This window comes from Notolepis coatsorum (genome assembly GCF_963971535.1).
Source record: "Notolepis coatsorum genome assembly, chromosome: 18".
In the NCBI taxonomy this organism is placed as follows: Eukaryota; Metazoa; Chordata; class Actinopteri; order Aulopiformes; family Paralepididae; genus Notolepis; species Notolepis coatsorum.
The window spans coordinates 39,906,752-39,967,699 of record NC_140182.1 but is presented as its reverse complement, the minus strand read 5'-3'; the positions used below and the strand labels follow the sequence as shown (position 1 = coordinate 39,967,699).

The window sequence follows — 60,948 nt, the reverse complement described above, 5'->3', positions numbered from 1 at the left end:
AGGCTTCTAGTTCCTACCCTCACTGGTGATAAAGGCTTCTAGTTCCTACCCTCACTGGTGTAGACAGGGATCAGGTAAATGCTGAGGTAGTTATCAGGGAATAGCACATCACTCACAGATTAAAACATGAGCTGCTTAAACCAGCTTTGTACTTCAAATGCAAGGTCCACGCATGGCAGAAGGGGACAGGGCAGAGGGGACAGGGACAAAAGGGGTCAGGGACAGGACGACAAAATATTCTGTACAGAGATATACATTTTATTTATATATTTAAACAATCACATCAATAGATTTAAGATTTACAACTTTGGGGGGAGGGGCATACAGCTTCTGTAATTGACCTTTGAAAACAGAGAAAAGCGGTTTTGAAATTTGACTGAAAGCAAAAATGAACTTAAAAGCAGGGGGAGAGGAAACGCAGGTTAATGTTATTCATAGCAAATAGAGCATTTAGGAGGACAGCAGCATGGTTCCGTCTGACGGCTTTACAGATGTGTTTAAGGACTATTTAATAACATGATTAGAACACCACTATGGTGAGGGGGTGAGATACCAAAGCTTTATAACCTTTCTGTGGAGGTCAGAGGTTAAACATACTGTACCGCAGTGAGTGGGGAACTTAAAAACCACAGAAGGAAAATAACCATTCTGCTTGTTTACAAAAGGTCACCACTACTTCCACCGGCTCTGCTTAGTGTGCTGGTGTCAAGTGAGTTACGATATGTTCTCCTAATAAAACCGTGGCTTACAAACCAACCCAGCCCAATTTCATTATGAACACCATTATTATTAAAAGGGTTAAGAAGGAAACATCAAAATATTGATGCGCTCATGGAATATCACATGCCCCCCCCCCCCCCCCCCCCACGAAGGAAGTGGGGGGGGGGGGCATTAATTTATAGCATAACATGAAACATTACATCTGAACGTTCCTACTACAGCCCTACGTCTTCAAAGTGTACAATATGATCCCGTTAACGTCCGTCCACTTCCCTTGCTGTTTCAATCTAAACACCACGAGAGAGAGAGAAATAAAGAAAACTAGCTACGAATCCTTTTAAGAATAAAATTGCATTATCTTTTAGATAGATAAAATGGTAACAATCCCCAAAAGATTGAAAATATACTATAAAGGTCCACCTTTTTGAGCGGACCTCTAAAAAACACTAACAACTGATGTTTGGGACGCGGTGGCAGGTAAAGATGGTGACCTTGTTTTTATTATTATCAAAAGCATTCCTCTGCGAGAACCAGCGGGGTTCATCATCTTCACCGCGTCCTCCAGCGGTGTGTGTCTGAGGGAGGGGGGTTCCGTAAAGGTCCTAATGTAATCTATTAATTCTAGATTGCACTGCGTCTCAGGAGTTCTTGAAAGGAGGGAGGATCAGTTGTTGGCAGCGTCTGCCTGTCGTGGCCAGTTCTCCTCCTCGATGCCGGAGTCGTATTCCTCTTCCGTCACCTCCTTTGCCGGGGCCCTGAAATTCAGACTTCAGTTTCAGAGGTCACATTCTTTGCAGTTTTGCATTTTGTACTTTAGTTTTGTGTATTTTGTATAGTGTTTGGTTTTTATTCGTTTACTGTATGAAGCACAATCTCAGGAGGCTCATACAGAACCAAGCATTTCACTGTAATGTACATGTACCTTATATGTGACAAATATAACAAAACGTAAACATGACTCCCCTACGACTCCAGTGTTGCTGCGCTTCAGGAATATGCCCTGTGCAAAATACACGAGGGCCCCGGTTCAACCGTGAGCAGGGAGGTCAAAGAGGTCAAACGTTCTGCCGTAATGCGATCACAATGGGAGCTCCGCCACCCACACTGCTATTCAGAACGCAGTTTCAGCCACTCTCCTGGGCAAAGTCCCAAATACTTTCACTTGGTAGAACAAAAACAACCACTCAAAACTGTAGCCAACCCCTGCGCCACACAACAGCGTTTGCCAGTTGATTGGTTGGAGAAATGCCTGTCAAAATTGTGTCAGTGTTTTTCATTAAATTGGCTACTCCCCATAAATAGGAGCCAACAATGAGGTTCTTGCATCCAAATATTGCCCCAAGTCTCCACTACAACCGTGTGAAATCGGATTATTCTTTCCGCTTGGGACTTTTGAGTTTTTAACCAAAAGCCGATGGGTGCACCATCACAATTCAAATGCAGCCAAAGTGCCCAAGTCGAGGCACAAGCGTTCTCATGCTGCCATTTACAATCCTCTCGGAGGCCTCAAAAGGCCACCTCCATGATGTCTCTGCTTCAGGAGAAGTGAGGCACTGATGTATCTGCTTCAAGAGAAGTGAGGCACTAATGTCTCTGCTTCAAGAGAAGTGAGGCACTAATGTATCTGCTTCAAGAGAAGTGAGGCACTAATGTATCTGCTTCAAGAGAAGTGAGGCACTAATGTATCTGCTTCAGGAGAAGTGAAGCACTAATGTATCTGCTTCAGGAGAAGTGAGGCACTAATGTATCTGCTTCAGGAGAAGTGAGGCACTGATGTATCTGCTTCAAGAGAAGTGAGGCACTAATGTATCTGCTTCAAGAGAAGTGAGGCATTAATGTATCTGCTTCAGGAGAAGTGAGGCACTAATGTATCTGCTTCAAGAGAAGTGAGGCACTAATGTATCTGCTTCAAGAGAAGTGAGGCACTAATGTCTCTGCTTCAAGAGAAGTGAGGCACTAATGTATCTGCTTCAAGAGAAGTGAAGCACTAATGTCTCTGCTTCAGGAGAAGTGAGGCACTAATGTATCTGCTTCAAGAGAAGTGAGGCACTAATGTATCTGCTTCAGGAGAAGTGAGGCACTAATGTATCTGCTTCAGGAGAAGTGAGGCACTAATGTATCTGATTCAGGAGAAGTGAAGCACTAATGTATCTGCTTCAGGAGAAGTGAGGCACTAATGTATCTGCTTCAAGAGAAGTGAGGCACTAATGTATCTGCTTCAAGAGAAGTGAGGCACTAATGTCTCTGCTTCAGGAGAAGTGAGGCACTAATGTATCTGCTTCAAGAGAAGTGAGGCACTAATGTCTCTGCTTCAGGAGAAGTGAGGCACTAATGTATCTGCTTCAAGAGAAGTGAGGCACTGATGTCTCTGCTTCAAGAGAAGTGAGGCACTAATGTATCTGCTTCAGGAGAAGTGAGGCACTAATGTATCTGCTTCAGGAGAAGTGAGGAACTAATGTATCTGCTTCAGGAGAAGTGAGGCACTAATGTCTCTGCTTCAGGAGAAGTGAGGAACTAATGTATCTGCTTCAAGAGAAGTGAGGCACTAATGTATCTGCTTCAAGAGAAGTGAAGCACTAATGTATCTGCTTCAAGAGAAGTGAGACACTAATGTATCTGCTTCAGGAGAAGTGAGGCACTAATGTCTCTGCTTCAAGAGAAGTGAGGCACTAATGTATCTGCTTCAAGAGAAGTGAGGCACTAATGTCTCTGCTTCAAGAGAAGTGAGGCACTAATGTCTCTGCTTCAGGAGAAGTGAGGCACTAAATCTGCTTCAGGAGAAGTGAGGCACTGATGTCTCTGCTTCAAGAGAAGTGAGGCACTAATGTCTCTGCTTCAAGAGAAGTGAGGCACTAATGTCTCTGCTTCAAGAGAAGTGAGGCACTAATGTCTCTGCTTCAAGAGAAGTGAGGCACTAATGTCTCTGCTTCAAGAGAAGTGAGGCACTAATGTCTCTGCTTCAGGAGAAGTGAGGCACTAAATCTGCTTCAGGAGAAGTGAGGCACTGATGTCTCTGCTTCAAGAGAAGTGAGGCACTAATGTCTCTGCTTCAAGAGAAGTGAGGCACTAATGTCTCTGCTTCAAGAGAAGTGAGGCACTAATGTCTCTGCTTCAAGAGAAGTGAGGCACTAATGTCTCTGCTTCAAGAGAAGTGAGGCACTAATGTCTCTGCTTCAAGAGAAGTGAGGCACTAATGTCTCTGCTTCAAGAGAAGTGAGGCACTAATGTCTCTGCTTCAGGAGAAGTGAGGCACTAAATCTGCTTCAAGAGAAGTGAGGCACTAATGTATCTGCTTCAGGAGAAGTGAGGCACTAATGTATCTGCTTCAAGAGAAGTGAGGCACTAAATCTGCTTCAGGAGAAGTGAGGCACTGATGTCTCTGCTTCAAGAGAAGTGAAGCACTAATGTATCTGCTTCAAGAGAAGTGAAGCACTAATGTATCTGCTTCAGGAGAAGTGAGGCACTAAATCTGCTTCAGGAGAAGTGAGGCACTGATGTCTCTGCTTCAAGAGAAGTGAGGCACTGATGTCTCTGCTTCAAGAGAAGTGAAGCACTAATGTCTCTGCTTCAAGAGAAGTGAGGCACTAATGTCTCTGCTTCAGGAGAAGTGAGGCACTAATGTATCTGCTTCAAGAGAAGTGAGGCACTAATGTATCTGCTTCAGGAGAAGTGAGGCACTAATGTATCTGCTTCAAGAGAAGTGAGGCACTATTGTCTCTGCTTCAGGAGAAGTGAGGCACTGATGTCTCTGCTTCAAGAGAAGTGAGGCACTAATGTATCTGCTTCAGGAGAAGTGAGGCACTAATGTACAGTCAGGGAATTGTACCCCTCAGTTACAGTATCTGCTTCAAGAGAAGTGAGGCACTAATGTCTCTGCTTCAGGAGAAGTGAAGCACTAATGTCTCTGCTTCAAGAGAAGTGAAGCACTAATGTCTCTGCTTCAGGAGAAGTGAGGCACTAATGTATCTGCTTCAGGAGAAGTGAGGCACTAATGTCTCTGCTTCAAGAGAAGTGAAGCACTAATGTATCTGCTTCAGGAGAAGTGAGGCACTAAATCTGCTTCAGGAGAAGTGAGGCACTAATGTCTCTGCTTCAGGAGAAGTGAGGCACTAATGTATCTGCTTCAAGAGAAGTGAGGCACTAATGTATCTGCTTCAAGAGAAGTGAGGCACTAATGTCTCTGCTTCAAGAGAAGTGAGGCACTAATGTATCTGCTTCAGGAGAAGTGAGGCACTAATGTATCTGCTTCAGGAGAAGTGAGGAACTAATGTATCTGCTTCAGGAGAAGTGAGGCACTAATGTCTCTGCTTCAGGAGAAGTGAGGAACTAATGTATCTGCTTCAAGAGAAGTGAGGCACTAATGTCTCTGCTTCAGGAGAAGTGAGGCACTAATGTCTCTGCTTCAGGAGAAGTGAGGAACTAATGTATCTGCTTCAGGAGAAGTGAGGCACTAATGTATCTGCTTCAGGAGAAGTGAAGCACTAATGTATCTGCTTCAAGAGAAGTGAGGCACTAATGTATCTGCTTCAGGAGAAGTGAAGCACTAATGTATCTGCTTCAAGAAAAGTGAAGCACTAATGTATCCGCTTCAAGAGAAGTGAGGCACTAATGTATCTGCTTCAGGAGAAGTGAGGCACTAAATCTGCTTCAAGAGAAGTGAGGCACTAATGTCTCTGCTTCAGGAGAAGTGAGGCACTAATGTATCCGCTTCAAGAGAAGTGAGGCACTAATGTATCTGCTTCAGGAGAAGTGAGGCACTAAATCTGCTTCAAGAGAAGTGAGACACTAATGTATCTGGAGTCTGCTTCAGGAGAGGAACTAACCTGACGTATCTGGGTTCCGTTTTGCCTTGGACAACGTCTTTGGTCAACTCCACAGCTATGATGTCAGAGTCAGGCACCTCAAACATAGGCTCTAGCAGCAGCTTTTCCTGTCAAAGACATAATTTATATGTTTAGTTTAGTTTATTTCGACAATCAATAACAACTGCACAGCCAACAGTCATGCACACATTATAAAATCATCAAGGTTGACACATTAAAGTTTCAAAAATGTATTTCCATTGTGGATCTCTTTTAACACATAGTCTGCCAGGCATTGTGCCCATCTTTGTGCCCTCTCTGCCAGCACTGTAAGCCTATGGAGTGGCTCACCTTCTTTGCAGGGCTATAACTTCTTAAATATTATAGCTATATCGACATTACTATGGCCCATTCAACATCGGGTATCTATCGTTCCGGATGTGGGAACGTTATATTTTTCCATTCATACATTGTCGTGCTAGTACCCTCGTGAATATAAGTGTTTTTAGACTGTATAGCAGTAATTCCTAAAGTTATAGGAGTTATAGGCCCGACGCATATGATACATTATCGATTGGCGTTTTGTTCCTATACACACTATATAAAAGAATTCCAATGTATATGATCGGTATACATTATGCTTCATCATGCGTGAAGGAAAGGGGGGGTCGTTTATAATTCCTTGATGGTCAGTAACGGCTTTTTTTAGTATGGGTTGATACGTTGATCAGATGGATTGCAGTGAAATAAATAAACAATCAAGCTGAAAATAACGTTAGAGACTGGAGGAAAGATATTCCAATTATTTGATGTTGATCTGCTAGATCCATTTTCCGTTTGTATGACGCAATAAACGCCAAAATCATATTGATTCTTGCGTTTCGAAAGCGATCCAATGCACTCGAGTGTGTATCTAGACCCACGTTACAATATATCTCTGCCGGAGGAATTTCCCTGATGCACCGAGCGCCACTTCCGGTTTGGCGTGGAGTGTAACTCGCCCGAAATCCACCAGGGGGCGGTATTGATGCGTTGCAATATCAGACCGGGTCCAGCTGCGTCCCCGGAGGGAGGCTGGATGAATTATGAATGCCATGGCGAAAAAATGAAATATTGATCCAAAAACGAGTTTACGCGCACAACGATTGGCGGGCAATAACGAGTATACTCGTTGTTGGCGCACAATGTGTTAAAAGACAAGATTAATAGGCAGACATGACAGTGGCAGGTCTAACACAGCTTGAATCATAAAATACATAAATATATATCATAAAAAGATACAATAAAAAATTTAACGACATGATATAAAATCAGCTCACAGATATCAGCTCAAATAAAATAAAAATACTTGGTGACCGCCCGAGTGTAATAATGTATATGTTCATGTGAGTCAAGACACGAGTTGAAGTTGTACAGCAGCACCACCACTAGAGAATTCACATACCATGATTGATCTGAGCCCACGTGCTCCAGTCTTTTTCTCCAGGGCCAGTCTAGCGATAGCTCTCAAGGCATCTGTAGTCACATTCAGTTCACACTAGAACAGAACACACACAGAGGATCCATTACAACTCATCACATCTGATAGACCAAAAACAAAGTAAACGGTCATGGAATGCCAGGTGTGCCAAGAAGTTTCCTCCCATCCTGTCGATTTACTTTACCATTAAAAGGTAAAGTTTTGCATATGTTCACGATCCTCTTATGGGATATGTCACTGACACACCAGCTACTGTATGTGCTTGTCAGAGTACATGCCTTGTTTTTTGGTTTACTAAACTAATAACAAGCTCATATGTAGCTGGTGTGTTGGTGACGAAATATATCATCATGAATATATGCAAATCACTGTAATGTCTTACCCGTGACTGGCCATTTGTATTTACTTTTGTATTTACTTTCTGTTCAGAGGTCTGTACACGTCATTTTTAACACTTTGGTCGCCAGGCTTATATTCTTAATATACCATCCTCCGCCAGCTCTATTTGTCTATGGGGATGTTTACCTTCTTTGCAGGGCTATAACTTTTTAAATTGTATTGCTAAATTGACATTACTATGGCCCATTCAACGTCAAGTATCTATTGTTCAGGGTGTAGCAACGTTATACTTTTTCATTCACATATTCATACTAAAATACGGTCTAAAGTATAAGTATGTTTTTATCGTGGGCGGCTACGTGGCGTAGTGGGCAAGGCGCTCACCACGAATGCAGAGACGCTGGGATCGCCTGTTCGATCCCAGCGCTCCACATTGCTTTCAGTTTAGCTGGTCGTCCATACTAATACACATTGGCCGTATTAGGGGGTGGGAAACTGATGGGTGGGGATCGGGCGTTGTGGACAGCGACTCCTACAGGTCGGTTGGTGCGCCTGCGCAGTAGAATCAGGAAGTGTCGGGGGCAGCGTGAGCCTCCCACGCGTTACTCCTCGCCACTGAGAGATCGAGCTGCGCAGGTGAAAAGATGCGACTGCTGTTACCTCAAGTACCGGAGGGGACTTGTGCTATGTATGACTTAGGTCGCTTTCACACAGGGGCTGTTTGGTCCGGACTTTCGGACCAGAATTCGATAGTCCGGTTTTTCGGGTCTGTGTGAATGCGCGTCGAACTCGGTTTGCGGACCAAACAGTCGAACTCTGGTCCGCCTGAAAACGTCTGTCTCGGTTCGGCTTCATCGAACCAAACGCGAACCAAATATAGGAAGTGATTATTATTACCACTGCTCGCAGCACTCACTGCAAAACAAGCACACTGCATCTAATCTCTCTATCTATCTATCTATATATCTGTGCATCTTGGGAAGAAGGAAGAAAAAACGCGGCTTATTATTATTACCGAGCGCGGCTTATTATATTATTAATAAAACAGCTACTTGTGGGCACTCATAAAAACACTGTGGTCTACAAGTTGTTTAGCGAGAGGATGGTGGTAATGTGCTTCAATAGAACAATGGATCAATGCCATGTCAAAACTCGGCTCCGCTGATCTGGAGGGCTCCACAGTCTACACACAGACACGCACGCGTGCGCGCACACACGGGATCGCAGCCACACACACATTTCCACTGTCCAATAGACAAGCGCCCTTTTCGACCGCGTGACATTGTTCAGAAGGTCTCGGTCCGCCTGACAGATATCTGTGTGAATGCAGGCGAACCAAATGAAGAATGCAACAATGTTGCAACTTCACCCCCAGAACCGCACAGAGTCCACCAAAACTATATGTGAAAGCGACCTTAGTCCACATTGCAGCCGGCTTGTGGGAGGCAAGAAACAGCGTTCGTGACAGGGGAGGGTTGAATTGGATGATACGAAATTGGGATGGGAGAAAATATAGAAAATGGGAGAAAAAGTGGATAAAAAATTTAAAAAAAGTTTTTATCGTTTTCTGCAGCTTTCTCCAGAACGTGATTTATAGCCCCAAATGCATTATATTGATGATCAAATACAGTTTGATAGGAATCTGCGCGAGATAAAAAATGTCAAATGGACGTGCTTCTAGAAGTTACTACTGATCATCTGATGTTGACCGGATGGGGGGGGGGGGGGGGGGGGGTCGTTTATAATTCCGTGGCCAACGTTAGATGATTCATCTAGTGTGGGTGATATGATCATTAGAGCAGTTAGTATCGAACACGTTAAAAAATAACGCTGAATCTTACCGTAGCTTCCTCATAGCGTTGGGCGATGAGCGTGGAACAGAAATATTCCTATTATGGGATGTAGAAATATGCGATCCATTTCCAGGTTGTATAATAGTATATACGTCCAAATCATGTTGTTTATCGAGTTATTGGTAACGGATTGCTATCCGTTGTGTCTAGCTCGAGTCCTGGGACTATTACCGAGTGATCGGACCGAATTGGAATGAGCACCAGCTTCCATTTCCTGTTTCCGCTCTGGGCGATCCGCCAATCGGCCACCAGATGGCGCTCTTGAACCGTTGGAGTTGAGAGGGGATCAACAGTAGATCTCAAGTCTCCGGGGGAGAAATATGATTTCGATCACAGATTTTTGAAATATTGATATCAATGACGTGGTACGGCGTCTTTGGCAGAATGAGCATGGCGGGGAATGACGTGGTACGACCATAGTGTTAAGCCGAAACATTATTTTTTTTAATCCACTTTTTCTCCCCATTTTCTATTATCCCATCCCAATTTCGTATTTCCAATTCTTCCCTCCCCCGTCTTGAACGTTGCTAGACTATGCCTCCCACTGGTCGGCTGTAGTGAGGATAGAAGCCTTGCATCACGTGTCCCCTCCGGTACACGAGGAGGCAGCCTGTCGCATCTTTTCACCGCAGCAGCTCGAATTGTGGCGAGGAGTAACGCATGGGAGGCTCACGCTGCCCCCGATACTTCCTGTTTCCGCCGCACCGGCGTCACCCAACGGACCTGTAGGAGTCACTGTCCACAACGTCCAATCCCCACCCACCGGCTTTCCCACCCTCTAACACTGCCAATAAATTGTTAGACTAGAAGTCTTTATTTGTCATGTAGTTTAACACACACACACGAGATGGGCGACCCACAGGAACACACACACACACATGCACTGAGTCGCCGATGAAATGTCTCTGCACTTTTCCCATCCCGTTGTCCTTCCCCCCCAAGGGCAGCCGGGAGCAGATAGGGCGTCAACGTGAGCCGCGCCCCCAGGGACCAATCCAAGTGCTCCTGTCCATCTTCGTCAAGGACGCCACAGCATTAGCGATCTGTTGTGCATGTTTTTCCATTGGGTTTATCTTATCGGGGGGGAAACCCTTGCGTTAGTATGGCGGCTGGCCAAGCCGGTAGCAACGCAGAGAGCTGGGCTTGATACCAGCATCTCCTGCGTTAGTGGCAAGCGCCTTGCCCACTGCGCCACTCAGCCACCCAAGCCGAAACATTTTATTTAATTTATTTGTGCTTTATTTGACCTCGGGAGGGTACATGATAGTATCATAAATTACAATAATGTAAAGTAAACCGTAAAACAAGAGCAGTCACACATTCAAAAACACAACAGTACAAATAAATAAAATAAATTGGACATGGGGCGCCCAAGTGGCGAACCATGTAACGCGCTGCGTCGCGGCACGGCCGACCCGGGTTCGATTCCCGGACCCGGCGTCATTTGCCGAATGTCTTCCCCCCACTCTGTCTCCCGCTATTCCTCTCTCTCTCTCTACTGGACTGCCCAGTAGAAAAAAGCGATAAACGCTAAAAAATTTATCTTTAAAAAAAATAAATGGGACAGTAGCAGGCCAAAGAATTACAAGTTGACAATGTTCTGTTGTTGATTAACACTTTAACTGCCACACACGAGATATCTCGGGTTTATTAATATGTGGTTGAAAGATTTCTCTGAATTTTTCTTCTTTTTTTTAGCGATCTGAAATCATATTGCATCACGCGAGCCTACCCGAGTATACACGAGCGCCGCCGGCGATCATATGTGGAAAAAAGCGCCCCCTATCGTCTCCCAGATGGCATAAGGGATTTTGGAATGGACTCAATGAAAATGGATGGGGGAAAAAATCCGGTACTCCACATTTTCCAGTCCACTGATCCAGCCGGGGTTACCACAGTTCATTCTGGAGCCTCCGAGACCCGCGGAATCATGTACTGCACTGTACACATGGTGGATCTATAAACTTATCGATTTTTTCGAATGGTGATCAGGAATTGGAATATACCAGTTGGATACCATCTGATGTCAGGTAAGGAATCTATGTTATCAGTGTTAGGATAATCAGACTAATTTTGATGAAGTTATAAGCTGTTTTGTGAAATGGGCTCTTTCGGTTTCACTGTAAAAGTCCAAGAGGAAATCAATGCGGCGATTATCCGTGCGCGGCCCGAATGTGCTTGCGTGCACGTATAATATTGATCATCTAGCGTTTATTTGAAAACGATTCATAAATAGGCCGACGAATATCAACGTTGTGGAATATTCCAGTAAAAGACGATTTTCATAGAATGGTCCAGAATTAACTGTTCCAGAATGAACTGTTTTTTTTATCTCAAAACGGGTGCTTTTCTAAATGCTCTAAAACGGAAATGAAGCGATAAAAAACCAATCTGCCTTGACAGCACTGACTGGAAAATAGTCTTTGATAAGCGACAGGCAGATTAGACACATAGCCATAATTTAAAACATAGATTAGGCGATATTAATGTTAACATTGAAGTGGATGGTGGCATCAAGGGGGTAAAAAGGAAAACCCGGCGTGGCACTCAAAGTGTTAATAATCTAAAGCGCCCTAGTGAGACAAGAGGTATTTTGCATACATTGATGTCGTGTATGTCATAAATGTTATGATGAATTGAAAATGGGGGACCTGATGTAAACAAGACAAAAGTCTTTGGCTACTTTCCAAGTTCAGTCCTAACACAGCACCGTCAGTAACAGCCTGTGGGCGCAGCAGAGCCTCACCTTGTCCATGCTGAAGAGAGCCTGGTACTGGGGCACCACGGCGTTGCGCGGCTCCGTCAGGATGAGCACCAGGGTGTCCTCGTCCAGGCTGTGCAGCGGCACCACCACGGGCAGACGACCCACGAACTCTGGGATCATCCCAAACTCGATCAGGTCCCTGGCCTCTACATGCTTCAGCAGACGGTCCTTCTCCTCGATTTCGGCCACCGTGTCCGACACGCCGCTGCTGTTGGCGAGGTCAGCCGCTGCACGCCGCCCCTTCCCCATGTTGGAGGGAGTGCCGAAGCCCAGGTACTGCAGAGCAAGGAGGAGGATGAGGAAGGACTTCACAGGGTTCCCACACTGATAAATGAAATTCAAGGACTTTCAAGTACTTTTCCAAGCACAATTTGTCATTTTAAAAGGGCATTTAAAGAGATACACTTTTAAAGAAAAAAAAAACTGATCCAATATGTATAGCTTAAAACCAATTTCCGACAATTAGTTACACTTTAAATAAAACAATATAAATGTCTCGATTCAGAACAATTTGATCATGGATGAACAAAACGTTCAATGTGAATGGTTGATTTGAATTTGAAGGACTTTTTAAGCACTGTGTTAAAAAATGGGCTGTTTAAGGAATTCCAGGCCTTGACTTTTTATTTTTTGTAAAAAATCAAGCACTTTAAGGGCTCGCGTCCACCTGCCTCATATTTATGACCGCACGCGTCTTTTTTCAATGTATCCCAATGGGGAGAGAGCGTATGCGGCCGCATGCGCCGCCTATAGGAAGTGCGGTGCAGTCGGCTTCTTTTTTCAGCTTTTTTGTGCGGCCGAAAGTTGAAACTTTCTTAACTTTTCAGAGCGATGTGCTGAGCTCATTTTCAGACAACCAATCACAGCCATTCATATCTACCACTCTGTTTGTAACCTGACACCGGAGCTGCCTGCCTGTCTTGGCTGTCTCCCACAGTAGACGGGCCATTGAGATTTGCGACAAAACACAAATACACTAATAATAATAACTACACGAATACACTACTAAAAAGCTAATAAAAAGCAAAGGGCGAACTGTGGTGTCAGGCAATAACTATATATATAATTAATATACAATAAAGTTATTAAAATATGCTATAATATGTGCAAAACCGCGGCATGAAAAAACGATAAAAGGATGGCTGTAGATTTCTTTCTGTCATTACAAGATGCGCTTCATGCCAGCGCTGCCGGCGCACTATCAGTGTTTTTGTGAGCCAGGTGGACGCGGGCCCTAACACTTTGATTACCACGTGGTTAAATGCCAGCACCCACTTCAATGATAGCGTTGTGAACGCATAATCTCGGTCTTAAAGTATGGCTATGTGTCTAATCTGCCCGTCACTTATCAATGACTTGTTTGCAGTCAACATTGTCGAAACGGATTTTTTTTTAATTTATTATAATTATAATTTTTTTTAATCGGTTCATTTCCGTTTTATAGCATTTTGAAAAGCCCTTGTTTTTCAGGAAAATATATAGATTCCGTGATAAACGGCATTTACTGGAATATTCTGGCATACAAAAAAATAATTTTTCGGCCTATTTATGAATCGTTTTCAAATAAACGCTAGATTATCGATAGTATATGTGTACTTATGCACGCTATAGAAGCGATCTGAAAAGTATATTCTCTAATTTCCTGATCAGCGAGCACACACACACACATATGGGACACGTTGATATATCTGTGAAAAAAGCTCTGATTACCCCAAGACTGGTCAAATAGATTCCTTACCTCAGAACAGATGTTATCCAAAAAGATTATTCCAATTCCTGATCGCCATAAAAAAAAAATACGACAAACAAACGCTATATAGCGTTGCCGGCACTCAACTGGCGGCATGAACTAACGACAAAACGCGTCGCTGGCATCCAAAGTGTTAAGCACTTCAAGGACCTTGTGCGAACCCTGACTTCAGCGCCGTGACGAGCCAAGAGCCCTCAGATCAAAGTGTCCCTGACCTTCTCGTTCTTTCTCCTGCTGATGATTCGGTCCAGTCCATTAAAGGCCCCGGACGCCACGAAGAGGATGTTGGTCGTGTCCACCTGCACCGTCTCGCCTCTCAGCTTCCTGGAGTTCTTCTCGGGAACATTGACCACCGTGCCCTCCAGGAGTTTGAGCAGGCCCTGGAAAAAAAGACACAAGATCAAACTCCATCCAATATTGAGCATTAAAACTTGGCCAGGACAAACACTTTCTTGGTCAACAGAGTAAATAATTTTAGCAGATTTTCTGATTGGGTAATGTATATATTTATATTTATGTGTGTAAAGTAATCCCACGTATCCCCTTAAATCCCCTTAAAACTGTGCACCCAATTAGCAGCGGGAAAACATTCAGGAAAACACGTAGATCACAACACATTTTAAACTTGCATGTGATATTTTATACTTATCCTCCCAAACAGGACTTGCGTACTTGTGTGTTGTGGCCCACCACAGTATCAGGCCCAAACTGACACAATAACTTTAACAGTGCTTCTTGTGTTGTGTAAACGCACAATCCCTGTTCGACTCCACATCCCTTGCCCGCCCCAGCCTTCCACCACCAAGAGCTAGTCTGACACGCCAGACCCACGTAAAGCACACAAGCTGTACTCTCCATAGGGTCTGAAAGCGGCATGTTGAAAAACAAACAAAAAGCTTGCCGGCGAAAATAGTCGTCAATTTTACTCACCATGGCGATGTGTCTCGTCTCTCACGCTGCAATCAATTCCCGATGCTGCGATTATATACATATATTTATATTTACCGTATATATATTTATCCACATCAGTCTGTATATACCTGCATATAATCCTTTTTACATATCTGTAGATACTATATCTGTACACATCCCTTACCTGCTCTTACTAGTTATACCGCTGGCCAGTATGACTTAGTACCACCATAGTGTCTTTATACCTGTATCACTGTACATAATACTATAACACTGTACACACATCTGATTAGCACTATTACCCAGTACTCATTTATATATTTTATATCCAGTTTAATCATCTGTACATTGTATATTGCACTTTAATGTTACATTTGCACTCTGGTTAGATGCCAAACTTATTTTCATTGTGTTGTATGATGACAATAATTTAATCGAATTACATTAAAGTATAGGAAAAAGACAATTTCTCAATGTATGTGTGTGTTACCAAGGCAATGTTCTCAGACAGAAGTGTTTATATCACTATGGTAAGTCAAATTTACTTTAGTGATGACCAATGATTCACTAACAAGCTATTTGTTTATTTCTCAATGTGCTGCTTTCAGACCCAATGGAGAGCTAGCTTGTGTGCATGTCCACAGGTACGACATGTCAGAGACACAGCTACCCATCAGACTGAATACTGACCTGCTGGACTCCCTCTCCTCCGACATCCCTCAGCTGATGGATTCCAGGCACACTTCCAATCTTATCAACCTCATCCAGGAACACTATACCTACACAGGGAGTGCCCAGATCAGTCAAAAAGAAATACTTAAAGGAAAACTCCAACATTTTGGGAAATTAGCTTATTTAACATCTTCCCTGGAGTTAGACAAGAAGATACATACCCTTTTTGTCTCTGTGTGTGCATTTTAGCTTTGGGAATAGACGCTCCGTTAGCATAGCTTAGCTTCATCACTGGAAGTGAGTAGGGGCCGGAGCCTTACAGTGTATTGCAAGGTCTGACATTGACCAAACTTGATATGCATGACCTTGGTGGGCTCTAGGTAAACTCCTGAAAAGGGGGTCAATGTCAGACTTTGCAATCAAAAGTTAGGGGGCTAATAACCCTTGCCATAATTTCAGTGTGCCCCCTAACTTTTGATTGCAAGGTCTGACATTGACCCCCTTTTCAGGAGTTGACCTAGAGCCCACCAAGGTCATGCATATCAAGTTTGGTCAATGTCAGACCTTGCAATACACTGTAAGGCTCCGGCCCCTACTCACTTCCAGTGATGAAGCTAAGCTATGCTAACGGAGCGTCTATTCCCAAAGCTAAAATGCACGCACAGAGACAAAAAAGGTATGTATCTTCTTGTCTAACTCCAGGGAAGATGTTAAATAAGCTAATTTCCCAAAATGTTGGAGTTCCCCTTTAAAAAGGAGCAATAGGCAGCCGCTGATTTTGGGCAGAACTTGAAAATATTTCCAAATTTGATTACGCCCTTCCCAATCAGAAGGCATCAGAATGTCTCCAAAGCCATGCCCTGATAGGTAGCTAGCAGGCAGCTATATGTTACCGAACTGTGTACTTTTAAGGGTACCGTCCGAAATACGTCGAGTACCGATAAACGTTAGATCAATCGGTGCCACATTTTAGTACCAAAGACCCACCCAGTTAGAAAATAATCCAAATTCCAATGACATGCAATTGTCATTTCATAATAGACCCAGACCAGCGCGGACCTTCAATGACACGCAATTGTCATTTCATAATAGACACAGACCATTGCAGACCTTCAATGACACACAATTGTCATTTCATAATAGACACAGACCAGTTTTCACTGTGCAGTGAAACTCTGTGAGCAATGGGTCCAATGCATCTAACATGCTTTGCATCCTCGCCATTCCTGTATGTCCACATTGCGGTAATAACCTTACTGTAACTAACATTAGCTGCTGCTGCTAGCGCTAACTAAGCTAACCCTGGAAACGCTCACAGCAGAGAAATACTAAGCCAAACGTTACACTGTAAAAAACTAACTAGATAGTTGATGATAATAAACATTTAATATCATTAGCTGAAATATTCTAAAATCATTAAGCCATTCTCCCTTTCTGTGTGTATGTGCACGCACACGTCCCATCTCTGGTCTTTAACATAAAAAAAATAGTTGTATGAATGGTTTGGGAGAGGGAGGTAGGGACTAGGAGGGGTTTTTGTTTGTGTGGTGTGATAACAATGAACAATGAGAAGTTTCGACTCCTGTATCGATTCGCAGGTACTGGTACCGGTACCAGTATTGGTTCAAATGTGAACGGTACGGTACCCAACCCTAATTATGGCAGGCCTTTGCATATGTGCATACTGTTATGCACATAACAAGTGAGCGTGTCACTAGAGGGTTTGATAGACAGCTCACTCGTCCCAATGACTTGGTCGTTCATTTGTTTTAGCTCCTGCCCCTTACTGGAACAGATTTTTTTCTGTTTGCAGATGGAAGACATTTGAACACTGTTTGAAGGTGTACTTGGTTATGTAGGACCAATGATTGTGACCAGTCATTGATATAATTGAGGGGAAATAATAGTTTGTTAAGGGTCTATTGTAATAAGGGGTAGGACATAACATTCACAGCAAATTATCTTTTAAACTATTAATTAATTTGTTCATTCAAAAAGCTGTACACTGCCGACCAACCTTGTTGCGCTTTTTCCACTGAATAGTTGGCATCTTGTAGCAGTTTGGCAATAACTGACTCAATGTCCTCTCCCACATATCCTGCCTGGGTTAGTGTAGTGCAGTCACAAATGGCAAAAGGAACATCAAGACACTTCGCCAGTGTCTGGGCCAACAATGTCTTTCCTGTGCATGAAAGGAGATGATATACAAGGATAAAGAGTTTAGTCAGGTAAATCCAGACATACATTAACCCATTCAGTGCCAACCACGAGATAGTCGGGTTAACTCGCCATATGTTGAGTGCCAAGACCAGAGAAAACTCTGGTTTTAATTGTTATTTCTTTTATTAGCAATATCCATACATTTTTCATCCATCCAGCCTGACATTATCATTGGGAATGGGTCTGAGCTCGAAAATGGTATGATGATACCCGGATGGTATTGCACATCATTGGATTGGATTGGATTGGGTGGGACTGTGCATCAGAAAAAAAACTCTGGTCCCGGGGTTTCCCTTCTCGGGCAAGCAGTAGCCGTTACCACATTCACTGGGGAGGCTGGGAGCAGCTTTCGATTATATGTTTTGGACTATAACGTTGGATCAATAAACGCGATCAATATTTGGAATGGTGATCAGGAATTGGATTCATCTTTTTGCAGAACATCTGATGTGAGGTAAGGACTGTATGTTACCAGTCTTGGGTTAATCAGATGTTTTTTTCTCCGCCATCGCAGCGTGTGTGTGTGTGTGCGTAACGTTAGCGCTGACCACGGCATGGATAATCGATTTTTCAGCCCGCTTCTCTAGCGTGCATAAGTACACATATACTATCGATAATCTAGCGTTTATTTGAAAACAATTCATAAATCAGCCGAAAAATGACAACATGTTTTGTGTATTCCACTAAAGAGCTATTATCGCGGAATTTCTCTGGAATTACTAGACATCGCCAAAACTATACTCGTATTCAAAACGGTATAAAACGGAAATGTACCAATGAAAAAACAATCCGTTTCATACATGTTGACTGCAAGCAAGTCATTGATAAGCGACGGGTGTATTAGACACATCATTTAAGATATAGTTTAAGCATTCGCAAATTTCCCCGTCCTCCCATTGACTTCAGTGTTGGCACGTTAGCCCTAATATGGTCATAAGGGCGTGGCTCTGAATGTGTTAAGGATACCAGCCACTACTATACTTCTCAATCCTCTTGGGTTTACATAAGGGATAATCCACAAGTAGATGTGTGTTAAAAAGGTTTTACGGCACGACATGGAGGCGAAGAACCACCCGTCGTGCAGCAAAGTGCCGTAGGACCGGTTAACAAGTTGATTATTCCACTTATACCATGGCCAAAGACAAAAGATGACATTTATTCATATTTTCAACATTCAACCAATAACTCATTGGACACCACTCACGTATAAAGTCGGGTTAACTCGCCATTGCTTGAGTGCGGGTTTTCTATCGTTATTTCTTTTATTCGATATTCCCATTCATAATCCATCGAGGGAGCCTGTGTTATCATTGGGAATGAGTCTGAAATCCTGCCGCCTTGCGGCCGGTATTGCACATCCTTAGAAACTCTCTGGCTTGGTCTGTGCGTCGATCTAAAAAGTCCGGGCCTGGATTTCCTTGTCGGGGAGGAGTAGCGTTTATAACGCATGGATTGCCAACGACGAGAGGGCCTACCTGGAAGAGGTAGAGAATCTGTCACAGTGGTGTCAGGAGAACTGCCTCTCCCTGAACGTCAGCAAAACAAAAGAGATGATTGTGGACTTCAGGAGGTCGGGGGTCAAGGACTACAGCCCCCTCAGCATCGACGGGGCACCGGTTGAGAGAGTGAACAGTTTCAAGTACCTCGGAGCCCACATATCCGAGGACTTGACATGGACCACACACATTGACAGTGTTGTGAAGAAGGCACGACAACGCCTCTACTTCCTCAGGCGCCTAAGGAAGTTCCAAGTCAGTCAGAAGATCCTTAGGAACTTCTACTCATGTACAATAGAGAGCATCCTGACTGGCAACATCACCTCCTGGTTTGGGAATAGCACTGCACAAGACCGTAGCAGACTACAAAGAGTGACACGTTCAGCCGAACGCACAATTGGAGGGGGGCTTCCCACCCTCCAGAACATTTACAACAAGCGGTGCAGGGGGAAGGCTAAGAGAATTATTAAGGACCCGAGCCACCCGAACAACTGCCTCTTTGAACTGCTGCGGTCAGGCAAGCGATACCGGAGTCTTAAGGCGAGCACAGAAAGACTCAGAAGAAGCTTCTATCCCCAGGCCATCAGGCTGCTAAACGAACAATAAACACTATGCAACAACCATCAAATGCACACAGCACACACACCCACACACTCACTTAAACAAACAACACACTGCAGCACCCACTCTTCACACTTTAGATCACACAAACACACTTTATATTTATTGATAAAGGATTTGCACTACAACTCGTACACCTACTGTAAATTGTACCTAAATTGCACCTCATCCCATTTCTGCCTTGCACTATATAGTATTGTATATTAGTACACTGCATAGTATATTGTATATTATATGGTAACTCAGTTACGTCTATTCTGCATCGAACATTGTACATATGTCTATACTGAACACTGTGACCTCATTTTTTTACTTCTAATTTACATGCTATACTATGTTATTTTATTTCATACTTATCTTGTCTTGCACAGTCTCTGGAGCGTAACAGTAAGAAGCATTTTGTATAAAAGTATTCTGTACTTCTGTATGACAACTATTAAAGAAACTTGAAACTTCTTACCACATGGTAAACAGCGACCTCTGGCGCTGATCGAGTTAAGATATGTTATTTATGCTTTGCTCACTGCTAAATTTCATTATAATCCATCTGCTCTACCTTAGCAACTGCTTGACAACCACCTGTCACTTGACTGATGCCAGTGACAATAACTTCTAGTAAGCCTTTCTGTCAATAACTTTGCCAATGGTTAACACATTGAGTGCCGACGACGAGAATAGTCGTCTTAACTCGCCATGCGTTGAGTGCCAATGACGAGTTCTCGTCTTTTTCTCGTTTTTGCTTTTATTAGCAATATCCATACATTTTTCATCCATCCAGCCTGACGTTATCATTGGGAATGTGTCCGAGCTCGAAAAGGGCAAATACCGCCGCCTATCGTCTCCCGGATGGTAATGCACATCATTGGATTGGATTGGGTGGGCATGTGCATCAGAAAAAAAGTCCAGTCCGGGGTTTTCCCTTCTCTGGCAAGCAGTATCGTGTTATCACATTCACTGGCGAGGCTCGGAGCAGCGTTGATTATGTGTTTGTGCTATAACGTTGGATCAATAAACGCGATCAATATTTGGAATGGCGATCAGGAATTGGATGAATCTTTTTGCAGAACATCTGATGTGAGGTAAGGACTCTATTTTACCAGTATTGGGTTAATCGGATGTTTTTTTCTCAGCCATCGCAGTGTGTCTGTGTGTGTGTATGACGTTAGTGCTGACCAGGTCATGGATAATATATTTTTCAGCCCGCTTCTCTAGAAGGGCTCTACGCTAACCTTTTTCACTAGGGGCACAGGTGCTCCTAAATGAAAAAATTTAGGAGCACACAAAAAAATTTAGGAGCACCCAAAAATATTTAGGAGCACAGTGAAAATATGTCAAGTAACAGAGTTTTTTTTTTTTTTTTCAAAAATAATTGTATATTTGTACTGTGCGTGCATGTGCAAGCGGGAACGGGACACATCTGTGCAATAGCACATACCACCAAAGTCACTGGCCCACTGTCTGCGTGTATCATCTGCATGTGCAAACAGGAATGGGACACAGACATTTGAACTATTAATTAAGTGATTAATGCCTACTATGGCAAAGTTGTAGCCAACAACTAGGCCTAATAAGAAAGGCAGTGACATTGAACAAAAAGGACACTGGCTTTACAACCAGGGCCATCAGTAGAGGGGGGAGCTAGTGTTGCTCTTTTAGAAAAATAATCCTTTCAGGGTTGCCTATTGAAATACTGTACACCTCCAGTACAGAAACATTGTTTATGAGTTTGCGTGTCAGGTAGACCATTGATTGACAGTCGATTCTGCCAATTACGACGTCACACCGTTGCACTCTGGCCGTCCGGCGATGCAGCTAGACCCTATTGCCACACCGCTTGCACTCTGGCCGTCCGGCGATGCAGCTGGACCCTATTGCCCACCTCTGCGGTTGATAACGCTAGCCAAGTTAGCTGTACACACATACACAGTGGGCCAGTTGTAGGGGTGTAACAATGCATCGCAATGCATCGATCCTACTTTGCAATATTTACAAAACATGACATTGTTTTCGAACTCTAGCCATGGGGAAATGTTTAGCCAATTCACGTTAAATTTGTATGTCTTCCCTCCGGCTCCAGTGGGTGTAGCTTCGCTAGCTACAGTGGCTACATGGGTGCTACAGTGGGTGTAGCCTCGCTAGCTTGGCCAACTTCGCTAGCATGCTGGCTAGCGTCAGTATCTTGGTTAACGTTAACGTTAACCATCACCTCTGTAACATGAGCTGCCTCGCCTGACTTCTCATTCTCCGGTATCTTTCGCGCAAAATAAAAATGAATGGGCTTCGACATGGCTGTATTGTCTGACTCAGACAGTGACGCTGATCGTTACTTTCAGTTTCCAGTCATGTGACCACAGGAAACTCTACTGTGATTGGAACGTTTATGCGGCTGTGAACTGTGGGAATTGTAGTTTTTTAACGATTCTCGCCGGCCCCACTTGCACGCCGTGCGAGTACTTGATTTTGCAGGATCGCACACACATATTTTTAGGGGCATATGCGAGCAATATGGTCGCACTGTAGAGCCCTGTCTAGCGTGCATAAGTACACATATACTATCGATAATCTAGCGTTTATTTGAAAACTATTCATAAATCAGCCGAAAAATTACAACGCGTTTTGTGCATTCCACTAAAGAGCTATTATCGCGGAATTTCTCGAGAATTACTAGAACTCTCCAAAACTATACTCGTATTCAAAACGGTATAAACGGAAATGTACCAATGAAAAAACAATCCGTTTCATACATGTTGACTGCAAGCAAGTCATTGATAAGCGAGGGGTGTTTTAGACCCATAGCCATAATTTAAGATATAGTTTAAATTTCCCCGACCACCCGTTGACTTCAGTGCTGGCACTCTAGCCCATATGGTCAAAGGGGCGTGGCACAATAACTTCTTTTTCACGTCAAATATCCGTCGTCAGTCGTAACCTCAAGTACAGTCATTGTTGCGAGTTGAATTACGAGGATGGGATGTGCCATGATAAGTGAAGGTATTATGCAAATCCAGGAATAAATTGCCTCTTCACGTAACGTTACCAATCTGCTTTGCTAGCTTTTATCTTGGAAAAAGAATAATCGCCCCAAAGAATAATACTGCCTGCGTAAAAACGCAGAATAACTATACGTGCGTAACACAGCAGTGCAAAACTATTCATGGTGTTTGATGTAAGCGCACTGATGCCAGAGTGCATTTGGCTGAATAGCAAGATGTAGCACATCCTACCTGCTCAGCAACATTGTTGTAAACCTTGACCCAGAGACACTATACCAGAGGTATCTACATACTATTGTATGTTAACACTCTTTAGACAGACGGACTAATAGACTAGGCTAGTGGATTACATGTATTTATGAAAGGATTTCTCTACAATGAATGTACTATACAGCTACCACACATAATAACGTGAAAAAAAGGTTATTGATTTGGGGGCCATGAGATGTCTGGCTGCGTCAATATTTAAGGCAACCAACTTGTGTTCAGCGCTTCTCTGATTGGCCACTACGCCCATGTGACCGCGGCAGTGCGGAAATAGGCTGCATTCTATTGCCATTCTTGGCGATATTGATCTTTTTCCCCCTCCATTTTTCTCCGATTTTCTCCCATCCCAATGTTAGTCGTATGCCAATTCCCAATCCCCTTCCTGGTCGCTGCGCACTTACCCCCCCCAGTCAGATCATCTGTGAGAGTGGAGGCTATCACGTGCTTCCTCCGACACACGTCCAGCCAATCAACCGCTTCTTTTCACCTGGCAGCGCGGATCCTCCCTGAGAGGGCGTAGCGTGTGGAAGGATCACACTATCCCACTTAGGTCCTATCCGCGCTTAGCAGGCGCCCCGACCGAACTGTAGGAGTCGCTGTTTACAACGACCCGGACCCACCCCGCCAGCTTCTCCCACCCTCTAATACAGCCAATTGTATTAGTGTGAACGGCCAGCCAAGCTGGTGACAACCCCGGAGCTGTGAGCTGGATTCGAACAGGCGAATCCAGCTCACAGCTCCGGGGTTGGTGACGAACGCAATCTCCGCTATGCCACCTAACCGCCCTGCTAAACTTAACCCTTCTAACCTTAACCAACTCCGAAACAATGCCTAACCTTAACCCTAACCTTAACCAACTCCAAAACAATGCCCAAACTTAACCATAACCTTAACCAACTCCGAAAGAATATTGCCATGCTCTAAGACAAACTCTAACCTTAACCAACTCCGAAACAGCGCCTAAACTTAACCCTTCTAACCTTAACCAACTCCGAAACAGCGCCTAAACTTAACCCTAACCATAACCAACTCCGAAACAATGCCTAAACTTAACCGGCGAAAGAATGTACGTTAAAAAAAAAAATTGAAGGGATCACCAACGCACCGCAGGATCCACAGCAAGGCGGCGAACCAGTTGAGCTAACCGTCGATGTTAAAACAGGGGGAATAACGGCTACATAATGCTGCCGCGGCAGAGCTCCGCGGGGCGTGGCTAGACACAAGTTGGTTACCTTAAATAATTAAGCTGTCTGGCTAGCAAGCCGGCTATGGGTTACAGGTTGGGTATTGGATGAATTTAGAAAGGTGATTAATCTCGAGCCGAACTACGTGCGCATTAAACGGTTTTGACGCACACCTGCCGACCAATCAGAAAATAGTATTTACCCTGGCCATGGTATAATGTGCAATGTGGAATGAACACTAACCTGACCCAGTTGGGCCCAAAAGCACAATGTTGCTCTTTTCCAGTTTGATCTCTGTGTGGGTGGAGTCCAGGACATCCCCGCCCCTCCTCTCCTGAGGCGCCTGCTGGCTGGTCTGCTGCTGCATGGACGCACCCAGGGCGTTGCCGTGGGGACTGATCCCTGCGATCTGCAGCAGTTCTACAATGACAGGGACAGTACGTTTATAAGAACAGGCCAAAATAAGAACATCTGTTGTCATTTCACCCATTCCCCATGAACTAATCAGGGTAAACAAACAGTAATTGAAACGGAGAAAGTAAAAGTTCTTTATTTGGGATTTTTTTTTATCTACTCTGATGTTGTGTAGTGTAAACTACTGTATGCAGTAATTCAGTGTACATGTGCAAAATATTCGGTAGCAACAGCAGCAGCTCCGAGTTCAGGCTATAAATACATGAGCCCTGGTGAGCTGAGCTCCAGTGTGGAGTTACTAGTGGAGAGAGGGACTGATGTATGTAGGTCAATCGTCTTATTGTCTGATGAGTCAATAAAAGGACTGGCAAGACTTAATTTCACAGTTAGCTTGTTTCCACATCATGGTCAAGTGGAAATTAACAGATAATTTCCCAATGCAGTCCAACCTAGATAATATACCACACGGTATATCTGCTGGTCTGAAGTCCTTGATTAGAACGTGCAGAATCAATAAAAGTGGTGATTTCTGGCTGCTGTATAATTTTATAGCCGATACCTAAGCTTGAACAGCACTGGGAATTAAAGTGCAAACCCTGTTGTAGCTCGTGGTGAAAAGAGCAGCCACTGAAAAGAGCAGCCACCGAAAAGAGCAGCTAACGAAACAGAGCAGCCACCGAAAAGAGCAGCTAACGAAAAGAGCAGCCACCGAAAAGAGCAGCTAACGAAAAGAGCAGCCACCGAAAAGAGCAGCCACCGAAAAGAGCAGCTAACGAAACAGAGCAGCTAACGAAACAGACCTAATTGAGAGTCTGTCAACTTTGGCATTTGTGCAATTCCATGAAAATTATATCCAAACCAAAATGCTGGAAATATGACATGACTTTCAAACAGCCCAATAAGAAGCAAGGTAAGAGTGAGGTGGACCAATCACTTACTTGTGAATCTGTACTCATCCTCTCGTCTTCTCATCTCTAGCTCTACGGGGAGAGGACGAAAGTGCTCAAATCAACATTGTGATTACTGTTTTTACCACGTTATCATTACCGTTTACCATGTTATCATTACAGTCGCTACTATTTACCATGTTATCATTACCGTTTATCATGTCATCATTACAATCGTTACCATTTGCCATGTTATCGTTAGAATCATTACCATTTATTTACCATGTTATTATGATTGGTCCCATACTCTTCTCCCTTTATATGTTACCCCTCTGCCACATTTTCAGAACACATGGTCTCCAATACCACTGCTACGCCGATGACACAGTTATACATTCACTCCCCTCCCAACACCACTGCTGCTACTATTGCCCTCTCCTCCTGCCTCTCTGAAATAAAAGTCTGGATGAATCACAACCTTCTCCAACTCAATAGTACTAAAACCTAAATCCTTCTAATAGGCCCACCTCACCTTCTCCGTAAAAACCCTGACTGCTCCATATCCATCAACAACCACTCTATCCTCCCCTCCCCCACAGTGAAAAACGTAAGTGTTCTTTTTGACCCCAAACTATCATTCAAACCACACATCAACAACATCACCAAGACATGCTACTTTCACCTCAGGAACATTTCACGCATTAGACCACTACTGTCCCCCTCAGACACTGAAAAGCTGGTTCATGCCCTCATTTTCTCCCGTCTAGATTACTGTAATGCATTACTCATTGGCTCAACATCAAAATCCCTCCATAAACTTCCATTAATTCAGAACACCTCAGCCTGCATCATCACCCGCTGCCCCAAATTATCCCACATCACACCTGTCAGCGGCCCGCCTGATCTCAAACCTATCGAAGTCGGCCCATGTCACCCCACTTCTTAGGGACCTGCACTGGCTCCCCATTGCTGCACGAATCCGCTTCAAGGCCCTCGACCTAGCATACCGTGCGGCAAAGGGAACTGCTCCCGCCTACCTCCGGTCAATGGTCTCTAACTACACACCCTCAAGACCCCTACGCTCTGCATCTTCTGGCCGCCTCAGACCTACTCCTATCCAAGCTCCGGGAGGGTCATCAAAGAGAAGTTGCCTATTCTCAATCCTTGCCCCACAATGGTGGAATGAACTACCCACCCCAGTTAGGACAGCCGAAACACGTCCAATCTTTCGCCGTCGACTAAAGACGCACTTCTTCAACCATTATCTGAATTAAAAAAAAAAAAAAAAAATTATCTAACCCTAACTAACCATACTGTCATGCACTTGTCCTAATAAACTAACCTACACTGTAGCACTCAACACTTTGATGAACATTGTTACTCAGCTGATAGAGTTGTGCCCTTCCTGATGGCTTGTCGTACAGAACTTGTAAGTCGCTTTGGATAAAAGCGTCAGCTAAATGACTAAATGTAAATGTAAATGTCCTCTCCTCACTTCACTGGCTCCCTGTCAAGTATAAGATTGACTTTAAGATCTGTCTCCTCACTTACAAAGCCCTCCACTCCCTAGCACCTGATTACATCTACAACCTCCTTCAACACTACACTCCCTCCCGCTCACTCCGCTCATCCAACTTAGCCCTTCTGAGCACACCACACTACCGCCTTAAATCCACAGAAAACAATCATTCTCCTCCGCTGCTCCCAGACTCTGGAATCAACTCCCATTACACACCAAAGAAGCCCCATCCGTAGAAACATTTAAGTCCCATCTCAAAACCCACCTGTTCAATCTTGCATACCCTCACTCCTGACCCCCAAACCCCTGCATCACTTACATTTTCACATCTGTACACACCTATATTTTAGTATTATTATTTATTTTAAAATGTTCTCTCCGTCTTGTCTCTAAGCTGTCTCCCTCTCTCTGTATTATCCCCACCATGTCGTCATTGTGAAAGTCCATGTACTGTGTTTTTCCGTATGCTATAATGCCATGCATGTAAAGTGCTTTGAGATGCCATTGCCTAATGTAAGGCGCTATATAAAATACATTTATTATTATTATTACAATCCTGTAAAGAAATGTTGATCAAATTGTGGGTGATAATCATTGGACAAATGCCAAGTCATACAGACCATTGAAGGAATCTCTGGATTAAACTTTTGATGTGCATCTTCATGGAAATAGTTGGCTCTCAACACTAGAACGGCCAAGATTCTCATTAACTGCTTAATCCATCAAAACGTCCATTTTACTCAGCCTACTCCGGTACAGCCTAATATAGTTCTACATAATGTTATTTAAAACTAAAAATCTAGTACCATAATGGCTAGGACAGGCGCATTTCTAAATTCTAAAGATTCAATACTGGATTCCGACTTGATAAGATGCTTTCAAATCTATGAGTGTAATGTCGCTGGCATAACAACGATGGTTCCAAACACCTTCCTGACATTTTATTGATTCACGTATTGAACACTGTGGATGTTCCCTGCTAGTTCCAAAATAAACATTTTAGGAAATTCTAACTACACGTTAGAATTCTAACTACGTGTTACACATATTGGGAGAATATTTCGTTACAGCACTGAAGGCAATAAAAGTAATACACACTTTAAGAAATAATTTTTTTAGCTAAACAATTACCTGAACAAATATTTGATAAAGGATTTGGATTCGATAAAGGATTCAGATTTGATAAGATGCTTTCAAACTCCAACCCTAATTCTTACATTACAGCACTAATAAACCTTCCGGAAGTCACCTACCTAAATATATATTCTTTCCTGTACTAAGGAACTCTCAATTGAATGTCTTTGGATGTTGTCTATCTTTCAGTGTGTTGGTAAGAGCTGGACAAAACCTGAAGAGACGCATCTCTAAACTCTAAAGTTCCTGGGCTCAGGAAAGACATTTTGGTTTTTTTTCTCTCCAATTAGCAGTGGACTGTAGTACTTGACCTGCCTGGGAGAAGCACCTGGTAGAAATAAACGTCTGAATCAATTCCTAGAATGCACGGCTTTACAATTATAGCCTGGGTTGAAAAGCAATGCAGTGTCATCTTATTACAAAGACTCTACAATACTGACCACGTGGTGTTAGAGAGGCCTGCTTCTCCACCTCCGCCTGCTGCTGCCGGCTCCCAGCTGGGATGTTGTTGTAGATGCGTTTGTAGTGGTTGTACACCGCGACGGCCAACACCTTTTTCGAGTAGGACTGGCCGACGACATATTTGTCAAGGTAGGCATAGATCTGGAAAAGACATACTTATTTAGGATTTAATAACAACCCTTCATACTGGAAACTGCAATGGTTCACCTGCCAGCGCGGACTCTCATTGGCGAGGTGTAACGTGTGGGAGGCTCACACTACCCTCGACATCTCCTGTCCTTGCTGTACAGGCGCCCTGCCCTGACCGACCTGTCACTCTGCCAATTTAGTCAGTATGACAGCCGGCCCAAGCCGGAGGAAACGCTGACAGCCGGATTCTATACAGCCGGATTCTATGCGTTGGTGACGAGCGCTTAGACCGCTGCGCCACCCAGCCGCCCCACCTAGGACCATTAGTATACAGTTTTAATATTTTTTCCAGGCGATTTAGATTCAAAATATGTAGTCAGTTTGTCCAAATAACGCCTGTTTAGAAATTTGCTCCAACGTTTTCGGAGATTGAGCGGCTGCGACAGGACTGGGGTTGACGCCCAGTTTAACTGGGAATCCCTGTTCAATGTGAGATTAACTATCGTAACCGATCGTCCTGCTATATTCCTTTATCTGTAATTTATCAGTCTCCCCAGTTAGTAGCTACATTAATACATTTAGTGTAAGTAGCGATAATCAAATAATCTGGATAAAACCATTGCTTTATCTACAGTATCTACCAGATGACGCTAACGGACATTTTTAACCTCTCTTGGTCCATATATGGGCATATGTGCACACAGTGACATGAGTGATTCCCCGATCTGCATGCATCAGCCCCAGGCTCCTCTGTAGACCAGACCAGACCAGACCAAATACGTCACCCAATGGGGGAGTCTAAGGTCGCCTTCACATTTATAGTACACCAAACTTTCTAAACAAAGTCATATGATCATTTGGGATCCCAGCGAACAAAAAGTGCATTACAAATTCAATCTATTATTATTATTATTTACAGGTAACCTTTTCATTAGACATAATCCCATAACTGCCAACAGTATGCTGTGAAAAAAGGGCTTCAAACGTGCAGTACTATTTCTTTCATTTTGGTAGCTTTGTCCTCATTCATTTTTGTCAGGGGCTGGCTGCGCAGAGGCACTGAGAAAATGTACTCTGGATTGCCAAGATGTAAGTAAACATAGTGTATGAAGGGGATACAACGGTTTATTAATCTAATCTGGCAACACATATCCCCCATACAAAGCCCGGTTTCATTCATGTCACTAAACAACCTAATCAAAAACTATTTTGGTTAACGGGAGATTATATTGTTACACAGAATCTTGTGATCACTGGAATCCAGCTGCATCGCAAGGTAAGTGATGGGACAAAAAAAAGAATGTGATCTCCACCTTGGCTTCTACAAATGTTATGAATTACTATACATTTTCCAGCTCACGGTCAGTAATTACATGCCAGTGTCTGAGCTAATGTCACCCGAATCATGCATGCAAGGCATTTGTTTAGCAAAATTAGCATCACAACAAAATATCTGCAAAAATAATAATGTTATGATGATGAAACATCAGCTTCATGAAATGCGATTAGCCAAACCGGACCAGGGTTCACTTGCAAGCCAACCAAGACAAGAGTTCCAACCCAAAACCAACCAGACTATCTGAGGAAACTAACCAGGGTTCGATTAATGCAGACAAAGAAAAAAAAATCTATTTTATATTTCGAATGGAGTACTCAAAAGCATCATTTTCCAGCCTCAAGATTTCAGCCTCTTATTGGCCTGGCTCCGCCCATAAGCACTTTCAGTGGCAGTCATCCACACAGTCTGCGAGTGGCAGACAGAGAGAGAGAGAGAGAGAGATGGAGGAGAGAAAGAGACAAGTGGAGGAAGAGAAACAAAAGGTGGAGGAGAGAGACAGAGGTAGAGAGAGAGAGAGAGAGAGAGAGAGAGAGAGAGGGAACTGTGTGGATGCTCTGCGTGCGGGTCCCCTTCTCTGTCTCTCTCTCGGTTCGGGAGCATGGGCTGTGGCGCGGCGGTGGACTTCCTCGAGCGGGAGAGAGAGAACTGTGTGGGCGCTCTGCGTGCGGGTCCCCTTCTCTCTCTCCCATTCGGGGGGGGGGGGGTCTGCCGATGTGCCGCGCTGCAGCTTGTGCTCCCGAATGGGGGGGGACCTGCGCGCGGAGTGTTTGCACGGTGGTCTCTCTCGATTCGGGAGCAGCTGTAGCGCGAGGCACAGTGTTCTCTCTCTCTCTCTCTCTGGTGTGCTACAACCACAGAGCCAATCGGATCACTATCCGCTCCATCCTCGCCTCATTACGTCACGATGAGTCAAATCAGAATGACCTAATTAAATCGAGCAGGAAATGGTCTGAGCTGAATGAGAGCAATCCGCCAATATGGTATTTAGACACAAAAACACATTGATACTAACTCCTATTACTATAATACAATGCTAGAGACTAAAAAAAGACATTTATAATGCATGTCACCTTTAAGATAATGCTGGCTTTCTTACCTTCTTAGGAGGAGGTGGAGGTTTCTGAGCAAACGCCAGTTTGACAGCTTCAGCGGCTGATTCAGGCTCTTTATTTAACCCCTTCTTGGAGTCCGTTTCGGAGAGAACCACGAAGAAGTGGTGGCATTTCTCACACTTGACAAAGCGTGTCGATGCTATAAGAAGAAGAACAAAAAAACTGCATATTCATAGTATCCCACAGCAGACATAGTGGTCGGCAATCAACGGGTAATCAAATAACTGTTAAGTGACAACCGTGTCCCAATGAGCTGTGGCGGCGGCGCCATATTAATTGGCTGGTGAGAAACATCATCAGAATGCTATGAATTAACCATATTCAGACAGCGGCCATTTTACTCTTGAATTTTTTTTTTTTTTTTATAAACGAACCTTCTTTTTACTACCATGTACTATACTTAAAAAACACTAACCTTAACTTTTTACTATTATGCACGCTGCTACTAAGTAATCTACTCTGCCTATATTACTACCTACTATGCTAATATGTCTATACTACTATGCACTCAAGAGTGTAGCACTCAAGCTTGTTACTATTTGACGAACAATATCACTGACCCTTAGCTGCCAGAGATGTACCTCTCTTGTTGACTTCTCGTTCACAATTCGTAGGTCGCTTTGGATAAAAGAGTCAGCTAAATGACTAAATGTAGAAATATTTCCCAGCCTGATAATACTCAGTTTTGGGAATGACACGTTAGTCAGCCTTTGAACAAAGACCACACACACACACACACGTGTGTAGATTCAGCAGTCTGATCTTTATGAGGTCACTTACATACAAAGGTCTCTACGTGTGTGCACGGATCTCCACATTTAGGGCAGCGGAGTTGGCTTCCGCCCTTGCCCGATCCTCCAGACCCAGACAGTCTCTTTCCCTCACTGATGCTTTTCTGCATAGATGGAACAAAATAACAATGTAACTGCATTAACATTCATGAAATGACAGATCTTAGAGTCTCTGTATACTTGCTTTTAACCGGTTATGCCCTAGCCATATTTTCTGAAGAAAACAGGCATGTTCTTCTTGGACCTCAGGGAGTCCGAAATATTGTGTCCGTTACTATACTATGAATACATTTTAATGAACCAAAGGAGAATATAAATTAGGATGTTCCCCCGATCTTTGACGGTGAATAACACCATGCTAACATTGACCAAAAGTGTAAAAGTGTAAAAGCTGAGCTCATTCTGCAACTTCTTGAGATCACGTGTACAAAAAATCTAAGCAAATGAACAAAGGGCAGATGATTTACAGGTTATTTGGTAGATACAGTACTGCATTTTGCCATCCGGACACATGCAATATGAATATAGAATATATTAGGCCTATAAATGACCACGTCATACATCTATGGATCGGGCCAAATCTGCTCTTTCCAATGGCAGGAGTTAAATCTGGATTTAGTACCACCAGGTGTATAATGTCCATTGCTCCGCCATTTTTTACCGGTTGAGACGCATTTTTCCCTACACATTCACAAAAAGGTAAATAAACAATATACGTTGTATTTTATGGCAATAAAGTTGAGGTATGTTCGACCCCTTAGATATAAACACGACAATCACGTCAATATTTCTAAGAAAAGAATGGTTGGACTTCCGTTGTCTGCGGATGGTGTGAGCTGGGGCCTAAAAGAAAAAATGGTTTGTTTCCGGTTGCCGACCGACCCTGCCGATTTAGGTGCGACCCAATTTATTTTATGAGTTTAAAAAAATTCATATTAAAAAAATTAAAATTAAAAATTAATTTTATTTTTACAATAAAGTTTCATAGAAAACTTAGTCAAACCTTTAGTATTATGGATATTAAACATGCTGGCAGAGTACATGCATCCATGTTGTTGTGAACATTTTAATTAAATAAAGAAATTCTCTATCCATAGTCGCCGTGGGAAAGAATCACGACGGCTTCTTGTCCTCGTGTCTAAATCCTCCGATTTCCGATGCAATGCACAGAGATTTTTATAAGCTCATATTTAGCTAATAACGCTTAAAATCATTGCTAAACAAACGTAGTGCTGAATATATACACTTTGACTGGTGTTTTGATAGGGTTAGGGTCTTTACTCTTGGCTACATTTGAAAAAGAAACGCATCACTTAATACGGACTGTATTGATCTACTTGTGACGTGAAATACATCTCGGCCTGTTGCCGAGGTTAACCGTGCGTACGAGTAAACAAGCGGCTGTGTTGTGTAATGTGGACGCCATTGTTCGCATACTTGCTTGCATATCTTGCATGTACCTGGAGGCTAGAAAAGTCTATCCACTAGGGGGGAGAGCAGGGCCAACACATAGAATTATATAGAAGAACACCTTCCTTGTGAACTATGCACTATACGGATTTGCAACGTAAACATTAAACGTGGTGATGACATTCGAGGAGGTTATGTTGAGATCACAGCAGGAAAAGGTCTCGAACCTGCAGCTTGTGTAGTTTTAGTGTCTGTCACATCCACAATGCCCCCACTGTTGGCACGCTTCATTGAATCTTTCGGACACGGTATACGCATCTTCGCCCTCTTGCAGACGCGCATTTCAAAGCAAGTATAGCGAGACCAGACCTGGAGATAGATTTTGACTGGCAAGAAGCCTGGGCAAATGTTCGACTTGCATCAAGGAACCCGGACCATCAACAAATCAATCTTAACTATATTCACAGGACATACTTAACTCCTATAAGACTGAACAAAATGAGTCTTAAACAAGACCCCAAATGCTCCTTATGTACAAATGGGGGCGAGGGAACATTTATGCACATGTACTGGGACTGCCCACCAGTTAAGATATTCTGGAAAGAAGTGACCCAACAATTATCAAATCTCTTAACTCTGAATATACCTGTACACCCCTCTGTATTACTGCTGAATGATGTCTTTGAGTGTGCAGTACATCCACAGCTAAAGATATTGGTTTTATCTGGTATCACAGTGGCTAAAAAGCTGATAGCATCACGATGGTTTCAACCGGAAAAAATTTGCCGGAAGGTCTGGATTCTTACATATCTCGATGTGATTTATCAAGAAACATCTACGGCAAGAATTTTGGGTCTCAATGAATCCAAAATGACAATGTGGTTAGAAGTGGTGGAGAGAATAAAAGCTAGCATATAAAAAGGTAGTGTCTGGTAGGAACAAGTTATAATGGATGGATTATCCAGTGGGGGGTCCGGAAGGGGGGGGGGGGGTACGAGCTAGAGCATATGTGTGTAGGGTACTAGATAACAGGTATTAGGGGTATATCCTGTATAAGACATTTAACTAAATGGTGATTTCATTGGATATGCACTGTTAATTAATGCTTGTATATCTTATCGTGTGTTGTCATGTTTGTTTATATGTTTGTTTAAAAAATAATAATAAAAAATAAAATACAAAAAAAAAAGTATAGCGAGACCATTACCTACTGAACTTTGTGCATCCAGAGATGGGCAGGACAACATAAAAAACACAACACACTCCAAGGGAAATATACCTTTCCATCACCTCCACTATCCTTCGGTGGTCCATCTTTAGACGCGTAGCAGACTGCCGCCTCTGAAAAGGACCTCACCCGTAACCTGGGAGGTAGATGAGTTTCGCGAGACCCAGGTCTACTCAGAGAAAAGAACTGAATGCGGGAACATGACAAGCCTGCAACAGGAAGTTCATCCTTTTGAGTAACTCTTGCATGATAATCTGGTATCGGTGATGATATGTTTCAAATGAACCTAAATGCACACCTCTTAATTATAACCTTTTACTTCGAGTCTACACAATCCACTTCACTCAGTGAAGATCTGGGTTCTCAGATTATCAGATAATAATATAAGCTAGTGGGCGGAAAAAATACCCACCCACTCTTTGGGCTTTCTGCACATTTTGTCATACTAGAACATTACTCTGAAATGCATGTATGTGGCACTTGAGCCCCAGATGGAGTTTCAATTCCAGTGTAGTTAAAAAAGAACTACATTTCTCTAGTTTTAACTTCATATATTCAACATAAATGCCACCATAGAGTATTTTGCACAGAACATAAAATAAATGCAAATTGGAATACTTTGTTGTGCAGTACAATGTTCAGAGTCAAGGTGAGATGTTTTGCTATAGGCTTGCGTTACCGCTTAGGTCAGGTGCACATTACCAACTGGAACAGTAACATAACTTAGCCCGCCGTACAAGGATCAGAGGAGGACAAGCCAAAAATGAGTGTTTGACAACTTTGGCTCTTACCTCACCCACAACCTCTCCATAACAACAATGACGTTACTGTAATTGTAGTAGAGCAACGTTATTATCACCAGCCGTTGGCATAAGCCGCTTCATGCATATCAATTGTAACAACTAACTATTAGCTGGAGACCGACTCAACAAAAACGCCGAATGAGACCAATAATGTCGTGCATTCATTAGACAGCTGGCAAGTGGCACTGACACCATTTCTGCTGTTTTTAATGCTTACCTCTGTGCGCATAAGTTAAGAATATTCTCGCAGCCGAAGTGCATGGACAGGACATACTTTAGGCGTAATATCCTGGAAATAAACAAGAAAAGAAGGTCAACATAATGGAAGTGAAGAGTGGCTAGTCAGCAGCTAACGTTAACTCGGCAGGGTGAACATTGCATACAGCTATCTAACAACAAATCATAAATGTGTGCAATTGTTCGTGGATCTTGTCTTGTAATCCACCACTTAAAGGCGTAATGTTAGTGTTATATAGCTAGCTTGCCACGACTAGTGTTGAGGTTATTCTCGCTAGCTCACATTGGCAAAGCTAGGAACAGTTAGCTTGCGTGTTTAGCTAACGTTAGGGCCCAACGGGCAGGTAACGCCAAAGGCCCGATTTTAACATAGCAAACGACACAACAGTTAGCCTAGCTAACAGCTAGCTACTTACAGCACACACGACGAAACAAAACAAACTCTCTTGACAGCTCCCTTTCCAAACAACTAATTCGCCGAGTCACACTACCTCCCACTACACTCTAGTCTCGCTGTCAACAGGGTCAGTGTGACATACCGTTGTCACTAACACACGCCTATCGCTTGCATTAGTCCTTTAAGGACACTATTACCCAGGTGGAGCTACTACTAGACCCCAAGTGATGTAACGTTGGCGTTGCCGTTTTCTGTTTATGAACTAGGTCAGGCAAAAACTAGCTAATGCTAACAGCCAGCTAGCTGTCTCTCCTGCTGGCCTCGTTTACATACGAACCTTCCTGCGTTCCAAACAAACCTTGCCCCCTGCTGCCCTCCTCCTGACCGCACTTTGAGATGACTTTCCTAATCTCTTTGATCTGAAGATCCATATAACTCTGTATGATAGCAATAGCATGTTAATGTTACAATAATGCTGTATATACCGTTTATATATTTATATTTACCGAATATATATTTATCCACATCTGCCTGTATACAATAATTTTTACATATACTATATTTATAGTATCTAAAACGAAGGTTATTTTATAACCCTAGTTATATGATATCTACCTAGCCACGCCCACGTCCCTAACCAGGTGAAGTGGCCATGCTCACCCTTCCGAGGCGGAATTTCATGCGAAAAACGGACTGGGGTCCTCAGGGCCGAAAAAGCAAGATGCTTTGCCAGTAATCATAGGGTTATATAATAACCTCTGTTATATTTCATACTGGCTTTGCGTCTTGATTCGCCTATTGGACTAATGGGCTAAAAGCAACCATGTAGCCCCGAGAAATGTACCCCCTGAGGTCCCTTCAAGACCATCGAAAGCGGGGAGGGTCCTAGCCCCACACTTATCCTAACGAGGAGCAGGATATAACACTGACACCGTGCGTAACAGCAGGGGTGTCGTTTTGGTATGGCAAGGTATGGCACTCACCATATCCTGGCAAATTAATATATATTACATTTATTTAATTTATTTTTATTTATGTTGATTTAAAATTCGAATGTCAACATTATGAACAAAGCTTCGAACTATTCGGTACAGCACTAGCATGTTTTGATATTGTCAATTATCTCACTTTTACTAGGTGACTAACTCAAATATGCCGCCAGGAAAAAAATTGACATAGGGATGTTTTTTAGTCAAAGGGCAGCAGAGACAAGTGATACAGGGACACAGGTAAGGTCTTACAATGGCTTAGTCAGTGATTATAACAGCGCAGTTCAGCATTCAGTAACCCATACTTTTTTTGAATGTGTTTTTGATACTACATTTACACACCTCAAAACTGTACCTAAGGAAAATTGGCTCAATTGCAAGAAAAATAATAGACAGTTATGATATTACATTCTGCTCAGCATAATTTGTATGCAAAATATTGTGGTTCCCTGCTTTAGTCTGTTGACACATTTCTATACTAAATGCTTTTATAGTCCTGTGTGTGCCATTATGACATTTTGAAGGTATGATAACCTTGGGCAAAAATACCCCGGTTCACGGTATATCACGGTATTCGGTAATTATTTTTTGAATAAATTCCCATTGAACAAAACTTCTTTTATTACAGTGCACAAATCAGCTTTTCTGTAAGTGTTATTTATGAATGTGTGAAGACTGTCTGTATTACACACAGAGGGAACTGTCTGACCATTTTAAAACTAAGTACAGAATAAAAAATACTTCCAAATAAACTTTCATTTATGAATAGGCCTATGTACTTCAAACTTCAACTTCAAACTTCAAATTACTTTATTTTCCATTCGGAACTTCATTTGTGCAGTGGTTAAAAGACAAACATACAGTCACAATACATAGATACTCACCACTATAAAAAAAAAAACAGCTATGTTAAAACTACAGTAAAAAGACCACCATATAAAAAAAACACCAACTACATTAAAACTACAGTACTTAAAGCATGATATATTAAAATCCATGTGGAGTAGTTCTATATGTATATAAATAATAAATAATAGTAGTACAGGTGATATATGTCCATCAGGTGGAAGGGGGAGTCTATTTTAAGTAGTCCAAAGTCCTTGGGGGGGGGGGGGAAGTCTTGCACAACGTGAAGTATAGGCACTTCCGGTAGGACTTCCTGGTGGAGAGGGTTCTCAGCAACTTTTCTCCTGTTATTTAAACAACTTTGTCGTCACAGAGAGGTAATGAAACGTTTGTAATATTATATTATAGAATGTATTTAATAAGCAAACGTTTGTCAGCAGGGTTTTTGGGCTGTATTTCATGTAAAAACGTTTACTGTTAGTTTACTTGCTCAGCGAATGAAGGCTAATCCTAGAGGCTAATCTTTCCTGTGACAAAATGGCATCCAATGTAATAAAAAAAGTCAATCAACGAACTCGATTCTTGTACCGGATCTCCTCCCTGGTAAACAAGAATACCCTGAAGACTCTGGCAGGAGCACTCATTCAAGGGTACTACGACTATGCTTGCACCTCATGGTACCAAAGCACCTCAAAGGCACTAAAAACCAAATTACAAACATCTCAAAACAAACTAGTCAGACTACTGCTTGACCTGACTCCTAGAACCACCTCACCCCTGCACACTTTGCCAACCTAGGATGGCTTAGAGTAGACAACAGAGTACAGCAACTTGCAATGGGCCTGGTCTACAAGATACACTACACGACATGTACATGTCAAAATACTTCCCAAAAGTCAGTGAATACCACGATCACAACACCAGAGGGAGCTCCACAAATCATGTAAAACCCAGATTCGGCTCAAACAAGGGACTAAACACGTTTCGCAATTATGCCACAACAATGTGGAACGCCCTACCCAAAGCTGTAAAGGAATGTAAATCACTACCCACCTTCAAAAACACTCTCAAAGAACACCTACGGGAGACTGCAATTCAAAACTGGCCCCTACAAATGTCCTAACCCAGTTGTACAATAAAGACCAAGCATGGCTTTGTCAGTATTCCAATGTACAGCCCCACCCAACCCCACCCCACCTACCCAACCTCCTCCAATGTACAGTTTCCATGTCAAATGTATGTCAGTATTCCAATGTACAGTGTCCCCCCCCCCCCCCACTTCCAATGTACAGCCCCACCCCACCTACCCAACCTCCCCCAATGCACAGTTTCTATGTCAAATGTATATACTCTTCTTCTGGATTTTTTTAGTATCACAAACAGTACTGTATTTGAAAATCTGGTATGTCATAAATGTATAGATGTAGCAGTACTGTCTATCTGTATGTCATGTGTGTCATATGATGAATTGAAAATGGGGGACCCTGATGGAAACAAGACGAAAGTCTTTCTCAGGTCTGCATCCTCTTAACAATTGTATGTATTGAGCTGTACTGTACTGTACCCATTCTGCAATCTGTTAATAAACTTTTCAATCAATCAATCAATCAATCAATTGATTGAAAATGTTAGACCACCAGCCCTGATTCCAAACTCTAACCTTAACCAGTTCGAAAGAGGGCCTAAGCTTAACCAGTTCGAAACAAGGCGGACATTAATAATTAATAAAATAATAAAAAAATTAATACAATTTTCAATCTATTAATCAATCAAGCAGGGAACATAGGACCCGGGGAACATAGGACCCGGGGAACATAGGGATGATCCCGCGCCTACCGTCTGAACGTAATTTTAAAGGTTTTGACACTGCGACATTTTCAAACAGCGGTAAACCGTGAAACCGGTTACCGGCACATGCCTAGTCCTGTGTCATACCTAAATGTCATATAAGTGAATTGTATAGAAAGAACGATAGGTTATGACTATAACCAAGTTCTGTTAGTAATGGTGACGCTCGGCATCACTACTGCACTATGCCTCGCTCGTGCACGCGCACTGAATAAAGATTCCACAATGTACCTTTATATCCCAACATTCGTCTGGCCACACCCCTATCAGCTTACCTACATAAGCAGGGGTGGGGCCACATACTCGCCTCCTTCCCAAGCTTTCACCACAAGGTGAGATCAAGGGCAGCAGCGGCGTCTGATGCCGAGCGTCACCATTACTAACAGAACTTGGTTATAGTCATAACCTATCGTTCTGTATCGTAATGGGCTCATCTCGGCATCACTACTGCACAAGGGAGGCCGAGCGAGAGCCATCGGCCGACAAATATACCCCGCTGAGGCCCCCCACAACCATCAGATCAGGGAGGACCGAGCCCCCCCGACCCCCCCTAATGGAGGGCACCCCCCCTATTGGAGGTTCCCGGGAGGGCGACAGACCCGACCGTGCGAAGAGGCACTCAAGCAACTCAACGCACAGGGTGAGCAGACCGTGGCCTGACCCCACGACTACACACACGCGCAACCCGCATGCCACCCGGGAACGAACGGAGGGAACAACCTTGTTACTGCCCCCAGAAATCACGGGGTCAAGAGCAAACCCAACCCCGTGGCAAGGCCGTAGCAGCGGAGCGCGAAGGAAGACCCAGACCCACTGAAGGGACTGGATCCCCTGGAAAACGGGGGCCCGGAGAGGTCATTGACGCCAGGCATCAAGACCCCACCAGGCGGTCACTTAGTGACACCGCCCCCCACATCGCCAGCGTATTCGGATAAGGCCCCTCCAAGAGCGGGCCCTTTCCCCCCAATAGCACACTGCCTGGCACACTGACCCTGCAGAACAGGCAGTCAGCATGGCCGTAAGCACACAAAAAAGGTTAACCAACGGAAGCAGGCAGCGCACCGGGGAAAACCAGGCAACAGGCTGTAACCTGAGCCTGGAGCACTGCGGACGAGACAGGCGCCAAAGGAGTTAGCTGAGAACAGCCCCCCCGGCGGAAGGAGAGTCCTAACTCACAGAAGGCCCGAATAGGAGCTTCGTGAGGAGGGGCCCTGACCACTCCCCGAAACAGATCCATCATATGGACCCGAACAGCTCACGGAAGTCCTACCAACAGAGACGCGCACAGTGACATACTCTATGGCGGGGGAATTTCTGCGGTGCACACGCCCAATATTCCAGGGCGTGGGACCAGGAAACTCCCTTCCCCCCCCCTCTTACCCTGTAACGTGCCGAACAGCAACGTGACAGGAACCTTGAAGGACAGGAGGTTTTAACCCCTGCCCATCAAAGAAGGGGAGAAAAGGATTACCAGTTCACCCCTTTACGACCCCACACCCATGATACGATGTAATGACAAAAAAGAGTATGACACAGTCATATTCTGCTACATGAAGTGTCTTTTTAACAGCTTCACACAGCGCATGAGCTAACCTGCTATCTGATTTTTACTAAGGAAAAAACACAGAATAGAGAGGGCCCCCTTAAGAGCCCCGGTACCAGACTTACACATGTGCTTCTGTGGCCAACCCAACCCAGTTGTAGGTCACACGACACACACAACCCATTATCACCTACAAAAAATGGCAAAAACACTCTACAGAGGAACAGCGTTTTTCATAATGAGAGAATACATAATTCTCGATCAGTATCGGCCACAGGCCTTGCTAAGCACACACGAAAAGTGACCAAACAATCTTTTCTTTAGGAAAATATAGTTTCTCAAGCAGTGAGCACAACCCCAGCAACTAAGCTAAAGGTTACATCGTATCCCTACCACACAGTGACACAATATATTGTAACAACATGTCTGAGAGGAGGGTGAAGAAGTCCCCAGGGAACCGGGGGGAAAACACCCCTCCTACTTTACCCTTAATACGGCCAGTTAAACAGGTAAACCTGTTAATATGTGAACACACTGTTCATTGTCATTACAGGCTGAGAAAAGAATTCATTATTTACTCATATGTCACTAAGCATAGCTTTATAGGTTAGTTTAACCCCCTTAGTTGTGAGTACACGGTACATGAACACACATGATGTTTCTCAACACAACAAACCAGATCATTTTCACATCTGTAACAAACAACCCGATTTGCATGGAGACCAGTGACAAGACAATTCACACATAACTTGCGTCGTATCCTAAATGTAGTGCAGCAACACTCGTTTTGGAAAACATCGTTATTTACAACACATTTAGAAGGGAAAGAAAGAAGAAGTGTTCAAGGTCTGGTCAGGACCTTTCCTACTGTGAGCGCAGATCAAGGTAACTGCAGTCTCTAACAAGGCACCGATAGTAAACACAGCATTCCTGTGTTGTCGACATGGGCAGCGTCGCCGCTCCATCGCGCTGCTACGGTTCTCCTTGTTGACGCAGTCCTCGCCGGCCGGGCTCAGGGTAGGTTCGACTAACATCCTCTGTCAAAGATGACGTCGTAGTCAGAGTGTTTAAAGCATGTTATAGTCTCAGAACGTTCAACAGTGTAGCATTAAGCTAACGGCCGCTCTCGGCCGATAGCAGCAAGCTAACGTTTCCTAGCCTAGTGACACAACAGCTGACTGGCTAACAGGTAGGCCACAACTAGCACGCAAGCTAAGCAGCTATCACCTGAACTTGTACACAACGATATAACAAGCCACACTCAGACAGGCCGCCGTTCTGAAACCCTCCTCACCTTTTAAGAGAGAAGAGAAACGAGATGTTAACACAGTTTTACAACAGTGATTTTACCATACATCCGGCGGAGCCAGCACAAGTCCCATCTGGGCTGTAGCCGACTTGAACATGGATTTTCCGACAACGAACATCCATGCCCACATTTCCTCGTTTAGGGTATACTCTCATTTGCATATGAAAGATGGGGCCTATACGGTGACCAATGTTCCCCCTAAGGTGCGCCCGTGCGCGCGCGCACATGGCAAAACGCTCCCGCGCACATCTGAAACCGGTCGCAAAAGAAAACGTTTTTTTCTTTTTTTCTTTTTACAATTTTTTTTACTTTTTTTTTTTATTCAACAAACATGACCATGTTCACGTCTTAAACTCATACTGAGGCCTTAGTTTTGGTTTTAAATTGCATATCATCATTCATTTATTTATTGTCACACAGAGCAGAAGAATTTTGCCAAAACAAACCAATAGTATCCAGCTGCAGAACGGCAGACCAGCCACACTCTCAGACCCAAACGCATTTCCTTTGATTTAATTATACATCAAATGATTTATGTCAAGGATTGCAATGCCTCGCTTGAATGAAGTTAACTTTTCACCTGGATAACATTAACATTCAGGGTGAATGTAATGTGAGAAATTGGGATAAAAAAGAAATATATATATATATATATATATGGTCGGACAGATCCGACCAGCATTGCTGGCTCCTCACAATGCAAACGCGAAAATGTACATTACAGATGAACTGCAGAGAAAATTTCCAATTTATCATCCCGGTCGAGACTAATTGGAAGCGGAGTGCAACGCATGCAAAGCTTGACCATATGTTTATGTGTCTAATAAAGGTGCTGGCGATCTCAAAGCTCACATGGACACAGCAAAACATTACAAACAAAGCAGTGCGAGGCGAGAGTTTGATGGCAAAGTTGACCAAATTGATTGAAGAATGCAGCTATACAGAGAGAGAAAGAAAATAATTGAAAACTATTTTGATGCCTCAAAATGATGTTTTGGTTTGATAAGATGCTTATGATACAATCATAAGGATTATGTGTGTAATAAATTAGTTTAGTACACTAATTGCAACAAATCTGAAACTGCATAGTGCACTTTTAAATTAGTATCTTTGTGAGGTTACTGTTTTATAATTTACATTACATTGAAAAGATAAAGATATATTTTTTAAAGCTGGATTTTCTAATACAGAAGAGGTATTATTTAGAACATTACATCATATTTTTCTTGTTATTTATTTTGTCCAGTAAGACTTGAAAATATATATTATTTTGTATAGGTTGATTTGGTTATTTTCTTGAGATTTGTCAGATAGATTATAGGTTATAGAGAGATATTATTTTGTTATATAAAATAATATAAACAATAATTTTATATCCATACAGAGGAGGTATACTTTAAATATATTATAATGATAAGGCATCTTTGAGTAAACTTTGATTAAGTATCTTGAGGCTGAAGGCAGAGTGTCCTCTTTAAAAAAAATCACAATATGGTCACCCTTGAAGTCGCATTATAATTCACTTAATAAAATAATGACTAGTCAGCCTCCTAAAAAGACAAAAGTTAGTGACACGACTCACACCGCCGCCACCAAAGTAAGGACTATGCTCTGTATCGTCAATCAATGGTCAAATAAATATTTGATTAAGGAATATAATATGCCTTTTTGTATTATTTCTCTGTGTATCAGCAAAATGTATATATTTTTATGTTAGACATTAAGGGAAATTAAGATTCTCAGATTTTTTACAAACCACCGCTTATCAACTAACCGGTTAATCGGCAGGTGACGTATGTTGCTCAGTAGTTGCTGATGTCTGCTCAGGAGGTTTGAGTGTTTGCTCAGACCGAAAAATAATTAGAGGGAACATTGACGTGACAGAGAAGTACCCACGCGTCCAGAGATCCTGGGATCACCAGTTTACTGGTCGTGGCCCACTAGTTGCTATAGTGGGCTTCAAACCAAGATCCTCCGTCGTCGCCTAAAAAGGCTGAACAAAGGACCCTAATCTGGGGCCGGTTTTCGTAAACATTGTCAGCTAGCCCCCATAGCACTAACAGACAAGTGGTGCTTGCAAGCAAACATTACTCACCAAACCTGGAACCCACCGCATCTCACAACAGTCGGTGCGTCCTACAGTCCAGCTGTGTCGCTGGAGGGTTTTACCCCATCCAGCCGCAGCAAGGAGGACTGCAGTTGGGAGGCATGTAAGCGGCGTGAACTCCCAATACGAAAAAACCGGTGGAGATGTAGAATGATCATCATCTTCCAGACACTCCAGTACGAAGACAATATCGCCGTATTTTCTCGAAAATAGTGAGAGAGAAAATAAAGATATGATGTCAACGTATCCCTTGTTTTCCAACTTTCTCCTACTAAAACCTTGTCAAGTGGGGATCTACCGAAGGCACTTCCTTGTGGTGAAAGCGAAGAAGGAGGCGAGTATGTGGCCCCACCCCTGCTGCCAGACAAATGTTGGGATATAAAGGTACATTGTGGAATCTTTATTCAGTGTGCGTGCACGAGCAAGGCATAGTGCAGTAGTGATGCCGAGCGGAGCCCATTACGATACAGAACTCACCAAAAGTGACTATTGCACAACTGATTTGACAAAAAAAGCCACCACTGCGTAACAGGGCGCAGCTCCCTGAAATGCACGAAATGTGAGTAAACCGTGCATTAAACCACAGTCTACATCACACATCCCAGCTATTTACAATAACAGCGGGATGACGAGGTCCCAGCAAGGACCGCATGAGAGACAGAGCTCTCAGTCATGTCCATCAGATAGAACCTGACAAGAGGACCACAAAGCCGCAGCACAAATGTCCTCCACCAAGACCCCTCTAAGCAAGGCAGAAGAGGCTGCCACACCAAGCAAAAGCAATTGATTTTGATAGTTCATCAGTGAGCTGGATGCAATCCTACCTGGAGGGGAGAGAACAGATGATGGAGGTAAATGGTACACCACCACCCCCCCCCCCCCTCCCAGTGAGCTGTGGTGTTCCACAAGGAAGCATACTAGGACCGTTACTGTTCCTAATTTATGCAAATGACATGTCATCAGCTTGTGACTGCAACTGCTCTGAACTCGGCAGAATCTGCACCTGGCTCGCTGATAACAAACTATCATTACACCTGGGTAAAACAGAGTCCATTCTCTTTGGATCAAATAACAAACTCAGCAAGGCCAACGGCTTCTCTGTTACAGTGGGTGACAATATTGTCACAAGGAAAGATGAAATTACATACCATGGGTTCCATCCTATTTGTGCATTGTGCCTTTTCTGCAGTTCAACTGTGACAAGAACCCTCCCTCTTGAAACAAGACATTCCAAATTGCAGTACAAGATGGCAGCTTGCTTGTAAATCATCTCTTTTCTACCTAAAGTTGAACATAAAATATGTTTCTAACAACATTTTAAATGTAAGATTGCTATGCTGGATCTGGAGTCATATTTTATCTAGTCTAACAGTTTGATCTGAATTTCGTTCAACGGTATAGGTTTGTGCACCACTGCTAGATGGTGCACAAGTGGCTTGCTTGTTACAGGCACAGAAACAGCCTGTTGAGAACAGGACTGAAACAGAGTGGTATAGAGGCAGCTAGCATGCATAATCTGAGTGGGGGGGTTTTCCGCTGGGGAAAAACCCTCAAAAGACCCATATTAAGGGTGCTATAGATAACATTCAGTCACTATATGTCGCACTAGGGCACCAACATGTCATTTTTTTTTGATCCACTTTTTCTCCCATTTTCTATATTTTCTCCCATCCCAATTTCGTATCATCCAATTCAACCCTCCCCTGTCACGAACGCTGTTTCTTGCCTCCCACAAGCCGGCTGCAATGTGGACTAAGTCATACACAAGTCCCCTCCGGTACTTGAGGTAACAGCAGTCGCATCTTTTCACCTGCGCAGCTCGATCTCTCAGTGGCGAGGAGTAACGCGTGGGAGGCTCACGCTGCCCCCGACACTTCCTGATTCTACTGCGCAGGCGCACCAACCGACCTGTAGGAGTCGCTGTCCACAACGCCCGATCCCCACCCATCAGTTTCCCACCCCCTAATGTGTATTAGTACGGACGACCAGCTAAACTGAAAGCAATGTGGAGCGCTGGGATCGAGCAGGCGATCCCAGCGTCTCCGCATTCGTGGCGAGCGCCTTGCCCACTACGCCACGTAGCCGCCCTAGTTTATTAGTATTATTATTATTATTATTATTAGTATTATTTATTGGTGGTGGAATTTAACAAATACATGGAACGGCTGCGGTGTCTCGAGGACGAGGAGAGGTTTGGGAACCATACATTTGAGCCATCAAAGAAATGAAGCAAAAGTGGTTACCTGTGTTGAACTGGTTTATTTTTTTTAGAAAATAAACAAATATAGTGGATTACTATTACGACTACTACCACTGCCAATACTACTGATACATCCCTATTGGCAAACTTTATATTAAAAAAAATATATATAGCATATATATTTTCTTTTTAATAAAAAAAATGTTTTTCATTATACAACTGTGGTGGGACTAATTAGACTGTGGTGGGCCACCAGTCTAGGTTATTAATGGGAAACCCTGGGAGGGGATACATGCACGCACAAGATTGATTTTGACACACAAAAATAAATGTAAATGATAAATTCACTAATCAATATTTCTTTGGGGGGGGGGGGGGGGGGGGTGACAATACTTTTATTTCACACTTTTCTAAAAGCTCTATGGATGTATTATTAAAATAATTATAATAAATAAAAAGATTACTCTACATAAAATGTTATCTACAGTATAGCACCTTTAACTTGTCGAAAAGGACGCATATGTCGCCTTTAATTTATAACATTAGTATTAAAAAAAAACATTCACTAATTGTAAGGTTTACAGTTCTTGATCACCTGGTGCAAAGTTCACTTTGCAGGTTTTCACATCGCGGTTGTCCCACATATACAAAAGGTGGCTTTTTGGATAGTATGACAACATAGCCAATATGCCATTGGCTGGTCTTAAATCAATACTCAAGTCCAATGATTTCTCTCTCTGTAAATCAAAGGCATATGTAATTATTTTGTCCTTGGTGTCAGTGACATACAAAACCCCATACGCAATGAAACAATTCCCTGCTTTGGTCTTAGGGTAGGAAGTGTCGAAGACCGACGCCACAGAAAATGTCTTGGACTCCAACTTGGCAACCGTCACGGTGTCGTCGATGTTCGATGCAAAGATCACCCACAGTCCGTTTTCATCCACGGCAAACTTGAAATATGTCTTTGAGTTGCGGAGAAGATACGTCAGGTTGTGGTACCTGGCGTTTTCGATCGCCAATGTGTTTGATCTTCTGGTCTTCAGATTGAATCTGTAAAAATCAGAAACACTGATAATTGGTAAGATGTATTGAAGCTCTTGGTGGTTAGGAAATGCAGTCAGCAATATAAGACAAGATACGATATTCCTTTATTGGTTGAGCAGGGTAATAGTAGAAAGACATAAATATAGGCAATACAATAAAATCTTAATATAAAAATAAAGTGTAAACAAAGGTGCATATGAGGTTATGGGGTGTCTAGGCAGGACGGACACAGGGGGCAGGAATGTCCTTTGAGGAGTTGTATTATGAACTACGGGTGCACAGGCACTAGTACTAGGGATGCTCGATATTGGCTTTTTTACCGATATTGTCCAACTCTTAATTTCCGATATACCGATATCAACCGATACCGATATATGCAGGGTCCCCCCCCCCCAAAAAATTTAATAATTTCAGGTAATTAACATTACATATCTCTTGTTGTGGAATTAACACAACTATGCATACTTTTGACAATAAATAAAATCAGAATTTGTTCTTAGTTGCTTGCCTATGGGTAAATAAAGGTTATAGAAATGTAAAAAAAAAGAAATTGAAATCCGATACCGATATTTCCCGATATCACATTTTAATGCCGATATCGGCCGATAATATCGGACATCCCTAACTAGTACTATTATATTATTTACCGTCACTACTGTGGGAGTGTGGTTTTGTGGTCATGGACGCACACAAACTGAGGAAATAGATAAGACTCAGCCACTAGATAACGCACTAGAGCACCATGTAATTTATCCAATCAGGTGCATTCCATGTGGGGAAATGGGAAGTAGGGAGGGGGTACATGCATGTAAACAACAACAACATTCCTTCAACCCCCCCAAAAAAAAGATAGAAACATTTTACATTTTCTTCTGCACCTTTCTAAAAGCTCTGGATGTATAAAAAATGATTACTCTACATAAACATGTTATTTATAGCACCATTAAAAACTGACTGACACCACTGACATGTCCAGGCATGTTCTCATTGTGGAAGCTGTTCTCTACAAAAAAAGGGCACGGTTTAAATGTGTACATGTGTATAAAGTGTTAGGTAATTAAGCATTAAATCACGCGCAGGAGTGTGTTATAAGAATTAGAGCATGCCTAGGGGTGGTTGTTAGGCCCGAGGCGCTGCCGAGTTAGACCCCCCTAGGCATGCTCTAATTCTTATAACACACGACTACAAGTGGTGTAATGTCTTTTATACAATTGCCGAATTCATCCAACCTTATTGCTATAAAATAAACACACATTAATTGAAGATTTATTCACAAAACCATCCGCAGAAAAAGTAGGTCAAAAAAAAATAAAGAGAAGTTGCCTCCGTGTCTAGAAGCAGCTCGGAGGTGCAGTGTTTCAAAGCATTCCATCTAAGAGTGAAGTGAGCGGTTGTTATTGGGATTGATTGATTGAACATTTTATTACAGATAGACAGTGCTACATCTTTGTACAATTGCCGAATTCATCCAACCTTATTGCTATACAATAAACACACATTAATTGAAGCATAATGGAGATTTATTCACAAAACCATCTGCAGAAAAAGTAGGTAAAAAAAGAAAGAGAGAAGTTGCCTCCGTGTCTAGCTCGGAGGTGCGGTGTTTCAAAGCATTCTATCTAAGAGTGAAGTGAGTGGTTGTTATTGGAATGATTGATTGATTGATTGAACATTTTATCAACAGTGACATGACAGTGTCCTTTTGAAGGAGAGGAGGTTCTACAACGAATGCATCTACAGCTCAATACACACAATAGACCTATCGCTCAGCCACACCCCCTTTGAAAAGTCGGACAAACAAAGTCGACGTGAATGACTGTTGACGATGGCCGCAGGCAACCCCTTTCCCGACTGTGATGCAAGCCTTGCTTCACAGTCACGAAAGGGGCTAGGCCGCGGGAGATTTACCACAGCAGGTAATAGACCTGTTTTTTTTTTAAAGATAACACAAATATTTCATCTAGAAGCAGACAGAGAGGGTTACAATATGCAGTGGAAAAGTAAGTTCATGAGATACACATTTACCTTAGACCTCCATGGTGATGCAAGCATTAGCTATAGATAACGTATCAAGCATTACTTACAGTTGACTTGATTGAAGATTACAAGAACTATGACGATAATCCATGATTACTACTATTGCTGATACATTTAGTTTAGGCTATAGTGGTCCAACGCAGTATACGAGCTAGACCCGACAGTTGTGTCACTAGTCACTAGAATGAGGAAAAAAGTGAGAGCTGTCATTCTGCAACCAGAATAATCCACCTCTTTTGTAAACATGCTATGTTGGTTCTTTTGTGACCCAGGTAAATATGCCAACAATCCTCCTCCATAAAGGGGTGAGACGTCAGGGAATGGTATGCTGCACATTCTAGTGTACAGCAGGTCAAATGATTGATTACACTAACTATAAATGTATAGTGATAGAGACCAAAGTAAAAATACCTAATAATAAAATAGTCCTAGTAATAGGGGGCGACAGTGGCTTGGGAGTAGAGCAGTCGTCTGGTAATCCGGAGGTTCCCGGTTTGATTCTCGCTCCTCCCGGGCAGCGTGTCGAAGCTTCCTTGAGCAAGTCACTGATGAGCAGGTTGGCACCTTGCATGGTTGCCTCCACCGTCGGTGTGTGAATATGTGAGTGAATGGGTAAGATGTGAGAAACAAATTGTAAAGCGCTTTGGATAAAAGCGCCATATAAATACAGCCATTTACCATTTACCAAAATACCTGTAAATCACAGTATATGGGTACAGGACATAGCTTTTCTTATAACACCAAGTATAAGTTATATTTAATATAAATATAAATAAATGCATATACAACACATTCTCAAGATAGATCACTCTGATTAGAAAAGAAAACCCACAACTAAAGTGTACATAAATAGCCACTATTTTTAATATATACAATAAATATACATGGATTTACAGTTACACAAATGGATGTACGATATAAAATACAAACAGTGCTGGAATAGCGAACAATATCATGTGTTGTTGTGATACATCTATGGTAATTTAACATTATATTCTTGTAGCCAAATGAATGCTGTGACGAGGCTTAAAATAGATTTGGTCCCAACCCCAGACCCATAGTTCACAAATCGAATAAAATTTTTATCGCTGGATGCACATCCTCTACATTGTCAATCTCCTGACCCGTTAGTCATAGTCACAACATTTGCTGTGATTATTGATGACCCTTGGAGGGAGAAACATGTTGATTTTGGTTACCCTGTAACCTTTCTTCTAGTACCTCCATTATGGATTAATAGCCTGGTCTGTTGACATTTGCAATATCAGCAACTGTTGTTTCCGTCATCTACCCAGTAAAATGTGAAAGTAACAGCAAAGTGGAGAGATTGTTATGCCTTGGATGCAGTCTGCACTCTACTGACTGCAAAAGCCTTATTTTGGAATGAAACTCTTCAAACACTATTAGCCTCACAAGTCGGCCATGATAGCAAGGACTTCAGCCTCCTGTCAGGGCTGCACTTAAATAAATGTTCTTGTATCTTGTACTTTACTTGAGTATTTTCATTATAGGGAACTTTGTACTTTCACTCCACTACATTTCAAAGTAAATATTGTACATTTTACTCAACTACATTTATCTGAGCCTCCCCCAAAAAAGATTTAGCATACAAGACATGGCATAAATTGATGAAGATTAAGTACTTTAACATTTTAAACCAGCAATCTGAGGGACACAGAGCAGCATAACTGGACCACTTTAACAACCTTCAGGTCAATATATCGAGGGTTGAATGCACTGAAATACAAGAACACCCTATAGAATATGTACTGTACTTTTACTTTTGAAACTTAATACAGTACTGTAGTGATTGTAATGGTACATAATTCACCCACGGAACTATTGTTAGGAATGGAATAAATAGTACCGCCCGAACATTCTGGAACGTGAGTGATGATGTCATGGCAGCACATTCTAGAACCTTAGTTCTGCCCGATCATTCTGGAACGTTGGTGATGATGTCATAGTAGCCCTTCTAGAATCTCTAACATTCCTATTAAGCATTCTGTTTAGATTTCTAGTAATGTATTGTATCTTGTAGTTGTGCTGATGAATATTAAAGGAGTTACCTTCGACTTGAACGACTTTAGGACATCGCCTCAGACTCCCGTCTCTCAGCACTACAGTACATTCAATATCAAATAGTTCTCTACTTTTACTTAAGTAGTAGCTACAGTACCTCTACAGTACCAGCTACAGTAGTAGCTACAGTACCAGCTACTGTACCATCTACAGTAGTAGCTACAGTACCAGCTACAGTAGTTTGCTGTGCTGTTTCACTGCTAGGTATATTAAACACAGTATGAATGAATGAATGAAAACTTTATTTAACAGATTGCAGAATGGGTACAATACAGTATGGCTCAATACACACAATTGTTAAGGGGATGCAGACCTGAGAAAGACGTTTGTCTTGTTTACATCAGGGTCCCCCATTTTCAATTCATATAGACATTTATGACATACACAACATACATGACATTTATGGCATAGGGACATATAGGTATTTAGTACTGATACATTTGTGACATAAACGGTATTCAAATATACAGTACTGTTACCCCTAGATCCTGACAGAGTATATACATGATGGGGAGGGGACTGTACATTAGGAGGGGGTGGGTGGGTGGGAGAGGAATATATACATGCGGTGGGGAGGAGACTGTCTATTAGGAGGTGGTGGGGGTTTTGGGCATTTACGGTGGCCAGTTTAGAATTGCAGCCTCCCGTAGGTGCTCTTTAAGAGCGGTTTTGAATGTGGGTAGGGATTCACATTCCTTTACAGCTTTGGGTAGGGCGTTCCACATTGATGTGGCATAATTGCGAAACGTGTTTAGTCCCTTGTTTGAGCCGAATCTGGGTTTAACATGATTTGTTGAGCTTCCTCTGGTGTAGTGGTTGTGGTATTCACTGACCTTTGGGAAGTATTTTGACATGTACATGGGTACCTTAGTCGTATAGTGTATCTTGTAGACCAGGCCCATTGCAAGTTGCTGTACTCTGTCGTCTACTCTAAGCCATCCTAGGTTGTCGAAGTGGGCAGGGGTGAGGTGGGTTCTGGGGGTAAGGTCAAGTAGTAGTCTGACCAGTTTGTTTTGTGATGTTTGTAATCTTGTTTTAAGCACCTTTGAGGTGCTTTGGTACCATGAGGTGCACGCATAGTCGTAGTACCCTTGAATGAGTGCTCCTGCCAGAGTCTTCAGGGTATTCTTGTTTACCAGAGAGGAGATCCGGTACAAGAATCTAGTTCATTGGTTGACTTTTTTTATTACATTGGATGCCATTTTGTCACAGGAAAGATTTGCCTCTAGGATGGAACCCAGGTAGGTAATTGAGTCATTGTACATGAGTCATTCCACCAATCCGGTCCGATTTGAGTCCCTCTGATGTTTTTAAGTGTCTTTTATCTAATCAGTTACCAAAATGTGCTTTGAAATGCTATTTATTTCAGTTGCAATGTCCTCTTTAATAAAGTGTAAAAACATTGCATGAATGTAATTTTTTTAATTATGCATTATGTTGTTATTTCAGTTGACACCATGTATTTTGACATGTCCCTCGTGGCATTTCATGAAAATGTATTTGGGATATGACCAAGAACATTTGTAAAAAGTCCATACTTTTTTCCATGAACATACACATCCATCTGTGCTGTTAATGCTGGTAATGATTTATTTCAAAATAAATGAATAATTATTCATTAAAATAACATTATTCAGTCTGTCCCTCAGTAACCCTCAACCCCGTTACACTGAGCATTCCCCCCCCCCACAAAAATAATGGTTCAATCCATAGAAGCATGTGAAACAGGAAGTGACAACTTTGAAGTCTTTTGGAAAACACAACACCAGGAACAGGCAAGTATACCTCATTGTACTATGTTTTCAGTCATTTATCATGTAATATTATGGTAGTCAAGCATAATTACTCAACACCGTTACTTGAAAAAAATATAGCAAACTATTACTTGTGAATATGATCTTTATTATTAAAAAAATTTAGATGCTTTCTTAATATCATGCATGCCATGTGCTCTCCTGGTATTCACCACATGTGGAGTAGCAACCATTTTGTGCAAAAAATCACAACCCTGTTACACTCAACCCTGTTACGTTTGAATGTAACGTTTGAATGTAACAGGGTTGTGATTTTAACACTGATTTTGAAGTTATACAATAATAGTTAAATTAATTATTGAGCTTTTTCAACATGCTTATGCCACAGCACCCTAGTCTAGTTACCCTAGACTCAACCCTGTTACAGCTACATGTTTATTAATTATTTCTTTAAGTTTATGAAAAACAAATTCAACTTTTGAATAATTTTGTCTGAAACGTTTAGAGCAAACATAAGAATATCGATTTTAGTTCAAAATCTGAGGTCAAATCACATTTCTGATGAAAAAGCTTGCGGCCGCTGTCAAAAGAAGGCAAATTTCAGGATTCAGAATAGCAAAAGTGTAGGATTTTACGTAATTTTTAGACGAGCAATTATAGAAATGGTGTGAAGGACATCTAATTATTATAGAAATGTTGACTTTAGCACAAATACATGTTTTAATCTTATTCAAAAAGCTTCCAGAGTGTCCATAACGGGGTTGAAGAATAATGGTGTCCATATCATACAATAATGACCAAAAATAATAGAGATTTCATGCCTGAGATGGGAAAATATATTTTTCTGGAAGTTAAATATGTCATTCATCTTGAGGGGTGTTCAGAAAAGTAATACCTCTTGGTAAAAAAATTAAAATCCCAAAGTCCAAATCGGACTGGATTGGTGGAATGACTCACATAGATTATTTAATTGATCATAAGTGAATCCAGTGGCATATTTGAAATAGGCTGGTACACGGCTGTGCTGCAAGACCTCTGGTGTTAATTTATTTGGTACTTGATTAAGTCTCAGAACAGTATTTATACTCGTCAGTGATTCGATTTGTGCTTGTTGATTTCTCAATCGTTCATCTCGCTCCTCTTGTCCACCTTCTTCCATTGGGCTTGGGGGAGGCTGCTCCACAGGCCGGCGCGGCCATCTGGACAAAAGACAGTTAGCAAACGTTAAGTTAGCTAAAAACACCAGCTAACTAGCGAGGAAGAAAAGTCAGACAGCAAATGAATGACCGCAAAGTTGATGTTGATAACACTGTAGCTACCTAGCTAGGATAACACCAGCTAGCTAGCTAGCTTGCAGCTAACGTTAGCTAACTAATAGTTTGGTCTACATTTCTAATACATGCCATCAAATATTATGTCTTTATGAATTGACCTTACCTTTGAGCAAACATAAGTGTCCTTGGTAATGGTCTTCACATTCAGTTGTGTATGTGGTCGACGACACAACAGAATCCACCGCTTGCATTTGTCGAGTTGTCTTTTGGGCTTCGGAAAAGGTATGAAATATACTCCTCCATCCAGTCTTTCATGGTACCTGGTGTCCGAATTACAGGTACCCCACGCACAGCGTTTCACCATCAGATATTAGGTAGATAATAACATATAAACTGAACTCTTCACAGTGGTTTCGATCACAGACGTTTGGTTTGATGCGCCCCACAAATGGCTTTTGTGTTGTTGTCCGACTTTTCTGCAGCGAGGATTTTTGCTGTGATATGATTGGACAAATTTTATTTTGGGGCGTGGTTTAGCGACAGGTCTATTGTTAAGGGGATGCAGACCACAGAAAGACTTTCGTCTTGTTTACATCAGGGCCCCCCATTTTCAATGCATCATAACATGACATACAGATAGACAGTTGGTCGGGTGTAATTGACTATTCATGTTGACAGCCAGCAGCGCAACAGTACAGTGGACTGGTTAACATCCACGTAACATCCATGTAGTACATACATTAACATAGGCTACCACCAGGTGGCAGTGAGATCCTGTAACATCTTCCTTTCTTTAATAACAGTTAGGCTACTTTTGTATAGAAACTGAGACCTACTGACTAGGCTCCACTACAAGAAACAACATAACATGTTCCATCTTAATTAATAACAAACAATAAACATACTGCAACATAGTGCTACATCTATACATAGGTTGCTTCAAAGCATGCCATCTAAGAGTGAAGTTAGCGGATGTTATTGGATTGATTGATTGATTGATCGATTGATTGAAAATGTTATTAACAGTGAAATGACAGTGTCCTTTTGAAGGAGAGGGAGGTTCTACAACGAATGCCATCTAACACCACACTTCCCGCGATTTATATTTTGTTTCACAATGAGTCATGACCAACCAATTACATAATCCAACATTGTGTAAGCAACTAACACATTCCACGTGACAGAATCGTTTTTGAATGAGTCGTTATGACGCTATCAATACATCCATTCATAAATATTATTGTCCGCCATCTTGGTTTCATTCCTAAAACCACTAACGGCGGAGTGATTAGAAAAAAACGTAATTCGGTTGTGGGCGGATTCTGGGATCACGTGGAGTGTGTTATGAGAAATAACAACGTCTAACTTGACTGTTTCAGCCAATCAGAATCAAGAAATGTGCATGCCATTGTATAATTATGTATAATGTGAGCACTTACTTTACAAGTTTGTTGCTTCCTGCATTGTGGAAGTACAAGAAGCCCTTGTAAACAACATGACCACAGCCCTGGAAGAACCGCTTCACGTTTATTAGCTTCCCGCTGTTATTCTGAAACGAGGAAATGTTTTTGTGTTCCTCCACAAGTCGACCTGGGGACGGACGGGCCAGATGTTTAAAATCACAAAAAACGTCACACGATTGACCTATCTCAAACCCCACCCTCTTTTCTCGATCCTCCGATAACAACCGTTGCGAATTCCCTCGAATAAACTTTGTAGGGAAGCAACAGTTGCGATCGGAGGATCAAGAAAAGAGGGCGGGTTTGAGATGGGTAAATTCTGTCAAAAAAGTGGAATGTAGAGGGTAGAATCGTTCCAAAGGGGCACCTGAAAAATGCTCCGCCAGCCAGTAGTGGTCTTCCTCCATCTTGGCTGCATCTTGCAACCAGGCTCCAAATGTGCTTTTCAATTTGGTGACTTTTTCAACGCAGGTCACAGTTTTGATGACACGTTCTATGTGGATAGAAACAACTACTTAAGTGTTTGAATACTTTCACTTAGACAGAAGATTTACCTTCGCGTGAAGGAGAAAAAGGAGGCTCTAGAGGCGACACGACAGGTTACACAATAATGGCGGAGGATTTGTGCAACAAATGGATACCAGTCATTGAAAATGAATTAAAAACAGACTTAGGACTATGGACAGACACAGTGGACCAATGGAGCCACAGAACATTAGAGATCAAAGTAATCAAAGTGTATTAGTCATGGGAAAGTTCACAGGACCGCAGCAACCCTATAGTCACACAACATAATTCAAGCTTCACTGAAACTTCCTACCAGTTTTTCTCCAAGGTCTTTCGTTTTCCGTGTTGCTCACATTCAACACGCTGTTGATCTGGCGTGAATAAGACAAGGCTGAAACTGTAATAACAAAAAAGACAAGTTGTGTTGTAAATTCCCCATTATTTGTTATGCTGGGTTTTATTATTCCAGTCAGGCACCTCTTTGGACTGCCCAGGGGTCCTATTATTTCCAGTCGGGCACTTCTTTGGACAGCCCAGGGGTGCTAGTGTGGTTAAATGCATGTGGTGTCTTGCCGGCACATGAGAGAGTGTGTTCGTGAAGAAAAAAGCACTCACTCATTCTCATGCTCATTAAAATACAAAGGACTATTCTCTGTGTCTGTGTCCGCTCTCTGACCGGAGTTGCCATCTGGATAAAGTGGCTCCAGCACAAAAACATTACAAACATTATATTTCCATAAAGTTGATTCTAATGTGCTGTTGAACTGCAGTGATCAGAATCAGAGGCAGGGACGTGCACAGGACTTTAGAGGGGCAGGTGCTCAAAGGCTGAAAAGGGCACTACACTTGTGTGTATATATTATCCGAGCGCGCGTTTTGGTGATCAAATATTGAATATTGAACTATAATAATCAGTGCAGGAGCTCACTTATCCTTGAAAGACACTTTTATCACTGACTTAAAAGGCCCATACATCTCCATAAATGTTCAGGGGGGAGGGAATAAGTGCTTACCCTACAGACCCCAAGAAGTGCTGTATATTCTGTATTGTTTAATATAAATGCATTTTTTATTCCAATCCCGATTTGTATTTGAGATTCCCAAATCTCATCGGACTTGACTTCTTTGTGTCCCTCAATGAGTGTAATACCAGCATTCAACTGTATGCGCCACAGCGGTTTCTATCATCATCATCATCATCACCACCCACGCTATGCATAAAATATATAGATCCACGGAGAGGCACGCTGAGGAGGCCGTGCAAACTGCAATGGAATATGGGGCATCTCTCTCTCTTTACCTAATATTTTGATTTTATCCTGACATTTTTCGGTTGGAAGGGCAGTCTATATGCGTAACGGTAAAAAAAATAAAAATAAAAAATAATTTTTTTTCAAAAAGGGCACTTTTTTGATGAGGCTCAAAAAGGCAGGTGCTCAAGCACCCCTTGGCCTCTATGTGTGCACGTGCCTGATCAGAAGGGTCTAACTGCCAAGAATAAGCAAGGAATGTAATCAAAGCATTGCATAAAACACATCACACACAAACTGCATAGGACTTGAAGTGTATGACTCATCAAATGTATTGGTCTATCCTCGTGGACCGAGATTGTGTATTCATTGCTTTCAGCCTGTCTGTAATGTAAGGCTATTACATTGTTATCGTGCAATGTATACCAATATCTTGTCATAGGTAACATATTTCCTAATTCATCATAAAAAAATCTGAAAGGTAGTGAATTTGCATGCTGATGTTGCAGGGAAGCAAATGAATAAATACATTTATGATATTTCCTCACCACTCTTCATAGGTCGGTCTAGGAGGGTTTCTTTTAGAGTTCCATTCCAGGTGTCGTTGTTTTGAACTGGGTACGCTGAGGGCGAAGCTGTGGAGAGGAAGTACACTATTTTCAGATTTAATTTGATTTGACAGATGTTATCGTACATTAGGCTACCTTTAAATACATTTAAAGAGGCACTGTAAATCAATTATGGATACTTTACCATTGGTAACCACTTCCAAAAGAAAATGCCTAATTTCTGTGCAGTGGTAGAGTAGGTAAAACACTGAAAAAGCACAATTATTACTTACTCATTACTTTCAGCCTGTCTGCAATGTAACCTGTCATAGGTAACGTATTTCATACTTTGTTGAGTTTGCATGCTGATGTTGGATATGTTGGAGGGAAGGAAATAACCACTGAAACTGAACATGAATGTGAATCACAAGAAAATGATATTTCCTCACCAGTTCTCGTAGCCGTGTGTAGAATGTCTTCTTTTTGAGTTTCATTCCTGGTGTCATTGATTTGAACTGGGTATGCTGAGGGCGACACTGTGGAGAGAAAGTACACTATTTTCAGACTTCTCTATGTTACAGGTGTTATCGCACATTAGGCTACCTTTGAATACATTCGAAGAGGCACTGGAAACCAATTGTGGATACTTTTACACATGATTGTGTAATCATTCTCTATTATTGAAAATACATTACTTCCTAGTCTACCAGTCGGTAAGTTAACAGGTTTGTACACGACACCTGGGAAAGGATTCATCCAGGAAGGAAGCCTGAATAGCCACATGATAACTTATGTCTTAATATAAAAATAAAGTGTAAACAAAGGTGCATATGAGGTTATGGGGTGTCTAGGCAGGACGGACACAGGGGGCAGGAATGTCCTTTGAGGAGTTGTATTATGAACTACGGGTGCACAGGCACTAGTACTAGCGATGCTCGATATTGGCTTTTTTACCATTATTGTCCAACTCTTAATTTCCGATATACCGATATCAACCGATACCGATATATGCAGGGTTCCCCCCCCCCCAAAAATTTAATAATTTCAGGTAATTAACATTACATATCTCTTGTTGTGGAATTAACACAACTATGCATACTTTTGACAATAAATAAAATCAGAATTTGTTCTTAGTTGCTTGCCTGGGTAAATAAAGGTTTCTCTCATACTGGAGAGAAATCATTTAGTTGTTCAGTTTGTGGAATGGTTTTCGGTTCGGAAAGCAGATCTGAATAGCCACATGATAACTCCTATTTCTTCAGTTCAGTTCAGACAAGAACCTCCCCCACTGAACCAAGCCATTCAGAATTGACTCGCTCCCTGACGTAAGTAGGTGCTGCTGATCTGCATATCTCAGCCGCCTCTGTGGTTGTAGCCACCGCCCACAATCAACAATTCGCTCAACAACGGAGCGAGTGGAAATAATGCGAAAGCGGTTTCCCTGTCACTGACACTTCCTCAAAAGAGAGAAAAAGAGAGTGAGAGACAGACAGATAGAGAGAAGGAGAGAGAGGCTCTCATACGGTGCGACTCGTCTCGGAGCATTTACACACACTCGCGACTGTGTGTGTGTGGGGGGAAATGCGTGCGCTCTCGGAGCGATCTCTCCTATCTCTCTCCCTCTCTCTCTCGCGTCACATTAACCTGTTGCAAAATATCATAGCGCACGCTCCCACGCGTATTCCGATCCGCGCAATAATATTCACGGGGGTATATATTGTCATTTGAAACAAGTTGCCAATGCATTGTCCCGTGGGATTATTATTACTTGATTAGAAATACAAAACAATGAATAAATAAAAAATAGAAACTTACAGATGTGTTCCATAGACTCACAGGAATTGTGTAAAATTGCCCAAATAGTGAAAGAAATAGTAAGATAGTTCCCCTTTAATGTGCTGTTGAACTGCATGTGAATGTGAATCACAAGAAAATGATATTTCCTCACCAGTTCTCATAGCTGTGTGTAGAATGTCTTCTTTTTGAGTTTCATTCCTGGTGTCATTGCTATGAACTGGGTATGCTGAGGGCGACACTGTGGAGAGAAAGTACACTATTTTCAGACTTCTCTATGATACAGGTGTTATCGCACATTAGGCTACCTTTGAATACATTCAAAGAGGCACTGGAAACCAATTGTGGATACTTTTACACATGATTGTGTAATCATTCTCTATTATTGAAAATACATTACTTCCTAGTCTACCAGTCG

General features: G+C 42.4%; 1 protein-coding gene across 5 annotated transcripts; it reads right to left on the bottom strand.

Moving 5' to 3' along the window:
- Positions 1-237: 237 nt before the first annotated feature.
- clpxb (caseinolytic mitochondrial matrix peptidase chaperone subunit Xb) lies at positions 238-36,325 on the bottom strand. 5 transcript variants are annotated; one of them, XM_084334724.1, is made up of 15 exons: positions 36,294-36,325; positions 35,519-35,590; positions 34,550-34,707; positions 31,850-31,964; positions 31,054-31,208; positions 28,468-28,630; positions 25,426-25,467; positions 24,317-24,493; positions 17,310-17,474; positions 15,311-15,399; positions 13,924-14,088; positions 11,941-12,234; positions 6,967-7,059; positions 5,544-5,650; positions 238-1,475 (listed from the first exon to the last, which is right to left on the bottom strand). In XM_084334724.1, the coding sequence occupies exons 2-15, from the start codon at positions 35,571-35,573 to the stop codon at positions 1,385-1,387; spliced, it is 1,869 nt and encodes a 622-aa protein (XP_084190850.1). In that variant the 5' UTR covers positions 35,574-35,590; positions 36,294-36,325; the 3' UTR covers positions 238-1,384. The 5 variants fall into 5 exon arrangements, with proteins under 5 accessions (XP_084190850.1, XP_084190849.1, XP_084190847.1 ...); XM_084334723.1 differs by having other exon boundaries at positions 36,273-36,304; XM_084334721.1 differs by lacking the exon at positions 36,294-36,325 and adding an exon at positions 35,955-36,245.
- Positions 36,326-60,948: the final 24,623 nt, after the last annotated feature.

Excerpts from the sequence above, each read along its gene's own strand:
- clpxb (XM_084334724.1), bottom strand. The coding sequence starts at position 35,573 with ATGTCCTGTCCATGCACTTCGGCTGCGAGAATATTCTTAACTTATGCG. Across the intron at positions 28,631-31,053 it reads CTCCACCTCCTCCTAAGAAG|ATCTATGCCTACCTTGACAA; the intron begins GTAAGAAAGCCA and ends TGTCTTTTCCAG. Across the intron at positions 14,089-15,310 it reads GAGGAGAGGGAGTCCAGCAG|GGCCTGCTCAAACTCCTGGA; the intron begins GTCAGTATTCAG and ends CTTTTTTTCCAG.